The following is a 72,089-nucleotide window of genomic DNA, read 5'->3' as shown; positions in this document are numbered from 1 at the left end:
ATGTCCTTTTCCACTTTGTTCAAATCAATCCTCACCCTTAGGGCTCATACTCATTTGTGAGAAAAATGGATGAGTGCAATCAGATAAAAAATTGGATTGCACTCTGACCAATGTTAATCTATGAGGTACAGCTCATCTGTGATTATTTCTTCAGCTGAAATCAGACTGCGTATTGCCGCGTATATCGGACGAGCCTCGCCAATGCAAGTCAATACGTGCGAGGAAAAAAAATGGACGGCATACGGACCATCTGTATGTCATCCGATTTTTACGGCTACATTACCATTCTGTAGCATAGAACTCTGTAAAAGGTCCTGTAAATGATTGCAGAATAATAGTTGCAGAGAAAAAAAACGCATTGCATACAGATGTCATACGGATGTGATACGGATGCCAGGTCTGAAAAATGGCATTGTTCTCTCATGAAAATCGCATGACTCTCGTCCGATTTTTCTGTCAAGATATCGGAACGTTTTTTTCACACATATGGGTATGAGCCCTTAGGACACTGCCCTACTCTCAGTAATTTTCCTTACCATTTGTAAGTCGAAACCAGGTGAGGAACAATCAGAGGAAAAGTATAATAGAAACAAGTGCACAAATTCTGCATTTATCACCCACTCCTGGTTTTGGCTCCCACTCCTGAGAAAAAATACTGACCGAATACTGATCAAATATTGATAGTGGGGCCATGGCCTTAAAGGAGATATCAGGGACTTAGTGCTTAGGCACATTTTTTGTTTTTCACAAACAGGCAGGTAGTTGCTTCCTACCTGCCTGTTGTGCCTGGCGCCGTTCATCGCCAGCACAGAGGGGTCACAGACCTTTCCTGCCGGCAATTCAGCTGCTTCTGCTGGTGTCACGTCGACAGAACAGCTTCTTTTCCTCTCTGCTCTGTTGATGGAGCAGGACTTCAACGTCATTTTGACTGACAGCCGGAATCCCACTGCCTAACTGGCGAAGCCAACTGTCAATCGGAATGACGTAAAATCATGCCGGGCGGAGAAGAAGCCGCTGCTCTGTCGACATGACATCAGCAGAGGGAGCTGAATCCCCAGCAGGATTTGGTCAGTATTTTACATCAGTATTTGTAAGCCAAGACCAGGTGAGGAACAATCAGAGGAAAAGTATAATAGAAACACGTCACCACTTCTGTATTTATCACCCACTCCTGGTTTTGGCTTACAAATACTGAGGTAAAATACTGATAGTGTGAACGTAGCCTAAGGCCACGGCCCCACTATCAGTATTTGGCCACGGCCCCACTATCAGTATTTGGCCACGGCCCCACTATCAGTATTTGGCCAGTACTTTTTCTCAGGAGTGGGAGCCAAAACCAGGAGTGGGTGATAAATGCAGAATTGGTGACTTGTTTCTATTATATCTTTTCTCTGATTGTTCATCACCTGGGTTTGGCTCCCACTCCTGAGAAAAAATACTGACCGAATACTGACCAAATACTGATAGTGGGGCCGTGGCCTTATGCTCATTATAATGTTTGAGAAAAACTGACCAAGTTTCATCAGTGATTTCTGTTAGCGTTTGGTCCGAGTTTTATCATCTTTTCAGGTACATGAAAAAAAAAGGTTCTCTATTCTGTTCCTAACTAATAGTCCATGAAAATCAGACGGCACTCTGAAGCCACCCAAGTGCTGTCTGATTTTTTTCATGGAGCCATAGACTCGCACTGCTAATTTTGACTCACTCGGATCAAAATCGGACAGGTCTTCGTGATTTTGAGCGAACCTCTCAGTCTGCAAAAAATCGTGGACATGCGAATGACCTGATTCACTATTATAGGCACAAGTACTATCCATAAAACCACGCATAGCATTCAGACGCAAAAAACACATGTCTGAATGAGAACTTTGCTTGGGAATGTTTTCCCTGCTCCCTTTGCTGGGGTCTGTTGGCGTTTTTAGTTTGGGGATATCTTCCTCTCTGTTTGGAATCAGTTTTGTTTTATGATTTGGAAATGTTTTCCTTCATTGCTAAGATGGGAGCGATTTGTGTTTGTGGCTTGGGATATTTTTACTTGTTCTCTTTGCCAAGATCATTTCCATTTTTGATTTAGAAACTTTCCTTCCTAGGGAGCGCTTCACATTTTTTATTTGCAAACATTTCCTTTGTTATTTTGTTGAAATCTGTTCACATTTTTGGTAAAAAAAAATAAATATATGGAGTGGAAAATGGACCCATATGAACAGATGGGCATACATGAAAAGAAACATACCTTGTATTCTTTGATTATTAATTATGACGCTTCCCATCTGTGAAATGCTCCCATGCCGCACACCTGGAAGGGCTGCATTTTGACTTGGTGTTTGTTAGGTGGCAGCTTATTCACATTTGAGTGATTTCCTGTGCTGCCATTGTTTTTCTAATCGCAGGGGAAGCCGAGGATGACTATGAAATGCTTCCCGCTGTGTGCTGTGGACTCTCTTTGGCCTTCTATTCACAAGCTTTTGTATATCAGAAAGAAAATCACTGGAAGAAACTGTTCTACACATTTCAATAGAGCAGGGTGGTCCAGGTTCAGTTTTCAAGGGCTACAAGGAAACCAGGTCTCATAAGCAGAGTACAGGCAGCCCCCAGGTTCAGTCTCAGATTGGGGTGCCAAGGGCCCACCCGTAACCAACTCCAAGGCCCCACTTTTTTTTGCTACATGCAGATGTGACATTATCCTCAATCACAAATTTATATAACAATGAACTGGATAGATTGGTAAATGAATAAGATGCTGCCTTTGTCTGTACAGAGTGATTCAAGTATATTGTGCCAAGTGCTACTTATATTAGAGGGTGGTGGCCCACCGGAGGATTCTCCTGTTCTCCTGTCGGCCAGTCCAAGCCTGCCCGGGTTACGACCTAGGTAATATAGGTTCTGTAGGTTTTTTTGTACCCCAAATATGTTGGAACAGGGACAGCAAAAAAAACCCTATAACTCATCACTGATCTTTCCAGCCGCCCCACTGCTCAACGTCTTGTCCTCTTCTTTCTGCCGTAGTGCATCGCATCTCCAGCCTTTTTGCTATAGGCAAAGACTTCCAGCTACGTCCAGGCCTCGGAAGTCACTGCTCATCATAAGGTCACCGTGCACAGAGACCTCGGAGGTCTGGACATGGATGGAATTCCTGGCCCAAACGCCTAACTCCCCAAACTTTCAAAGAATCTCCACCATGCTTCACTGTTGCCTGCAGAAACTCAACATTGTACCACTCATTTTGCTTTTAAATCTTTGCTTGGGAGAAACCCTGCTAATGCAGTATAACTACCTTGTGTCTTGTTGCTGTGCTCAGTCTTGCCATGGTTTATGATCTAGAAAGTCAAAAAGTGTTACGTGTCTTATAGAGGGATGCAGCACTTCTGAAATTGCTGAGATATTTACTTTCTTAAATATTCGGGTTTCAGGTTCATTAACTTTTTGGATTGACCAACAGTGCTGTAGTTGTTCAATAATAAAAATAACTCTCAAAAATACAAATTGCCTAATAATTCTGCACATAGTGTATAGTGCAGTTTGCATACAGTGGGGAAAATAAGTGTTATGCACACGCCCGGACTGACTGGCGTGTGCGGGTGTTGTGGTTCCACTGGACCATGAACCGGAGAGTGCCTGGAGGGGCGTGACTAAGTATCTGGCCGATCCGACCAAGATGGCACGACGGCATACGACGCCAGTGCACCAGGGAGAAACCGGGCAGAGGGACCAGGTGCTACTCCAGGTCAAACTCCAGACACGGGGGTTGACCCACACAGGGATTACTGGAACAGGCTGGTTAGGCTGGCGCACAGACTGGAGGGTATAGGCAGGCACGACTGGTATGCAGGCAGGCGGGTAAAGGCAAGCGCAGCTAGAGTGCAGACAGGGAGGCACTAGCAGGTAGGAACACAGGCGGGATAGGACCCAGTACACACTGGGACTCAGGAACAATACAGGCAGAGGGGTACAGGCAAGCACAGCTAGAGTGCAGACAGGGAGGCACTAGCAGGTAGGAACACAGGCGGGATAGGACCCAGTACACACTGGGACTCAGGAACAGGCAGGTTAGGCTGGCACAGACTGGTGGATGTAAGCAAACACGGCAGGTATGCAGATGGGTGGATACAGGCGAGTATGCAGGCAGGGAGGTACTGGCCGAAAGGACGGGCTGGAGCACAGAAAGGTTAAGACCCAGTACAGACTGGGTCACAGAACCGCAGATGCGGTAGACAACCACAGCAGAGAGGGAACGCCCGAAGCGGTGGGCAAGAACAGAGCAGGACGGGGCTGCAGGAGCAGCGAGCACAAGCAGGGCAGGACAGGACTGCCGGAGCAGCGGGCAGAAGCAGGGCAGGACAGGACTGCCGGAGCAGCGGGCAGAAGCAGGGCAGGACAGGACTGCCGGAGCAGCGGGCAGAAGCAGGGCAGGACAGGACTGCCGGAGCAGCGGGCAGAAGCAGGGCAGGACAGGACTGCCGGAGCAGCGGGCAGAAGGGTCAGAGCGGAGCAAGGCTGCCGGAGCAGTGAGCAAAAGGGTCAGAGCGGAGCAAGGCTGCGGAGCAGTGAGCAAGGAGTCAGAGCAGACTAGAACCGCCGGAGCGGTGAGCAAAGGAGTCAGAGCAGGCTAGAACCGCCGGAGCGGTGAGCAAAGGAGTCAGAGCAGGCTAGAACCGCCGGAGCGGTGAGCAAAGGAGTGAGAGCAGGCTAGAACCGCCGGAGCGGTGAGCAAAGGAGTCAGAGCAGGCTAGAACCGCCGGAGCGGTGAGCAAAGGAGTCAGAGCAGGCTAGGCTGAGTAGGGGGGACAGGGCTCTGTTCACACGGAACAGACAGGAAGGGAAAGGCAGAGCCAGACACCCACAGGGTACTAGCAGAGAAGTAGCGAGTGGACCACAAACTCACAAACGGGAGTACAGAGACAACAAGCAGGAGTTAGGTACGAGTTCAGACTCTGCAGAAAAAGGAAGGGAACGGACATAGAGGCAAAACAGGTAAAGGATAGGAGAGAGTTCAGACTGGAACTGAGTGTACGGAGGAGACCGACACTGCAGCGGAATACAGGAGCGGGTCTGGGAATACGGCCCCCAGAGAGGCAGGACGAACAGGCAAGGAGCGTGTTCAGACAGGACAGACAAGATACAGGAGCGGGTCTAGGTAATCAGCCCCTAGAAGGCGGGAGGAACAGGCTAGGAGCGTGTTCAGACAGGACAGACAAGATACAGGAACGGGTCTAGGTAATCGGCCCCTAGAAGGCAGGAGGAACAGGCTAGGAGCGTGTTCAGACAGGCCTGGAAATACAGCCTCCAGGATAGGCAGACAAGAGAACACAGAACGGGACCTGGCACCTTCAGAGTGCAAGCACACACTGAATGAAACACTATGCTCAGGCAGGAATAGATGGGAGCAGCTGAGCTATATACCAGGTGACAGACAGCAATAGGCTGAGGACGCACAAGGGGTGTGACCCACAGCAGGTACAAAAAGCAGGAAGTGATCGGGCACCGCCCTTAAGCAGCAGAAACAGACACAAACAGACAGCATGGAGGGAAGCCAGAGGGACATTCTGGACTGGAGATCAAGTGCGCGCTCTTGCACAGTGGGAGATGGACCACCATGCAAGGACGCCGCCAGGTATGTTACAGTACCCCCCCCCTTACGCCCCCTCTTCTTCAGGCCTGCCAGAATCTTCCGCAGGGAATTCGAGGACCAGTCGTTCACTTCAAGGAGATCACTTCCACTGTCCACAGGAAAAACTGATCTCATCTGGTTAGCTAGGATGCTACCTCCTATCCAGCCATCCTCAGCAACAGACGAAACGGGTGGAGTACCAGGAACAGCACACAAGGAAGTCTCTCTCCACATATTTTCAGGTGGCACCCCAGAGGGTACAGGAGACAACTGGAAGTCCTTCACCGGGTTGGAGGCGGACAGAGACTTGGGGGTAATCTCTGCTTCGAGGTACATCTTGTCAAGCTCACAGGAAGAAATAGACGGGTTATCAGGTACATAATGAGGAAAAGTCACTGTCTCTTTGTTATCTGGTGGTACCCCGGAGGATTCAGGAAACAACTGGAGGTCCTCCGCCGGGTCAGAAGAGTGCAGAGGCTCAGAGAAAACATCTGCTTCAGAGTACACTAGGTCGGACTCACTGGACGAAGCAGGCGAGGTATCGGGTACCGAGTATAGGAAAGTCTCTGTCCATTCACCACCAGGTGGCACCCCGAAGGGTTCTGGAGACAACTGGCGGTCCTCCGCCTGGTCAGAAGGGTGTAGAGACTCACGGGTAACCTCTGCTTCAGAGTACACTAGGTTGGACTCACTGGACGAAGCGAGCGAGGTATCAGGTACAGAGTAAAGGAGAGTCTCTGTCCTTTCGCTACCAGGTAGCACCCCGAAGGGTTCTGGAGACAACTGGAGGTCCTCCGCCTGGTCGGAGGGGTGTAGAGACTCGGGAGTAACCTCTGCTTCGGAGTACACTAGGTTGGACTCACTGGACGAAGCGAGCGAGGTATCAGGTACAGAGTATAGGAGAGTCTCTGTCCTTTCGCTACCAGGTAGCACCCCGAAGGGTTCTGGAGACAACTGGAGGTCCTCCGCCTGGTCGGAGGGGTGTAGAGACTCGGGGGTAACTACCACTTTGGGGTACCGATTGTCAGGCTCACAGGACGAAGCGGACAAAGTATCGAGTACCGAGTGTAGAGAAGTCTCTCTCCATTTGTCATCGAGTGGTATCCCGGAGGATTCAGGAGGCAACAGGGGGTCCTCCGCCAGGTAGTAGAGGTGCACAGACTCAGAGGTAACCACAGCTTTGGAGCATCCTTGGACATGCACACCGGTTAAAGTGGGTGAAGCATCTGATGCCGGGTGCAGGAAGTTCTCCTGTGTGGAGTCTGGATGGGCAGAAGTCTCTTCGGGCAAGAGAACCGGAGCACTACCCACGCACATTACCCGTTGGGGCTTCTCCGGGATACAGGGAGATGAAGCTTCAGTAGGGACTTCAAGGTTGGGGTCAGGAGGTCTCAGGGACGACAGACCCTGGCGTGACGGCTTGCCTCTACGTCTAGCACGTCTGGACTGCCTCTTGAGGTTGGGAGATGTATTCCGGAAAGCGTAGTCACCCTGTGAAGATTCTGGGTGGACAGTAGTCTCATTGGGCTGGAGGACTATTGCGCTACCCACACACATTACCCATCGGGGCTGCTCCGGGATATTGGGAGGTGAAGCTTCAGCAGGAGCCTCCGGGTTAGGATCCTCGAAGACCATTAGAAAGGCCACCAGGAAGGCCATTAGGTCCAGGAGGATCGGATCCTGTGTTTCATATAGGGGGTTGATCCATTCCAAGGCATCACCCGCCAGGTAAGACATAATGAATGCCACCTTAACCCGATCGGTGGGAAAACATAGAGGGTAGAACTTGAAGTGTAGCATGCATTGCTCCACAAATGCACGACTTTGTCTTGGATCCCCATAGTAACGTGGCGGATCCGCAGGAACGAGAGCAGATAGATCCATCTGGACGGGTGCGTAATTCGCCTGGAACTCAGCTGAGAAAAAAAATAAATAAATTTTATTTATTTATTTTTAATGCATGTATTCGCTGGAAAACTTCTCAGAGAGCGAAGGCCGTGGGGCTCAACGGGAACCATGGCCTGAGCATGCTGTTATGCACACGCCCGGACTGACTGGCGTGTGCGGGTGTTGTGGTTCCACTGGACCATGAACCGGAGAGTGCCTGGAGGGGCGTGACTAAGTATCTGGCCGATCCGACCAAGATGGCACGACAGCATACGACGCCAGTGCACCAGGGAGAAACCGGGCAGAGGGACCAGGTGCTACTCCAGGTCAAACTCCGGACACGGGGGTTGACCCACACAGGGATTACTGGAACAGGCTGGTTAGGCTGGCGCACAGACTGGAGGGTATAGGCAGGCACGACTGGTATGCAGGCAGGCGGGTAAAGGCAAGCGCAGCTAGAGTGCAGACAGGGAGGCACTAGCAGGTAGGAACACAGGCGGGATAGGACCCAGTACACACTGGGACTCAGGAACAGGCAGGTTAGGCTGGCACAGACTGGTGGATGTAAGCAAACACGGCAGGTATGCAGATGTGTGGATACAGGCGAGTATGCAGGCAGGGAGGTACTGGCCGAAAGGACGGGCTGGAGCACAGAAAGGTTAAGACCCAGTACAGACTGGGTCACAGAACCGCAGATGCGGTAGACAACCACAGCAGAGAGGGAACGCCCGAAGCGGTGGGCAAGAACAGAGCAGGACGGGGCTGCAGGAGCAGCGAGCACAAGCAGGGCAGGACAGGACTGCCGGAGCAGGGCAGGACAGGACTGCCGGAGCAGGGCAGGACAGGACTGCCGGAGCAGGGCAGGACAGGACTGCCGGAGCAGCGGGCAGAAGCAGGGCAGGACAGGACTGCCGGAGCAGCGGGCAGAAGCAGGGCAGGACAGGACTGCCGGAGCAGCGGGCAGAAGCAGGGCAGGACAGGACTGCCGGAGCAGTGAGCAAAAGCAGGGCAGGACAGGACTGCCGGAGCAGTGAGCAAAAGGGTCAGAGCGGAGCAAGGCTGCCGGAGCAGTGAGCAAAAGGGTCAGAGCGGAGCAAGGCTGCGGAGCAGTGAGCAAGGAGTCAGAGCAGGCTAGAACCGCCGGAGCGGTAAGCAAAGGAGTCAGAGCAGACTAGAACCGCCGGAGCGGTGAGCAAAGGAGTCAGAGCAGGCTAGAACCGCCGGAGCGGTGAGCAAAGGAGTCAGAGCAGGCTAGAACCGCCGGAGCGGTGAGCAAAGGAGTCAGAGCAGGCTAGAACCGCCGGAGCGGTGAGCAAAGGAGTCAGAGCAGGCTAGAACCGCCGGAGCGGTGAGCAAAGGAGTCAGAGCAGGCTAGGCTGAGTAGGGGGGACAGGGCTCTGTTCACACGGAACAGACAGGAAGGGAAAGGCAGAGCCAGACACCCACAGGGTACTAGCAGAGAAGTAGCGAGTGGACCACAAACTCACAAACGGGAGTACAGAGACAACAAGCAGGAGTTAGGTACGAGTTCAGACTCTGCAGAAAAAGGAAGGGAACGGACATAGAGGCAAAACAGGTAAAGGATAGGAGAGAGTTCAGACTGGAACTGAGTGTACGGAGGAGACCGACACTGCAGCGGAATACAGGAGCGGGTCTGGGAATACTGCCCCCAGAGAGGCGGGACGAACAGGCAAAGAGCGTGTTCAGACAGGACAGACAAGATACAGGAGCGGGTCTAGGTAATCAGCCCCTAGAAGGCGGGAGGAACAGGCTAGGAGCGTGTTCAGACAGGTCAGACAAGATACAGGAACGGGTCTAGGTAATCGGCCCCTAGAAGGCAGGAGGAACAGGCTAGGAGCGTGTTCAGACAGGCCTGGAAATACAGCCTCCAGGATAGGCAGACAAGAGAACACAGAACGGGACCTGGCACCTTCAGAGTGCAAGCACACACTGAATGAAACACTATGCTCAGGCAGGAATAGATGGGAGCAGCTGAGCTATATACCAGGTGACAGACAGCAATAGGCTGAGGACGCACAAGGGGTGTGACCCACAGCAGGTACAAAAAGCAGGAAGTGATCGGGCGCCGCCCTTAAGCAGCAGAAACAGACACAAACAGACAGCATGGAGGGAAGCCAGAGAGACATTCTGGACTGGAGATCAAGTGCGCGCTCTTGCACAGTGGGAGATGGACCACCATGCAAGGACGCCGCCAGGTATGTTACAATAAGTATTTGATACACTGCCGATTTTGCAAGTTTTCCCACCTACAAAGAATGGAGAGGTCTGTAATTTTTATCGTAGGTACACTTCACCTGTGAGAGACAGAATCTAAAAATAAAAACCAGAAAATCACATTGTATGGTTTTTACATAATTAATTTGCATTTTATTGCATGAAATAAGTATTTGATACAATAGAAAAACAGAACTTAATATTTGGTACAGAAACCTTTGTTTGCAATTACAGAGGTCAGACGTTTCCTGTAGTTCTTGACCAGGTTTGCACACACTGCAGCAGGGATTTTGGCCCACTCCTCCATACAGATCTTCTCCAGTTCTTTCAGGTACCAGGGCTGTCACTGGGTAACATTGAGTTTCAGCTCCCTCCAAAGATGTTTTTTTTGGGCCCAGGTCTGGAGACTGGCTAGGCCACTCCAGGACCTTGAAATGCTTCTTACTGAGCCACTCCTTAGTTGCCCTGGCTGTGTGTTTCGGGTCATTGTCATGCTGGAAGACCCAGCCACGACCCATCTTCAATGCTCTTACTGAGAGGAGGTTGTTGGCCAAAATCTCACGATACATGACCCCATCCATCCTCCCTTCAATACGGTGTTGTCCTGATCCCCTTGCCACCAAACACCCCCAAAGTATGATGTTTCCCCCACCACGCTTCACGGTTGGGAAGGTGTTCTTGGGGTTGTACTCTTCCTTCTTCCTCCAAACACGGCGAGTTGAGTTGATACCAAAAAGTTATATTTTGGTCTCATCTGACCACAACACCTTCTCCCATGCTTCCTCTGTATCATTCAGATGTCACTGGCGAACTTAAAAAGGGTCTGGACATGTGCTGGGATGAGCTGGGGGATCTTGCGTGCCCTACAGGATTTTAATCCATGACGGCGCAGTGTGTTACTAACGGTAATGTTTGAGTCTGTGGTTCCAGCTCTCTTCAGGTCATTGACCAGGTCCTCCAGTGTAGTTCTGGGCTGATTCCTGACCTTTCTCAGAATCTTCCTTCCCCCTTGAGGAGAGACCTTGCATGGAGCCCCAGACCGAGGAAGATTTACCGTCATCTTGTGTTTCTTCCATTTTCTAATAATTGTGCCAACAGTTTTTGCCTTCTCACCAAGCTGCTTGCCTATTGTCCTGTAGCCCATCCCAGCCTTGTGCAGGTCTACAATTTTGTCCCTGGTGTCCTTAGACAACTCTTTGGTCTTGGCCATGGTGGAGAAGTTGGAGTGTAATTGATTGTGTGGACAGGTTTTTTTTATACAGGTAACGAGCTCAAACAAGTGCAATTAATTCAGGTAATGAGTGCAGAGTAGGAGGGCTTCTTAAAGAAAAACTAACAGGTCTGTGAGAGCCAAAATTCTTGCGGGTTGGTAGGTGATCAAATACTTATTTCATGCAATAAAATACAATTTAATTATTTATAAATCATACAATGTGATTTTCTGTTTTTTTTTAGATTCTGTCTCTCACAGGTGAAGTGTACTGATGATAAAAATTACAGACCTCTCCATTCTTTGTAGGTGAGAAAACTTGCAAAATCAGCTCAGCAATGTATCAAATACTTATTTTCCCCACTGTGCATAAGGCGCTATAGTGCACAGCTTTGATACATGAGACCATATGGTACACAGATTTGGTACAGGTATAGGCCCTATAGTGCACAGTGATGGTATATGAGGCTCTATAGTGCAGTGATGGTATATGAGGCCCTATAGTGTACAGTGATGGTATATGAGGCCCTATAGTGCACAGTGATGGTATATGAGGCCCTATAGTGCACAGTGATGGTATATGAGGCCCTATAGTGCACAGTGATGGTATATGAGGCCCTATAGTGTACAGTGATGGTATATGAGGCCCAACAGTGCACAGTGATGGTATATGAGACCCTATAGTGCAGTGATGGTATATGAGGCCCTATAGTGCACCGTGATGGTATATGAGGCCCTATAGTGCACAGTGATGGTATATGAGACCCTATAGTGCACAGTGATGGTGTATGAGGCCCTATAGTGCAGTGATGGTATATGAGGCCCTATAGTGTACAGTGATGGTATATGAGGCCCTATAGTGCACGGTAATGATATATGAGGCCCTATAGTGCACGGTGATGATATATGAGGCCCTATAGTGCACAGTGATGGTATATGAGGCCCTATAGTGCACAGTGATGGTATATGAGGCCCTATAGTGCACAGTGATGGTATATGAGACCCTATAGTGCACAGTGATGGTATGTGAGACCCTATAGTGCACATTGATGGTATATGAGGCCCTACAGTGCACAGTGATGGTATATGAGGCCCTACAGTGCACAGTGATGGTGTATGAGACCCTATAGTGCAGTGATGGTATATGAGACCCTATAGTGCACAGTGATTGTATATGAGACCCTACAGTGCACAGTGATGGTATATGAGACCCTATAGTGCACAGTGATGGTATGTGAGGCCCTATAGTGCACAGTGATGGTAAATGAGACCCTGTAGTACCGTGATGGTATGTGAGGCCCTATAGTGCACAGTGATGGTATATGAGACCCTACAGTGCACAGTGATGCTATATGAGACCCTATAGTGCAGTGATGGTATATGAGGCCCTATAGTGCACGGTGATGGTATATGAGGCCATATAGTGCACGGTGATGGTATATGAGACCCTACAGTGCACAGTGATGCTATATGAGACCCTATAGTGCAGTGATGGTATATGAGGCCCTATAGTGCACGGTGATGGAATGAGGCCATATAGTGCACAGTGATGGTATATGAGACCCTACAGTGCACAGTGATGCTATATGAGACCCTATAGTGCACGGTGATGGTATATGAGGCCCTATAGTGCACGGTGATGGTATATGAGGCCATATAGTGCACAGTGATGGTATATGAGGCCCTATAGTGCACAGTGATGGTATATGAGGCCCTATAGTGTACAGTGATGGTATATGAGGCCCAACAGTGCACAGTGATGGTATATGAGACCCTATAGTGCAGTGATGGTATATGAGGCCCTATAGTGCACCGTGATGGTATATGAGGCCCTATAGTGCACAGTGATGGTATATGAGGCCCTATAGTGCACAGTGATGGTATATGAGGCCCTATAGTGCACAGTGATGGTATATGAGGCCCTATAGTGCACAGTGATGGTATATGAGGCCCTATAGTGTACAGTGATGGTATATGAGGCCCTATAGTGCACGGTAATGATATATGAGGCCCTATAGTGCACGGTGATGATATATGAGGCCCTATAGTGCACGGTGATGGTATATGAGGCCCTATAGTGCACAGTGATGGTATATGAGACCCTATAGTGCACAGTGATGGTATGTGAGACCCTATAGTGCACATTGATGGTATATGAGGCCCTACAGTGCACAGTGATGGTATATGAGGCCCTACAGTGCACAGTGATGGTATATGAGGCCCTATAGTGCACAGTGATGGTGTATGAGACCCTATAGTGCAGTGATGGTATATGAGACCCTATAGTGCACAGTGATTGTATATGAGACCCTACAGTGCACAGTGATGGTATATGAGACCCTATAGTGCACAGTGATGGTATGTGAGGCCCTATAGTGCACAGTGATGGTATATAAGACCCTACAGTGCACAGTGATAGTAAATGAGACCCCGTAGTACCGTGATGGTATGTGAGGCCCTATAGTGCACAGTGATGGTATATGAGGCCCTATAGTGTACAGTGATGGTATATGAGGCCCTATAGTGCACGGTAATGATATATGAGGCCCTATAGTGCACGGTGATGGTATATGAGGCCCTATAGTGCACAGTGATGGTATATGAGACCCTATAGTGCACAGTGATGGTATGTGAGACCCTATAGTGCACATTGATGGTATGAGGCCCTACAGTGCACAGTGATGGTATATGAGGCCCTATAGTGCACAGTGATGGTGTATGAGACCCTATAGTGCAGTGATGGTATATGAGACCCTATAGTGCACAGTGATTGTATATGAGACCCTACAGTGCACAGTGATGGTATATGAGACCCTATAGTGCACAGTGATGGTATGTGAGGCCCTATAGTGCACAGTGATGGTATATAAGACCCTACAGTGCACAGTGATGGTAAATGAGACCCTGTAGTACCGTGATGGTATGTGAGGCCCTATAGTGCACAGTGATGGTATATGAGACCCTACAGTGCACAGTGATGCTATATGAGACCCTATAGTGCAGTGATGGTATATGAGGCCCTATAGTGCACAGTGATGGTATATGAGACCCTACAGTGCACAGTGATGCTATATGAGACCCTATAGTGCAGTGATGGTATATGAGGCCCTATAGTGCACGGTGATGGTATATGAGGCCATATAGTGCACAGTGATGGTATATGAGGCCCTATAGTGCACAGTGATGGTATATGAGACCCTACAGTGCACAGTGATGGTATATGAGACCCTACAGTGCACAGTGATGGTATATGAGACCCTATAGTGCACAGTGATTGTATATGAGACCCTACAGTGCACAGTGATGGTATATGAGACCCTATAGTGCACAGTGATGGTATGTGACGCCCTATAGTGCACAGTGATGGTATATGAGGCCCTATAGTGCACAGTGATGGTATATGAGACACTATAGTGCACAGTGATGCTATATGAGACCCTATAGTGCACAGTGATGGTATATGAGGCCCTATAGTGCACAGTGATGGTATATGAGGCCCTACAGTGCACAGTGATGGTAAATGAGACCCTGTAGTACCGTGATGGTATGTGAGGCCCTATAGTGCACAGTGATGGTATGTGAGGCCCTATAGTGCAGTGATGGTACGTGAGGCCCTATAGTGCACAGTGATGGTACGTGAGGCCCTATAGTGCAGTGATGGTACGTGAGGCCCTATAGTGCACAGTGATGGTACGTGAGGCCCTATAGTGCACAGTGATGGTACGTGAGGCCCTATAGTGCACAGTGATGGTACATGAGACCCTATAGTGCACAGTGATGGTATATCAGGCCCTATAGTGCACAACTTTGATACATTTCTGAGATTTTATAGTGTAGGACATGGATTCCCTTCCATGTATTACAAGGCTCTGGCCTTCACCAATGATTGAGTGCCATCAATAAGACCCCTCCACTGCACTAATAGCCGGAGCCCGGCCATTCCTTCCCTCATACTAATAAGCCCTTGATGAATGGAGAGCGCAGTGAGGCATGGCCGAGGACATTAACACTCTTCCCCGGCAGCGCCACACACTCTCATTAGGGAGCCTAATCTATGCTGCTCCGCCGCCTCCCTCTGCTGTCAGCCTCGTCACATCATTAGCTCCAGCAAATTGATGAACACTGGGATGTTCAGCACAGCGCTGGGAGGCAGCAGGAAGTGAAGGGAGAGGAGACGCGCGGTGCCTTCTGGGAGATGTAGTCCTTGTACCCTCCACGGGCAGCAGAGACACCTTGGGACGGACTCTATTTCCCGGCAGCACCAGGGAGCGTCACTTTGCTGGATCGCAGCCTGTGCTTACATTTCTACCCATTGTATTGTTTTGCTGGATTTGTCTGTACATTTCAGTGGTCGGCTGTACCGTAGAGCGCCGAGTATGGGCGATGAGCAGGAGATCATGTGCAAGCTGGAGAGCATCAAGGAGATCAGGTGAGGACACTGCGAGCATTGTTCTTCCTGCAGCATGCAGCTAATGTGTGCACGTACAGCGGCAGGTAGTGATGGGCACTGTGCAGCTGCACATGATGATGGCCAGTGTGCAGCCCTGCAATCTTCACACTACGATCATTACACCACGTCTGTACTCAAGACCCATTTTTTTTCTAACTAGTCAGATCAGAGTAATTTTGGGATTGCAGAATTGTTCACCATTTAAAAAAAAAATAAAAATAAAATATAGCCAATTCTGCAGAGATTCTAATGATTTATCCAGCCTAAGAAATATAACACCGCAATGGTCACATAAATAGCAACAATGACCAGAGTCATTTGTGAATTGTCCGAGTGATTGATCGTCAAATCATTGAGTAATCTGATTAGTAATTATTTATCTGATGGCCATTCGTGCCCAGACCTTAGGGTATAAATGATCATTGGATCATGAAACCCCATTATGGGGATGGGAAGAATTTAATTAGCTAGAATGGAAAGAATTGTATAAATGTATGATGGTGCAGAAGGGCGTCCTGATTATGTGTGTCATTGCCACTAACAGAGCCCAGACTAATTCATGCTACAACTCAATCAATATTTCTATTATGGGAGAATGGAGGTGAAGAATCTTCAATGTATTATCCATTATGGGCCCAATTCATTTGTGCCTATTTATTTTGTCTCCGTTTCCTTTTTTAAGGCAGTTTTTTTTTTCTTTACTTTGCCCCAAATTCTTCTTAAATTGCTCCTATTTTGACATCTATTTTCGTCTGTTGTATTTTGTTTTTTTTCTCTCGTTGTGGGCCTGGCTTTTGTCATACAAATGTTTCTGGCGCATTCATTATTTTCAACTTTTTACAACAGTGCAGAATTTTTGAGCGAATGTACTCCAGTTCCAACCGCTCCTCCCTATGGGAACAGTCAGATGGTCACAACGCAATACTCGGGACTGGCCGGCGGCTCTCCCGACCTGAGAGTGACCACTGTACTCAGGACTGGCCGGCGGCTCTCCCGACCTGAGAGTGACTACTGCATAGAAACACATGTAACTGTCACGCTTGGGTCAGGAGAGCATTGAGTTGCGATCCTCGTCCAAGCTAGACGGCCATCTGACTATTCCTTAATCTGGAGTAATATTAATTGCAAGGCGCAAATTTTTGTGCAAATGTTAGAATTGCTTCCAACATTTTAAATCATCGTCTCTTTTTTTTTTTTGCTCTAGAAAAGCAAAAAAAAAGTTAAGACTTATATAAATAAAGAACATTTTTTTTTAAATTTCATTCATTCATTTTAAAGAATTTAGCCTTAAAAACTGCAACGAATACCATAAGATTAAAAGGAATACAAATGATGAATTAGGACCTATGCTCTCTGATGGCGTGTCTCACAAGCTCTTCGATATGTTCCACAATAGTCTACTGATTGTGATTGATATCAGTAGTAATATTTAGGTCTTATTGTAGCTAAATGCCCGTTATGCAATCTATAGAATAAAAATACATTGTTGTGTATGACACTCCATAAAGTCACTTCAAGGAAAGGGGTTAATTCTTATTTAGAGCAGTGGGGGAGTATATTCACTGATGTCACAAAGCAGCCAGTCAGGGGACTCTCACTCCTTTCATTGGCTTTTAATTGTCTGTTGTACATGTACAATAGCTGGAGCCTTTCCTGAGAGTCAAGAGTCAGTGAATCTGTGGACAATGGAAGAAGGCACTAAATGCATCTGCTTTCACTGATTAGTATTCACTTACCCATTACGACGGCCATGCCACAGTCATTCAGAAGTGTTTTTCCCCAGCATCTTACTTCTAGCTTTTCCTTATGTATATTCATTTTGATAGAATATATTTAACTTATTTGTGTATACAGGACTTCCCTATATACTGTTGCAGCACATTGATATGACCAGGTATAGACAAAATATGGATAGAACTGCTAGCATGGAAAAACTTTTTGCGTGGCAGTTCCTATAAAACATAATTTTTCAGCTAAATTGTGCTAATAATTAGGTGGAAAATTTTAACATGTAATTGCTACAGTTTTCCACTACAAAAAAAACCCACACTGGGAGGCAAGACGCCCTTGCCAGTATTGCTTCCTTTGATGTGGCAAAATCAAATTCTCCACCAAGAATCTGTCGCTGTTTGTGGCAGTCAGTGTTTTGCTGTCAGAATTCCTGTTGTCCTTCTACAGTTTGACCACTAGTGGCTGCTATTGTTCACCTTGGTAGTTGTGCTGCAGTTCCGCTCCTTGCCATTGGAGGCTGCTGTTGTGTTCTGCAATTTCCCTTTGCTAATATGGCAGATTTTGAACCTGCGGAATCCATCTTGTTTCCTGTTTGGGTCTACTTGGAGCCACATGGATCTCTCTCTCATTGCTTGAGTATTGTGTCTAGCTGTTAGCCTAGTTTTAGTCTCCAGCTCCTGAACATTCTTATCCAGACTGTTCTCATTTATCTACGGATTGTTTCCTATAACTCCTTTGCTTTACCCAAGAACTTCTACTACCACTTGCTGATTCTGCTTGTGCTCCTTCAGCCACTGGTTTCCAGCAGTACTATGCCAGTATCGTAATCTTTGCATATGAAACCGCCTGTATGTGATACAAGTAACAGCAAAGTGAATTAGTTTGCTTTTTTGTTTCTTTGCTTTTTTTTTTCATAAATTGAGAATTGGTTATAAAATGGCAGAATTAGTGTGCTATATTAGTGTGCTATCTTTTTGATAAATTTTGTTTTCCACCTGGCTCAAGAAAGGGGCTCCTGTCTTGCGCGATTGCTAATGCAGAGATGGCAGTGTATGGGTGGTTATCTCCTTTCATCTCCATTAGAGTGCAGTCGGACGGCCGTATAAATCGGAGTGAGATGGTACCGCAATGCTCGGACTGGCCGGCAGCTCTCCCGACCCGAGCGTGACAGCTGCATAGAAATACATGAAGCTGTCATGCTCAGGTCAGGAGAGCCGCCGGCCAGTCCGAGCATTGCGGTCCCATCTTGCTCCTATTTATACGGCCGTCTGACTGCGCCCTTATGAAAATAATTGAGCAAGCGCACTCTGCTTTTTTCAGAACAGACATAGAAGTAAAGGGGGAGAACTGCACTCTGCCACATGCACCAAATTCTTTAAAGGGGCTGTCCCATGAACAAAGTGCATTTTAATTAATAGGTCTTGGAATTATTCCACTTTTCACCATTGGATATGCTAAATAAAAACGTCCCTGTGCTGAGATAATCTTATGAATATGCCCCTGCTGTGTTCCGCTAGCTACTGTGTTATGGCTGTGTTCAACCATGCAGAGCTGCTCCAGTTCATGGTTGGCACATACCACAGCTCCTGGTCAGTGGGGGAGAAGCATAAGTGAATATACAGACAGGACAGGACAGCATGGGCTCACAGCTGCTGCTTTCTGAGGTAACACATTTCCCTGCCTGTTTTATCACAAGAGTGAGTGTTTCTGCCACATCACTAGTCGTGAGCTCATCATAAATTTAGTCAGTGACATTTAAGCTCAGCAGGCACTGGAGCACATAACAGTATATAGCTGGGCACATTTATAAGAATATCTCATCTCAGCACAGGAACATTTTTTTTAACACATCCAATTGTGGAACTTATTATTATTCCAAGATCTATTGATTAATATGTACTTTCTTCATAGGACTACCACTTTAAGAAGAGTGTGCACACTGAATTTGGCACATCTTACTCCAGCATATCATTAAGACTGGCAAACAAAACGCCATTTTTGAAGAAATGGGGCTAAAGAGTTTCTAATGAAAAACTTCTACTTTTCTTTGAACTTCACAACTGAGTACAATAATAATGGAATGTATGATTGCAAGATATTTTGAAGTGATGTAAAATAGGTCATTGTGTATTGGTTCTTTACAGCTGTCGAAAGATCTTAAAATAACATACAGGGCTGCAGGCAACTTCAAACGCTGCTTCCCCTCTAATATGTCAGCGCTCTACAGGCTACAGTCTACGTCAGTCCATAGCCTGGGAGTCAGATCCAAGCTATAGACACCTTAAAGCAGCCTGCATTTAGTGACATACCTGCAAGGGACCAGATTGTAACAGTCTTCATAGGGAAACTAGAGCAAGATTCTTCTGGTGATTTGAGATTTAGTAATGTGTTCCCCTAGATTCTTAATAACATAATTCCTTAGACAAGATGTTTTATTGACATGTTAGGTCCCATGATGAATCTCTGATGTGTTTCTGATGCTGCAGATTTTCTGCCCCAATTAGCTAATTTAGGCTATTTGCGTTATTTTATTGCGTTTATTTTTTTCCTTTTTACACACAATTTTTTTTTTTTTTTTTGATGATGTTCAAGTGGATTTTTTTGTGCTGCTTTTTATCCGCATGTTTTCTGTAGGAGTGCACCCAAAATACACAATAGCAATCTTCTCTGATGATTCTGCATTTTCCCTTTATTTGATGCATTATTTGTGCAGTTTTGAAGCAGTGTTTTTTTAAATTCTTTTTTATTTTTTTTTAAGTATACAAAGCTTTGATTCTGCACAGAAATACACAACTGCATTTTTTTTTACATGTGTATTTTTCAGGCTCTCCATAGAAGCCTATAGAGAATAAATGCACCAAAAACTGACAGTTCAACACATTGGAAAGGAGTTTTCATGAAATCGAATCTGCCTTGCATAGACAGGTAAATGCTGCAGATTTTCTGCACAAAAAAGGCAGCGGAAAAAAACGCAGCATTTACGCTACGAGGGAACACAGCCCTTTTGGTAATTCATATTTTAAAGACGTTCCCCTACTTGGGCGTGCTTCTGTTCCCCTGTTCATACCCCACTCTTGGCCCCAATAAAATAATAACGTTTATGCTCCTGTCTTGTGCTGGCGCCGTTCCAGCAGTTTCGGCACTCGCTGTCCTGGCGCTCTCATGCTGTTGTTGTGACACGTGACCCCGGAGCCCAATCAGCGCTGGCGTTACTGGCCCCGCCTCCTGTCGAATTGAGCATGAAGAGGAAGTCAGAGCTCAGCTGCAGCCCTGGCCTCCTCTTCATGTTCAATTTGTCCGAAGGCGGAGACAGTGAGGCCAGCACTGATTGGACACTGGGGTCACGTGTCACCACAAATGCATGAGAGCCCCGGGACCGCGAGTGCCGACACCGCTGGAACGCCGCTGGCACGAGAGCTGAGTATAAGCTTTATTATTTTATGGGGACCAAACATTTTGATCAAGACGAGGTTATCCTAGTAGTGGACAACCCCTTTAATTAAAACTAAAAAGGTTTTGGAAATTTCCTGTTTGCGGATTCACCTAGTTTTGCTAAAACGTTATTTATAAAGATGTGTGCAGATTACCTGCCTTTTCCTGCATTACCGCTGCGGAAACGCCCTCAAAACACTTACACAGTTTTTATCTGAGTATTTTCCTCTTCTCATTCAAGTCTTTCATGAAAACCCGCAATTAAAACGCGTACATACCTCAAGGGGAGTTGATAGCACAGTGGGCATGAGATTTATATAAATTACATGCACTTTACTAGAACTAAGAAACCAGAAAAATGGTCAATAATAAAGATGATCTTATGAAAGTAGAAAAAACTTTATTAAAGACATAAATGGGTGTGTGGTGGTAATACAGAAGACAGGCGCGCACACACAAAAATAAAAACAATGAAAGATAGGGATATAAAGTGACATGTGCAAAGGGAGCCAATAAGGTATAAAAGTATAAGTAGCCTGTACTGACCATAAAGGCGCATATATAGAAAGTGTGTGTGTGTGTGTGTGTGTGTGTATATATCTCTATCTATTGTAACAAAATGGCTAGTCGGATAAATACAGTGCTGAAGGTGCACATCACATAATCTGTGGTCATAAAACATATGTATATTAAAGCATAGTAGCTGATTGACTGAGATATAGGAAATTATTATTGTCAGGGATTCCAGACAGCGACGACACCAGGGGGACCACGCGATATCTCACCACGCTGTCAGTATTTCGTCCGGAATCGCGAGCACGCGATCCAGACTACTTGCTACGTGGAGTATGGTGTCACACCTCTGGGTTCCAAAGCCTGGAATCCGTGTTTACGGCCTCCGTACCGACACTGTCAGCTTCATGATAGCCCAATTATTATTATCTGGCCACACGCCCCCTGTGGGGACATCATATGGGCTGGTCTCCAGCCTGCACATTTTATTAAAAATGCTAAATTCTGCAATAACTCATCGCTCGTTGATCGCAGAAGCATGCAAATGACGCCATTTTTTCCCTTATGATTTTATCTTCAGTTAGAGACCACATATCGCATAGCTGCAGTCTGCTATTCTGGTGTTTTTGCGTTACAGCTCTCTGAATTGGCTTGCAACCATGAAAAACTATGTATGCATTCCTCGGCTGTTTCTGTCACTAGAAATATGGGTCCCATTATTGTCAGACGCATGGAACTTATAATATTTCATATTTCGTTTCGTAGTCGGATTGTCTGGAGATTTCTTGGGAAAGCAACTTTCCACATTACAAGCAAATTAGTGCAATCCTGCCAGTAATTACCCCCCTGAGTGTGCCAGGGACAAGAGGCTCGCATCTTAACGAAGTTTGGTGACTCCGCTTGGCTGGCATTTGTTTGTATAAGGCCTTTTGGCTGTGGGTGATAATTTGCAGGAAGATGCTGTATATTTTCATGGAGACAACTCTCAAAAGATGGATAAGGGAGGGGGTGAATATCTATGTCAGGCAAATATGGAAGAACATTTTCCTGACATTAATATTTCCCTGACAGTTATTATTATTTATTATTATAGCGCCATTTATTCCATGGCGCTTTACATGTGAAAAAGGGGAATACATACAAAAATAATTACAATGACGGTGCAATGTATAGTTCGCAGTATCATGAGCGACATGAATCACACAAATAGTAGTTGGATAGAGCCCAGCCAGTGCATATGGCAGTATACCTTATGAGGATCCCAGGAACAAGGAGTGGGTGCTAGAGCACGCTCGCTCATCATGTTTAATCCTTTCGCCAAGCACATTCGGGTGCTTTCCGAGTATCTTAGGCGTGCTGGTAAATTAAGTTTGAGTCCCTGTGTCTGCATGATTTATGACTGTTAGTCAGCCTCAATCGTGGTGACAGGCATAGGGGTCTTTAGCAGATCCCCCCGTCTGTCATGACAACCCATCGGCCCCGACTGACACTGGCTCTGCATCAGGGCCTGCTGTCAGTCAAATCTGGAGGTGCGGTCACAGCCGGCGGTGATAGAGTGGTGACTAAAACCGCGTCGGCGCCGCCCCCGTGACTGAAACTGGAAGACTGCCGGGGAGAATTCAGTTAATTTTCTCCCCGCAGCATTCGGCTAAGGCAGGTTAGTAACGCTATTAACCTGCCGACTAACCCCATAGAATAGCGTTATTTCTGGTGCCAGGTTCCCTTTTAATGTGCTAAAGTGCCCAGGATTAATACTTTTGCAAGGAATTGATCTTCCCTTTGGTGTACCGTTTAGCTTCTAGACTATGCATACTATATTTAGAGCTCGTATATACATTCTGTACGGTATGTGTGGCCTATTCTTGGGGCAGGCATGTTTGCACAGCTGTATGCACGTGCCACGTTCTTATTATTGATATGCAGTACACGTTGTCTTCTCAAGTTCTGTCGGTCGTCCCCAACAGTAACCGCATGCCGTGGTAGAGTTACTTTAGTATTGTGTAATGATGCAAGTATCAGGTTTGTTAGATTATTAATTAACAAAATAACATTCATGCTGTAGTTTAGGGGTGGAAGAGTAATTTTCCCAAGGGGGAGCTACAAGAGAGACTGTGACCTGCTGTGGAGGGCTGAACCAACAGGCCGAACGTCATTCTGCTGATCAATACTATTATTATTAATCTTTATCACTTAATATTGAGCAGAATTAGGTATGACTACTACCTGCTAATGCATGTTATGTATTATTGTAACTTGTATTTTTACCTGTAGCAGCTAATTAAAATAAACCCTAAAATGATATGGTTTTGAACGTTTTTAACAATACAAGCTATAAGGTACAATACAAAACAATATATTTTACTGCCTTTTTTATTTATAAAAAAAATATAAAACTATTCACCTAGCCCAGTTCCCCTGATTGACTGCTCCGGTCTGTGCAGAGGCGCGCAGCAAGCCCAGTCTAGTGATGTCTCAGCGTAGCAGGCGCGATGACTCGGATGCACAGCCTGAATGGTGGCACAGGGAGCCGATGGCTCCTCGTTCCACCATTGTATTCAACGCACGGTATCTCCATTCAAGCATGTTGATGCTGGATAGGGAATAGTGAAGGGCGGCTGTGTGTTTCCATCCCTTTGTCTGTCCAGCAGCCAAAGGCTAGACATGGCCTACGTTTTGCCCAGGTCTCCTCTAGTTCATTGTTTCACATCCTGGTGTTTGTGAATGCCTATGGTGGCACAAATGAATTTTGGGGATTTCAAGATGAAAGTCAGTTTGCAGTGAGGGTCCAAATTATATCTGCTGCCTTCAACAGGAGAGAAGCTGGTGTAGAGGGAAAATTGTTAGAAATGTAGGATACAAGCCTTATAATGGACAAAAAATAATATTTTTCATCATGTACATATGCATGACAACTTATCCTGAGAAGTCGCCTGCAATTGCACTTTCACTCTAAAGGAACTCTGTCAGCACAGAATGTTCAAAGTACAGTGCACCCTCGGTGTGGCCAAACAAATATGTGCGCCTTCTCATATACTTGTTCTCCATCTGTCTTCACCCTTCTCTGGCTCGATAAAGCCAGAGCTGTCAATCAAAAAGGGAGGTATGTGGAGATAAAGGGAAAACAAGCAGGTGGGAAGATTTATTTAAATGTGTTTCCACGCCAAGGGTGCGCCAAGCGCCTGTACTTGGTTTGAACAGTCATTCTGTGCAGACAGACTCCCTTTAAGTGCTGCCTGGACTGGACTCCTAGTCTGATCCAGTGAGTGGGTATTTTGCTTTTTTGGTATCTTTATCTTCTTATTTTGCTATAGACTTTAAAGGGAACCTGTCGGGTCCGATTACGCGATTAATAACGTTATGAAGGTTCCCGGTCGCTGCCCTGAAAGTGCACCGCACTGTGAACTAGTCTAATTAAAGGTGTCTGCACAGTATAGGGGATCATCCAAGGCTACAGCTTCCTCTGTGTTACCACTGATCTTTATTATGATCCTTATTTTCAGACTTGATGTTTCTTAGGATATTTGCAATATTTATTTCTCTAGGAACAAGACTCTTCAGATGGAGAAGATAAAGGCTCGCCTCAAAGCAGAATTCGAGTCTTTGGAGTCTGAGGAGAGACACCTGAAAGAGTATAAGCAAGAAATGGATCTTCTACTTCAGGAGAAAATGGCCCATGTAGAAGAGCTGAGGCTGATACACGCTGACATTAATGTGGTATGTACTGTACACTCTACAGATTGAGCTGCACATATACCGTCATATGTAAGGGAATATCTGCAGCCCGGCACTGCATAATGTAAAGATCTTTGGCACAGTTTAGGCCAGTGAGGCACCTACATTATTGTATTTTTGAGGTTGTAATTTCTTTTTGATAATACACATTAGAGTATTTTCTAGACTATTAAATTCTGTTTAAGAGGGGCTGTCTGGGACTGAGCTCATAGAAACATAGAATGTTAGAGTTGGAGGGGACCTCCAGGGTCCTCGTGTCCAACCCCCTGCTCAATGCAGGAGTCACCACACCATCTCAGACAGATGTCTGTCCAGCCTCTGTGTGAAGACTTCCATTGAAGGAGAACTCACCACTACTGTTGAGCGAGTATGTTCTGTTAACCCTTCGCCGAGTATGCTCGGGCTGAGCTCCGAGTATTTACAGCTGCTCGTTGATGAGGTTAAATCGCTCCCGTGTGCATGATTTGCAACTGTTTGACAGTTTTATTACATGGGAGGAATGTCTATTTCTTACACATTCCTCACATGTAATAAAGCTGTCAAACAGTTGCAAATCATGCACACGGGAGCGATTTAACCTTATCACCGAGCAGCTGTAAATACTCGGAGCTCGCCCGAGCATACTCTGACAGAACATACTCGCTCAACCCTACTCACCACCTCTCGAGGCTGCCTGTTCCACTCATTGATCATCCTCACTGTCAAAAAGTTTTTTTTCTAATCTGTATCTACTCCCTTTCAGTTTCATCCCATTGTTTCTCGTGTTTCCATGTGCAAATGAGAATAAGGATGATCCCTCTACACTGTGACAGCCCTTGAGATATTTGTAGACAGCTATTAAGTCTCTTCTCAGTCTTCTCTTTTGCAAGCGAAACATTCCCAGATCCTCTAACCGTTCCTCATAGGACATTGTAGACCAGTCACCATCCAATGTCCTATGAGATATTGATGACCACTAGTGATGAGCGATACCTTCCGATATCGGGAAATATCGGATCGATACCCAAAAAGTATCGGAAATCGCCGATTCCGATACCGGAAACCAATGCAAGTCAATGGGACAGAAATATCGGAATAAAAATAAACCCTTTCTTTCCTTGTAGGTTAATTCTACATGAAGGAAAACAACTAAGAATAATGTAGAATGTATTGGGGGAGGTGGGGGAGACAATAAAGGCATAGAGGTTTAGCCCAATCAAATGGAATAGCAGGAATTAATATTTTTTTTTAAGACGTTCTGAGTTACAGAAATATTGACTATGTTAAATTTTTTTATATTTTGTCAGATATTTATGTTTCACTACTTCCATGCTCTTCACCTTCTTTTTTACTTCTCCCACACTTTCTCCTTCATCAGTATCAGCATCTTTTTCATCAACTTCTTCTTCGTATTATTCTTTTTTTTTTTTTTTACATTCTTCATATTCTTCTTATTCAACTATTATTCTTCTTCATATTCTACTTCTTCATCTTCTTCATATTCTTCTTCTTCATCATATTCTTATTTGTGACAGGCATTCCTGTAGTTGTTATCTATAAAAGTTTGAACATTACACCTTTCGTTCTGCCCGTCACAAAAGATTTACAGCAGGATTTGTCCGCGTTCAGTTTGGCCTGCAGCAGCTGGTCTTTTCCAGGGGCACCACGAGGAGGAACGGACTCACCCCCATACACTGCTTAGTCATCTTCTGCTTATAATTTAGATAATATCTTTTGCTCTGATTTTTAGTCTTATGCTTAATGTTCTTCCGCTTTTTGTTCTGCAGCTTCTTGTACTTCTGCTTCTTGGTTTTCTGTCCCTTGTTCTTCTGTATCTTGGTGGTTGTCTTCTTGTTCTTTGTCCTCTTGGTCAACTTCTTCAGGGTCATCTTCTTGCTCTTCTTCAGGGTCGTCGTCTTCGGGGTCCTCGTCTTCTTCGGGGTGGTCTTCAGGGTCCTCGTGTTCAGGGTCGTCGTCTTCGGGGTCCTCGTCTTCTTTGGGGTGGTCTTCAGGGTCCTCGTCTTCTTTGGGGTGGTCTTCAGGGTCGTCGTCTTCGGGGTCCTCGTTTTCTTCGGGGTCGTCTTCAGGGTCGTCGTCTTCGGGGTCCTCGTCTTCATCGGGGTGGTCTTCATCGGGGTGGTCTTCAGGGTCGTCGTCTTCGGGGTCCTCGTCTTCTTTGGGGTGGTCTTCAGGGTCCTCGTCTTCTTTGGGGTGGTCTTCAGGGTCGTCGTCTTCGGGGTCCTCGTTTTCTTCGGGGTCGTCTTCAGGGTCGTCGTCTTCGGGGTCCTCGTCTTCATCGGGGTGGTCTTCATCGGGGTGGTCTTCAGGGTCGTCGTCTTCAGGGTCCTCGTCTTCTTCGGGTTGGTCTTCAGGGTCCTCGTCTTCAGGGTCCTCGTCAGGGAGATCCAGAGTGATTACCAAGAACCATTCCAAAAAGCTTGAACTTGAAAATGTAGCAGAAGGTACAAGAAGGCTGAGGAACTACCGAGAACCAGCTGACGGTACTGGAACCCGGATGGGTAGCAGAAGGTACAAGAGCCAATGGAACTACCGAGGACCAGCTGACGGTACTGGAACTCGGTTACTAAGCAGGAGGTACCTGTGCCAGAAAGCACTACCAAGGACCAGCAGACGTTGGTGGAACTTGGATACCGAGAAGGAGGCACCTAAGCCAAAGGCACTGCCGAGAACCAGCTGACGGTACTGGAACCCGGATGGGTAGCAGAAGGTACCCATGTAAAAAAAAAGTTGCAAGGCCGCGAGCCGGCCGCAGTTACCGAAACCCACAGTCCTACAGGGGGTGCTTGTCTTATTGGCACTATGGAACCAACCTTCATTGCCAGATCCCGCAGCCCACATAGGAGTCACCTAAACTGCAGGCACCATAGAGTCGGCTAACCTGACCGCAACACGACAGGACAACGCATTGGAGGCAAAGTGACATTGACACTACCCGGAAACAGCTGGCGTGCTGGAACCAGGCTGGGCAGGAGGGAGTACCCGTGCCAAAGACACTGCTGGGAAACAGCTGGCGGTGCTGGAACCCAGGGTAAATACTAAAAACAGAGAGGAGCTAGAGGCGTAATTGGAGCAACTTTAAAATCTGTAGTAGTGTGAATGTGGACAGAGCAGGAGAATTTGCCGGACACACAGCTGGGGATCAGCTGACGTTACTGAACCCCAATAACACTGGAGCAAGCGTTGACTGTGCAGACGGCACTTCTGAGCAGCAACTGGCGGTGTTGGAGCTCAGGGATTACAGTTCAGGTGGTAGAAACATGAACACAACAGGAGACCTGGATACTGTTGCCAACCAATTATTTATTCTGGAAGAGGACTGGCAAATTCATGCGAGATCCAGGCCTTGTTCATTTTGAGAAAAGTAAGCTGGTCAACGTTATCGGAGGATAGTCGCATGCGACTGTCTGTTAGTACACCACCTGCGGCACTAAAGATGCGTTCCGATAATACACTAGCAGCAGGGCAAGCTAGCACCTCCAATGCATACTGGCTAAGCTCTGGCCATGTATCCAGCTTACAGACCCAAAACTTGAAGGGAGAAGAGCCGTCTGGGAGTACACTGAGAGGGCAAGACATGTAGTCTGTCACCATCTGACGGAAACGTTGCCTCCTGCTGACTGGAGCCGTCTGTGATGGTGTAGACATTTGTGGCGGCGGGGACACAAAACTTTGCCACATTTGGGCCATACTGGTCTTGCCTTGTGCTGAGGTGCTGCTTCTGCTCCCTCTTTGTGCAGAGCTTCCTCCACTGCCTCGACGCACTGAGCTGCTTTGTAAAGCACTAGCAGCACTGCTCTCGGTTGGAATGGAGAACATGATGGAATGCACCAGTGCGTCTTGGTACTCCCGCATTTTACGCTCCCGGTTCAACGGTGTTATGAGGCTTTGTAAGTTGTCCCGGTAGCGAGGATCTAGGAGGGTGGACACCCAATAATCAGCCGTGTTGAGAATGTGGGCAATGCGGCGGTCATTTCTCAGGCACTGCAGCATGAAATCAACCATGTGCTGCAGACTGCCAACTGGCCAAGAAACGCTGTCCCCTGCTTGAGGCGTGATCTCTGCCTGCTCTGCATCACTCCACCCTCGCTCTAAATACTGACTACTAGAGCATTGTGTACCTCCCTCCTCTAGACAGATGTCTTCCTCCTCCATTGACTCCTCCTCATCCTCCTCACAAAGTGTCCCCTGCCTAGGCCTTTGTGAGGAACCACGTTGCGCAGACTGTAGAGAAGCAGATGGCATTTGTGACTCCTCATCCCCCACCTCTTCCAAAACCTCGTCCCTTAGTGCTTGTAGTGTTTTTTCAAGCAGGCAGATAAGGGGGATAGTCATGCTGACTAGTGCATCATCTGCACTCGCCATCCACGTGGAATAATCGAAGGCACGCAAAACGTGGCAAATGTCCTTCATAGAGGCCCACTCAGTGGTGGTGAAGTGTGAACGGCGCGCACTGCGACTTGTTTGTGCCTGCTGCAGCTGGTACTCCATTACTGCTGCCTGCTGCTCACACAACCTCTCCAACATATGTAACGTTGAATTCCACCTGGTGGGTAGGTCACATATGATGCGATGTTCCGGAAGACGTAATCGGCGCTGCAATGCGCGATCTTGCGTTGCTGGAACGCCGCAAATGAGCGCACTCTATGCGGACCTTGTGAAGCAGTGCATCAAGACCCGGATAGTCCCTCAAAAAACTCTGCACGACCAAGTTGAGCACATGTGCCAGACATGGGATGTGAGTGAGGTTGCTTAGGCCCAGAGCTGCCACCAGATTTTGGCCATTGTCACACACTACCATGCCTGGCTGGAGATTCGCTGGCACAAACCACACGTCGCTCTGCTGCTTGATGGCATTCCAGAGCTCCTGCGCTGTGTGGCTTCGATTCCTCAAAGAAATTAATTTTAATACGGCCTGTTGACGTTTGGCCACGGCTGTGCTCATATCGGTCATCATAACAGGTAACCCCGTTCACGGGTCGATGTGGAGGTAGACCGTGACGGCTCCTGCAGCGCTAATTCAGAGGAACTGAAGTATGAGGAGGAGTCAATGTGTACAGACTGGATTCCTGCAATCCTTGGAGTTGGCAGAACACGTACAGCGCCACTCTCAAGATCTGTACCCGGCTCCACAACATTTACCCAATGGGCAGTGAGGGAAAGCTATCGTCCCTGTCCATGCTTACTGGTCCACGCATCGGTGGTCAGGTGGACCTTGCTACTGACGGCGTTTTGTAGCGCATGTTTAATTTTTCCCTCCACATGCTGTTGCAGGGCAGGGACGGCTTGCCTGCTGAAATAAAAGTTGCTGGGCACGTTGTATTGTGGGACTGCCAATGCCATAAAGTTACGGAAGGTGTCAGTCTCCACCAGCCTGAATGATAGCATTTCAAGGGCCAGTAGTTTAGCAATGCCAGCATTCAGAGCCTGTGCTCGGGGGTGGTTTGCCGAGTATGGGCGCCTTTTCTTCCATGCCTCTGCTAACGATGGCTGCAGACTGGCCTGGGAGTGTGAGGATGACAGGGAAAGTGGTGCTGTGGGTGGAATTACACTGTGTCTCTGTACAACAGTGCCAGAGATTCTTCCATGGCGATCCTGTGAGGAAGCCGAACCAGCTGTGTGTGACCTGGAGGAACACGAGCTGAAGAGGTGGTAGGTGGCGCTGTAGGGTGGCCTAGGTCTTCAGTGTGTTTTTGTAACTCCACCACGTGCTTGGTCCGCAAATGTTTCCACATATTTGTTTTATTGAGGTTGCTGACACTTTTCCCTCTTTTCACCTTCTGATTACACAGCTTGCATTTGACAAAGCAAATGTCATCTGCAACTGTGTCAAAAAAGGACCAGGCACTGCAAGTCTTGGGAGCGCCCGCTTTGGATTTTGGAAGAGCCATGCTCCTAATGGGTGCCGAAGTGGAGGCTACAGGCAACCAAGTCAGCCCCCTCCCTCTCCCTCCTTTTTGGGCCGTTCGGGGAATCTCTTCCTCAGAGCTGCTCCCACCACCTTCCTGTCCCTCATGCCATGATGGGTCAAGGACCTCATAATCTACACCACCCTCTTCAAACAACTGCTTCTCCTGGGTAGTCTCGACAGCACAGTACGCACCAGAAAGTGGCACCTGAGTCTCATCATCAGATGTGTACTGAGGTGTGCTGCTGACCATAGGCACTGGCCCACCCGCCTCTTCAGATTCAGAGAGACAAAACGGTTGCGCATCACTGCATACTACCTCTTCTTCAAATTCTAGAATTCTGCTTGGCTGGCCCCCTCTTTCCAAGCCAAGAGATTCAGAGAACAGAAGTAGAGATGGCTCCTGTCCAGGGCTCTCTGACTGCCTGGGCAATTTGGCAGGTGGTGAAGAGACAGATGGGTGCTCTTCAGTGCTCAGGACCTGAGAGGATCTGGAACTAACTGAAGTCGATGCGTTCGCTGCCATCCATCCGACAACGGCTTCAATTTGGTCCTCCCGCAGCAGTGGGGTACGGCTAGCTCCTACAAAGCTGAGCATAAAGGACTGTTCCCTGGTAAAACTGGGATGCTGAGTCACTGGTGCCCGCAGCAGGCACAGAATCCCCACGTCCTCTCCCTGCAGGCACAGAATCCTCACGTCCTCTCCCTGCAGAAACTCGACGCCCACGACCACGACCACATGCCTTACTCCCTGCCTTCTTCATCTTGGTAGACTGATAAAGATAGGCCGAAAAGTACTAAGGGCTTAGTGTGCTTATTCCTGAACAGCTGCTAACAGGAATAAGAAACACTAATTTTATAAAGTGTGGACTAGACTTTAATATGAGCTAATGTGGCCTACACAACTGTAAAGTGGAGTTTTTGGGTGAACTTTATTTAGGCTTTTTTTGTCACAAAAAGACACTGGATGTGCCCAAAGATGTAATACCGATAGTATCACAAACTTTTTGTAGCTATTACAATGTAGGAAGGTAACCTGCAATGCAATAGACGAGGCTACAAAAAATAGGCTAATACTAATCTGGCTGGGGCTGCAGGGCACAATGCTGCAGAAAGGCTCCTCTATCTACTCCTATATAGTGTGTTTGGAACCAATGTAGCTGAATACGGATGGAACCACCACACTAATAGGAGAAATCAGGAAAAATGATCAATTAGCAAAAAAGGACAATGTATGAGGCAGTGACGCACGCTGAGCGCACTACAACCAGACGTGGCTGAAGCACACACTACAGCGTGAGCTGCACTCACACACAGAGACCTTGCAGACAGGCGTGAACAGTGCGGATGCAGAGCACTGTGCACTAGCGCTGCAAGACAAAAAGAAATTCTCTATCTACTCCTATATAGTGTGTTTGGAACCACCACACTAATAGGAGATATCAGGAAAAATTATCAATTCGCAAAAAAGGACAATGTATGAGGCAGTGACGCACGCTGAGCGCACTACAACCAGGCGTGGCTGAAGCACGCACTACAGGGTGAGCTGCACTCACACACAGAGACCTTGCAGACAGCGGTGAACAGCACAGAGAACTGTGCACTAGCGCTGCAAGGCACAGCGATTTATAAAGTAGCTTGGGTAAAGCAGAATAGAGCAAATAGGTAGCTAAAACTGTCCCTCAGAACAACAGCATCCTATCCCTAACTGAATTCACAGCAGAGTGAGCTCAAAATGGTGGCGGCGGCTTTTATAGTGCATCATGACATCATTTCAGCAGCCAATCACAGCCATGCCATTAGTTAACATGCCTACATGCCTAACAGGATGTGCCCACACTTCTTAGGATCCTCATTGGCTGAATAAAATGAAACTGGCTCATTGCATTATGGGAACTTCCGAGTCCGGTATACGATATTGTAAAAGTATCGGAATTCCGATACCGCGAATATCGGCCGATACCCGATATTTCAGTATCGGAATGCTCAACACTAATGACCACTGATTCACTTCAATGGGAGATGAGCTGTAATATTAGAAAATGGCCACTACACTGTGTAAAGAGCTGCGGTGTTGCAGCTTCATTCATACCCTGTGAACATCTTAAGGACTTTTAACCAGTTATAAGCTTATTGGTGGGCATGCTAGGTGGGCCCAATGCATTAAAGCTTTCCCACCAGAATTCTCAAGTAAAAGCTTTGAAAAATTACAAACTTTAGTCACAAACTTTATGCGCAACTTGGAGCTGCTCCTAAATTTTGCGACTTCTGGGGTCTTCATGCCAGTTTCTCCCAGCTCTGCCGAAATGGGCAGAGCTGGGGCAGTACAGGATGTGGCAACCGTCCTTCATCAAATTCATGACGAGCAGAGGTGATCACTACACCACAAATTATACTCCAGCATGAGGCTGGAGCAGGATTTGTGGCGAGGTGCACACAGAGGCGTATGCCTCTTGGCTGACACTCCTGATTCATGAAGAAGCATACGCCTCTTCATGAACCTGTCTTCACATCAAGACTGCCATGAACAACACCAGTCTTGATGAATTGGGCCCTATATCTTTACATGTGAGCAACTACTGGATTGGGGTCTTTCATCCACATTTTTGTCTTAGAGGCCCAACTGTTAAATGGTGGGGTAATGGTGGACAGTCGCACGCTCATCTGCATGGCACTCCCCATTCTCATTTATTGGAAGTAATGAAATTATTGAGCAATCCATAGGTGTTTAACAGCAGAAAACCTGTTGAATTTCACAATCAAAATCATTAGTTGTGATTTAGCAGTATGACACTGTGATCCCAATGTCACACGGCTCTAGCTTTTCTGCTTGCTTGATGTTCTTTTGCTCGCTCTCCACCTTCCCGTAATAGCGATAAACAGCACTATGAAGGCTCGGAGAGGCAATCAGATTGGATCAGTATTTTGGTGATACAAATTATGGTGATGACCTTTGCATCAAGACACAAGGGTGCATCAACGTTCTCGGTGTTTTGGACCCTCACTCACCATCACACCATTATCAGAATCAAGCTGTGGATAAAGTAAATGGCTACATACTGTAAACGTCATTTAAGTGCTGTGTAAACTTGTACTGAGATCTATTGTAAAGTTGTAGACTACAAGTGTACTGCGTGACCAAGTTTTAATCATAATATATCAGCAACCTGTATATGACACATTGTTTGTTTTCTTTGTGGTAAAGATTAATAGCAAGGGAATGGCACAAAGAGATAATTATTTTAGCATAGTGGAAAGGCCAAGAGACTCTAGGTTTATTAGACTAGTACTGGGAACACCCCCTGGATCAATACTCAGTGGGTCATATAGTATGTTTACTCAGTTCAATTCTTTCCAAGAGACTTTTAAATTAATTGATAAGAATAATACTTTTGACCAGGGGTGTGCACTCAATTTTTTATTTTTTTTTTTAAGGGTCACATGTGAGACTGTTGTGGCAGGCCGAACCAACATACTGAACTTAATTCTGCTAGCAATCCAGTAGCTCTGGAGAGGGGAGTTCTAGAAAGAGTCTCCACCTAACAGCAAAGTGCATTGTGCCTCTTCTCTCCGATGGCCACATAGCAGCTGTCTGGGCCTCCTCTACGATACCTGGCCTCCACTATTGAGTTATAACAAATGTCACATGCAGTGGCGTAACGAGTCCGATGGGCCCCAGTGCAAAATTTGACCTCCATCCCCCTCCCCTGCATGTTGGCAAGGTGTATGGGCCCTTGTAGCATGCTAAATCCTATAAGGGCATACATGTTGCCCCCTCCCCCATTATGTAGTAATGTATACCAGGCAGGAGCCCATGATGGGGGACATGTCCTTTATCCTGGGCCCATCCTAGTATACAGCGGGTGAAATAAGTATTGAACACCTCACCAATTTTCTACCTAAATATATATTTTTAAAGGTGCTATTGACCTGAAATTCTCACCAGATGTCAGTAACAACCCATCCAATCCTCACAGGCAAAGAAATCAAACCATAGCTGTCCATAAGTTATGTGTAATAATGAGAAATGACACAGGGAAAAAGTATTGAGCATATGAAGAAAGAGAGGTGCAAAAAGCCATGAAAAGTCATGGCATCAGCTGATATCTACCAGTAATTAGAAACTAATCCTGCCACTTAGTGAAATGTCAGCTGGTTCAACTGATGGCCTATAAAAAGGTAATTCATTTCCAAGGTGCCACACAAGAAACATCTCATGATAGGTAAAATCAGTGAGCTGTTTCAAGACCTTAACAACCTTATTGTTGCAAAACATACTGTTGGCATTGGTTACAGAAGAATTTCTAAACTACTGAAGGTTCCAATGAGCACTGTTGGGGCAATAATCCGGAAGCGGAAAGAACCTCATTTCACCATAGGAGGAGTGAAAATAATTATCAGAGTTGTCGAAGAGCCAAGGACCATCTGTGAAAAGCTACAGAAAGACCTGGAATCAACAGGTACAATTGTTTCAAAGAAAACAATAAGTAATGCATTCTCCCCATGCAAGACTCCATTGCTGAACAAAAAGTATGTTCATGCGCATTTAACCCCTTTCTGACGTGGAGCGTAATAGTACGTCCCACGTCAGATCCCCCTGTTTGGTGCAGGCTTTGGAGCTGAGCCCGCACCTTTCCGGGCACATGTCAGCTGATCTATACAGCTGACATGTGGCTGCAACAGCTGTGGGTGGAATCGTGATCCACCCGCGGCTGGTAACTAGTGGTAAAAAAAAAAAAAAAGTTTTTAAAAATAAAAAATATATAAAAGTTTAAATCACCCCCCCATACACATATTTGGTATCACCGCTTTCAGAATTGGCCAATCTATCAATATAAAAAAATAATTAATCCGATTGTTAAACAGCGTAACGAGAAAAAAAATTCTAAGCGCCAGAATTACGTTTTTTTTGGTCGCCGCAACATTGCAATAAAATGCAATAACGGGCGATCAAATCATCATATCTACCCCAAAATAGTATCAATAAAAACAGTGCAAAAAATAATCCCTGAAACGGCCCCCCAGATTATGAAAAGTGGAGACGCTAAAGGTCTCGGAAAATTGTGCCTTTTTTTTATTTTTTAAAGCAAACTTTGGATTTTTTTTCACCACCTAAATAAAAAAGAACTTATACATGTTTGGTATCTATGTACTCATACTGACCTGGAGAATAATAATGACAGGTCACTTTTAGCATTCAGTAAATGTGGTAAAAAAATCACCAAAAAACAACTGTGGAATTGCACTTTTTTTGCAATTTCACCACACTTGGAATTTTTTTCCTGTTTTCCAGTACACGATATAGTAAAACTAGTGATGTTGTTCAAAAGTACAACTTGTCCTGCAAAAAATAAGCCCTCACACTTCCATATTGCCCGAAAAATAAAAAGTTATGCCTCTGGGAAGAAGGGGAGCAAAAAACGAAAACGCAAAATGGAAAATGCTGCTGTCGTGAAGGGGTTAAATTTACTCAACAACATTTAGACAGGCCTGTGAAATACTGGGAGAATGTAGACTGGTCAGATGAGACCAAAATTGAACTCTTTGGATTCCATAATACACACCATATTTGGGGACCAAATACACTGCATATCACCCCAGTAACACCATACCAACAGTAAAGTTTGGAGGTGAGAACATGATGGTGTGGGGCTGTTTTTCAGGCACTGGCAAACTTCGTATAATTGAAGGAAGGATAAATGGACAAATGTACCAAGACATTCTTGACAAAAATCTGCCGTCTACCAGGATGATGAAGATGAAACGAGGGTGGACAATTCAGCAAGACAATGACCCCAAACATACAGTCAAGGAAACTCTCAGTTGGTTTTCAGAGAAAGAAAATAAAGCTGCTAGAATGGCCCAGCCAATAACCTGACCTGAATCCAATAGAAAATGTATGGAAGGAATTAAAGCTTAGAGTTCATAGAAGCTCACAGAGCCTTCAAGATTTGAAGAGTGTTTATGTGGAATAAGGCCAAAATCACACTTGAGCAATGCCTGCAACTAGTTTCTCCTTACTAGAGGTGCCTTGAAGCAGTCCTCACCGAAAAAGGCTTTTGTACAAAGTATTAAAAAAAACCTGCCAGCTTTTACATGCTGCCCTGATTGTAGGCAGCATGCATCAGCCCTTGGCTGTGCGATCACTGCCATGCTTGTGTTACTCTGAAATGCTGCAACGTTTCAGAGAAAAACATAATTTTAATCACCGCCTGAGGACCGAGCCGCGCTACTGACTAGTCGTAGATGCGGGTCGCTGGTGGCTTCTCCCTCCTGCTGACGGTGACTGACAAGTCTGCCTACATGCACGTATAGGCGGAGGCTTGTCAGTTAGTGTCAGTGGGTGGGGAGAAGCCACAGTGGCCCCGACTGTACGACTAATCATCTGCACAGCTCGGTCCCTGGCGGTGATTAAAATGATGTTCTTCTTTGAAACGCTGCAGTGTTTCACAGTAAAGCATACATGGCTGTGATCGCATATTGCATGCTGCCTACTGTTTTCCGGTGTCATTTCTCATTATTACACATTTATATATATCTATAGTTTTATTTCTTTGCCTGTGTGGATTAGATGGGTTGTTACTGACATCTGGTGAGAATTTCATGTCCATAGCACCTCTAGAAATATATTTACTTAGAAAATTGGTGACGTGTTCAATACTTATTTCACCTATCTATCTAGCCCGCATCCAGGTATGCGTGTCCCCCGTTGTGCTACTACTCACCTTCCTCTGCTCCCATGATGTACGGCATCCTCTTATGTAACTGGTGCAGAAGCCGGCCGCTGACTTCAGCGTGCAAGCAACTGGCAGCGCATGACCAGTGTGGTCAGTACAAATGACTGGCACATGACTTATTCCGTCCAAAGACCATACTAAGGACCAGGGGGCACTCATTACAGGTGGAAAAAAGGTGATTCCAGCACCTAAACAGGAAAGGGTTCTTTACAGTTAGAGCAGTCAGACTGTGGAATGCCGACCACAAGAGGTAGTAATGGCCGACACTATAACGGCTTTCAAAGACTGGCTGGATGATTTCCTTGCTACACATAACATTGTGGGTTACAGTTAAATTAGACAAAATATTACACCTATAGTAGTAGATTTAATACGATAATAGTAATTACATAATTAGGTTTGATCCAGGCTTCTTGGACTGATCGCCCTTTTCTCCGGGTCAAGAAGGAATTTTTCCCTGTGATGCAAATTGGCTGAATGTGTCCTGGGGTTTTTGCCTTCTTCTGGATCAACAGATTTAGGCATAGGGATTTTAATAATACCATTATTAGAATCACAAGAGTAATACAAAAGATAAAACTAATCAAAAATGATAAATGGGTTCATTTTAATTGTAATAGTTCAGCAATAATAAAAATGGTAATAATACATTTGTGAGGCCAAGTCCCAGTAAGTTAGTGTAGTGTTGGTGTAAGGAGTACAATTGGGGGAGAAAGGTTGAACTGGATGGACCTAGGTCTTTATACAAGCTACATTACTATGATGTCACGGGCACTCCGACGTCATCTGCCGGCCTCTGATTTGGCCAGTAGCGTATATTGCAGTGCAGGGACCCGGCAGGTCTTTACTCCGCAATGCGCTGGTGTCGGTGCCCCCCCTTCCCGTATGGGCCCGGTCGCGGACGCACCCTCTGTGACTGCGATTGTTATGCTCCTGGTGACGTGTGTAGTACTGCTATGCATAAATGTACACAACACCAGCATAGACAGGGGGTGTAGGTATTCTTTTAAATCGGGTCTCCATATTTCTTGATGCTCCGACTCTCTCCAGTCATCCATACCAAAACCCAAATTGCCGTTAAATGTCAGAGTAATGTAATTGTTTGTGACATTATCCCCACGGTGAAGTTTTGTCGTAATTGTACTAAATTAAGCTTTGATTCGTTTCCCTCCATGATCCAACAACAGTTATTCCAAAGGGAGAAAATCCCATTAATAAGCGTAATCATTACAAGAATGATGGTGTGTGCAATCCTGGTACTGTAGTTACACCTTCTAAGAGATTTGGGTATTTTACCAGCAGGAATTACTAGACGCTGTCATGATCGCCAATTACATGCCTCATTTATTTTCTTTCTTTGTCATTGAAAAGTAAATATGTAAAATGATGCGATATCGCTATAAACTGCAATGGGTGTCATCATGGAGTTGTGTTGTCAAACGTACTTTTAAAGGGGTTGGCCGCGATGTCTTTATTTTAACAGATGTGTTGGGAACATAATTACTAATATATGAGTATTACAGGTTCTCCTCCTTCACAGACTGCCTAGCTCTCCTACCCACAAATGAAGTAGGAGCATATGACCAGGGCTATCCATCAGCCTCGTCCAGTTGCAAAACCCTGCACAAGGGAAAGCCATTTTCCATTTGGAGGAGGTCGATGGACAGATCTGATCACATCCTCTTCCATCAGCGGCCATCTTTACAATAAATGTACCAAAATCATGTGTTAAAGGCAATCTGTTAGTAGGTTTTTGCTATGTAATCCGACAGCAGCTTGATGTAGGGGCAGAGAGCCTGATTCCAGCGATGTATCACTTACTGGGCTGCTTGGTGCAGTTTTGATAGAATCCCTGTTTTCTCTGCTGTAGATGTAGCGGTGCTATGAATGCTGAGCTGTATATAAACCCGCCCACACCCCTGATTAGCAGCTTCCTCTGTACATTGTCAGCAAGTTACCAATCAGTGGCGGGGGTGGAATTACACAGATTAGCTAGACTGTCTTGCACGTGAAACCTAGTCTTGCAGTGATAATCTCTTGCTGATAAAACACTGATTGTATTGGAGCTACAACACAGCCTAGTAAGTGACACGTCTCTGGAATCGGGCTCTCTGCCCCTACATTATGTTGCTCTTAAATTAAATAACAAAAACTTGCTGACAGTTTCCCTTTAACATAAAGATAAAGTAGGCAATTGAATATTTCTCTGCAATATCATGCTAATTATGAGTACTTACATTTTGGCATATTTGTAAGTAAGGTTGTAAAAACTTGAAAAATGCCATACTTTTGACATTTGGAGAACTGATGGGCCTTTACTTTTCGCTTGGTGAAGATTATTTTGGGGCGCCCTTAAATGCACCAGTGCACCCAGTAACTTAGACCATTGTGTGTTTTTTATTGGGGGTCTTCCCTACTCCTTCCTAAACTATCATGGCTTCTAATGTGATGGAGGAGATGTGTTGTGACTATGCTGCCATTTGTGTGAACCATTTTCATGGGTGAGCAGAAAAAAATGCAACATATGCAGCTTGGGAAGGATGGAAAATGATGCCAAAAAGAAAAAGAATCTACATATTGACGGTGTTTTTTTCTCCAGATGTTCCGGATTAGTGTAGTAGTGTAGAACCCTTTATAACTGTAATTTCTCTACAATATTTGCAGCCAAGTATTGTATAAAATAATCTGCGATTTCTAAGGTTTAATTCATTATTCCCTTTAAAAATTGGGCAATTACAGTAATAGTCATATAACTGCTACAAAGAAATAACCAGGCTAATAATAAACCTGACGTGTTTCAGTTAATCTTTCCCTTAGTGATAGTAATGGTATTCTTATCAGTATAGGACTTGTCCATGAATAGCAATATATCTGGAGCTTATTGATATTTCCAGCCAATTACATGTATTACCGTTCCCTAGTTTAGGTGATAAATGTATAATCACAAGGGGCCCTCCACTATGACCGCCACCAGTATAATCACAAGGGGCCCTCCACTATGACCGCCACCAGTAAAGGGTCCCTGCTTGGATTGGAGCAGTAGTTGAGCATGTGCGCCCATAGACATAAGATATTTTTTGGCAGATCTGTACCATTTTGATGGTTCCCATTGTCATTCATATGGAGGTAGCTGGACTGTCCCCAACATCGGGAGACATATTTTTTTAAAACTCACTTCCCTGTTTGATGTATGGCTACATCCTTTGCTGTTTAATGAGTTGTCTCAATATCAGTAATGATTAACATTTTAAAGAATTTGTAAAAACAAATAACTTTGCAATTTTAATCTTATTAAAAATTACTCAGTTCACAAGGTTGGAAGGATTTTTATTTCATTGTTTTATGCTCATTGCCTAGGTTACCGGCCACCGCTGCAGTCTAGCAGCATGGCAGAGTAAGTGAAGCGCTTACAAGCTCTTTACAATAGAGCACTGTTCTAAATGTGGCTGGATCACTGGAGCGAACGATCCGGCCCAGCTTTGGTATCCTATCGCTCCCCGATAACAGCATCAGAGCATGCACAGTGCAACTGAGCATTGTAACTGTGCTGCTGCTCCGAACTGTCAATCTTCAGGAGTGCAAACAGGAAACCGTGCGATCTGGAAGATAAGTAAAAACAGTCCTTTTACCCCTTCCTCACTATATTATAGTTGATGCTACACATATAGAACAATTAGTAACTTGATCATTCTCGTGTCTGATGTTGTAATTTTGGTTACTAGTAATAAGTAAAACGAGGTATGATAATGTTCTTATTCTGTACGTCAGATGGAAAACACTATCAAGCAGTCGGAGAATGACTTGAACAAATTGCTGGAGTCCACACGCCGCTTGCATGAAGAATACAAACCTCTGAAAGAGCACGTAGATGCCCTGAGAATGACGCTGGGTCTGCAGAGGCTGCCGGACCTGTGTGAGGAGGAGGAGAAGCTGTCTCTGGAGTAAGTAGATTGGCGCTAGCTGTCTACAGTCCCCTTGTGGTCCTATATGAAATGCACAGATAAGTGAGTAAATATCACCATTACTTAATCTGAGTGGGTATTCACGAAAAAATATTAAGACTGCACCATAGACGTGAATGACCACAAGGAAGACATGTAAAAGTATACATTTTATTAATACATGCAATAAAAATATATGAAAAAAGTCGGGAATAGTACACAGAATAAATAAGAAAGTTTTCGACAAACGCATTAATGTGTGGGAGAGGCTAGTCAGAGTGCTATATTCTCAGTAAACTAGTCCATATACAAAATGAGATATAGCATATATCTGTCAAAAAGGCCAATAAATGTATAAGTACTTAATGGATGAATAGATAAAGTGCATATATTCATAAAAGAGAAAAATAGTATATAATACAGGACTCTGATGCACGTTTCGCCCTTGGCTTTCTCAAGGAGTACATTCTAGTTTACTGAGAATATAGTCCTCATACCGGCACGTATGTCTAAATACATTTGTCGTGAACTTTCTTATTTTTCTGGTTCCTAATTGTATGTATTAATAAAATGTATACCTTTTTTATTATATATTTACATGGCTCCTTTGTGGTCATTCACTTCATAGATATTATTGAGCCAAAGATCTGGCGTGAAGTATGTTTTCCATTGAGGGCCCATTCATTCTAAGTGCTTGTTTTCACCTGCAGTCTGCTCTATAACCCGGTTATATGAAATGAACGTTGGTTTGGAATGATAATGGTTGTAACTTGTCTTTATATTGTAGCTACTTTGAAAAACAGAAAGCCGAGTGGCAGACAGAACCCCAGGAGCCTCCTATACCAGAATCCCTGGCAGCAGCAGCTGCAGCCGCCCAACAGCTCCAAGTAGCCAGAAAGCAGGACACCAGACAGACCGCTACATTCCGCCAGCAGCCGCCTCCTATGAAGGTAACTGCGCCATCTTGTTCAACCGCAAACTGAAATCTGTATAGTCCTGTACTTTGCTTTCTCCATCAGTCCCTTAGACTTTGAATGCAGTGGCAACATACACGAGTGACCACCACTCTATTCAAATGGGACACAACACCTCTATTCTCCTAGTCACCGGAGCAGCTGCGGAGACATAGCGCTAAGTGAGTAAGTGATTGCGCCAGTGCTGAGCCGGCTGTCCAACATTGTTACTGCCACCATTCACTATGTACTGAGCGGTGACTGCAGCCATACTGGCCGCTCCTCTATGACTGAAAGCCAGAGGCTGCTGGAAAGAATAAAGTTTGTTTCCTCCCAGTAGCCGGGCTTTCAGTGCAGCAACTGCACAGTTTTGAACCACATTCACACGTTCAGTATTTGGTCAGTATTTCACATCAGTATTTGTAGACCAAAACCAGGAGTGGGTGATAAATACAGAAGTGGTCACGTGTTTCTATTATACTTTTCCTCTGATTGTTCCACTCCTGGTTTTGGCTTACAAATACTGGTATAAAATATTGACCACATACTTCATGTGGCCTTAGAGTGCTATTATCCTGCATGTTAACAGCATTTTTTGACATGACAGGTTCCCTTTAAAAGGGGTTGTCTGATGTACTCACTGTTAGGATCTGACTCTGCTTCCAGCAGTCTTCAGGTGGTCGCAAGTATGCGATTTACATATTTGCAATCCTTTGCTGACTAGAGAGTCTAAGCCACGAAACTCAATAGAATATTGCAAGATACAGCTGAGACTTAGTGGCCACAAGTATGCAAATCACCACTGGAATCAGCAAGGGGAGACTAAACCAAATGGTGTGTGCATTGCACACAGTTAGGATCCTGCAAGCTGCAGAATTTACCATAGACTAAACAGGGATGGACAACGTCTTTAAAGCCAGAAGAGATTTTTTTACCCGGAGGTCCTTATCAGTCAGCATTGCAGGACTATAGTTATATTAGATGCACTTGTGCCTGTTTTTTAATTTTACTATCATACCATGTTATGAAATGAATGTACGGTATTTGCATGTTTTCCAGTATTGCTTCCCCACATTATGCTCAAAGGACAAGCTTCTGCATAATAGACGGTAACCTATAAAGATTTCCTTATCTGGTTGGACAGTAGCTGACTTTGCACCCTAGGCTAGACACCATGCACTTCACCACATAGTAGGGTGGTCACTGGTAAGGACTCTCTACATTTTGGTTACACATAAGTGTATGGTTCGCTTTATTATTTTATTATTTTTTTTGCATCGAGGCTTTATATGAATGTATATTGTGCATTTGTGGTACTGTGGTAAAAAATGAACTAAATTAGTATTTTATTCCCCCAGGCCTGCTTGTCTTGTCACCAGCAGATCCATCGTAATGCACCCATTTGCCCACTATGCAAAGCAAAGAGCCGTTCTCGAAATCCAAAGAAGCCAAAACGGAAGCAAGATGAATAGAAGATTATAGCCTGTTCCTAAATCCGAAAAGTCCCTTTCCCCTTACATACTTTCTAGTAACAATGTAAGCATGCTCGCCCTGAAGCCTGTGAAACCTTGAACTGAACGTGTGGTGTTTTTTCTATTTAACGTGTTGTAAGCACAATGGGCCTGTTTTGTTACGTGGGGCAGTTTTAGCATAAAACAGCTGCAAAACAAAGCCAAATGTTGTACCTGTTTTTGCTGTAACCCTGCTACAACCATACATTTCCAGTGATTGTTGTCATTTTTTTTTTTTTTTTAGTTAAAAAAGGAAACAAAAAAATCTTGACGTTTTTGGTGCTATTTTCACATCCTGCCCTTAGAGCAAAATTTTCCATTTGTATCGGAGGATGAGAGCAATGTGCAATTACATAAGAACAATAAGAACACTCTAAATGATTACTTTAAAACGCCTCAATTATATTCATCGCACAAGCAAATCGCTAAAATAAAAGGGAAGAAAAAAATCCGAGTAAAAGTATTGTGTATATTTGTGCATAACTGACAATGCAGTGCTAAGGTTAAAGGGATATTCCAATCTCCAAGATCCTATCCCAATATGTAGTAGGTGTGATAATAATAATATTAGCAAATCCCTCCATTTAGAAATGTAGTATAGTTTTTCTGATTCACTCGCTATGTCTCTTTCCTCATGTGCAGGCATTACAGGACCTTAGGTATCCATGGTTACGACCACTGATACAGTGACAGTTACTTAGCTAGTTGCTCTTGGTCGTAACCATGGATACCTAAATAAGAGGCATCCCCAGCACTGGCATAGCACTGAGTGGACTCCTGAGCCCGGCCAGCAATGCAGCTGATATACAGTGACTTTTATAGAAACTATTCAGATAGGGCAGCAAGAACCTGGTGACGGATTCCTTTTCATAGACCCCAATTCAGACCTGTGATGAGATGCAGATACTGAACACTCACCGTTCCCGCAGACCTTCTCACTGCCCGGCACCCCTACAAACAACGTCCTGTACAGAATGAATACTTCTCACAGCCATGTCTGATGTGTGAGTGTTGGGTGCAGTCTAAAAGACACGTGCAGTGAACGCCCAAGAAATAACAGACTTCAACTTTACTCCTAGTGACATCCTGCTACAAGTCCCAAAAATGTCCGCTCATTGATTAGATAAGTAAAAAAACTATTTATATCCCCGGCTTGGATTGCCACTCCATCTGCAGCCTCAGCACAGTCTGGAACATATTCTTGTGACCCTTGAAAAGTGACGACCCCCTCCGTTTCCCGGCCCGCTCCTGCTGGGTTCCATAGTCATGGTGTACCCTGCTGCTATGGGAAGCAGCTAGCATTAATCATTAGAGGGCAAAGCCCAGTACACTAACAGTTAAACATGCGTTAGGATTTGGAATAAAGTAAAATATTTTGTGATGTTTTCTTGTAATAATGTATTTTCTGTGGTTTTTTTTTTTTTTTTTTTGCTTAGCTGAGAGGTCTCACATTTTTTTACATGTTGTCATACTGAATTGAATTATGAATACACTTTGGGACATACAGGGACAAAAGCTGGCCCCGGTTCACATACAGTCCGGCTCCTGTTTAGCCTGTGTTATTCCCATTCTGACATTGGAAGTTTTCCTGAATAATCGTATGTCTTTCGATCTTATTGCTTGTCTGACCTCTTGGTTCTGAGCCGGCGACTTGACCATTTCTGCCATTCGCTCTATCGTCCAGCAGCTACTCCGAGGACTCAACCCATGGACCCTAAGTCCACATCCAGGTAAAGTGGTTTAAGGGTGAAGGTGCCTTCACCCCTAAACCACTTTACAGGGAAGTAGACTTGGGCTCCACACCACTGGGACCTAATCGACTTTGTGCTGGCTACTCCAACTATCTGTGGAAGCCCTATTAAAAGCTGCAGGTGACCACAGACAGCCACAGTATAGTGGTGCGAGGAGCAGTAGCGTGGTGCAAGGAGCAGTAGCGCACTGCGTCTGCTGCTCCAGGGGCTAAGTGCACCGCCCTACCGCCTCCTGTACTCGGCCCTGCTGTGGTGATGACCATTGTCCTTCCGCCATTATCCTTATACTGATACAAAATAAAATGGCTGTTTATGTTTATGAAAGTGTTTGCCCAATTCATGTATTCTTAAGGGAGATAAAGGTGTCTGGCCGTGGCCGTCCTCCCTCTGGTCACTGAGAACACCTGCATGCATGTGTAATAGGAGGATTCAAAGAATAACTGGTCAGGCGAGCATTGTAAAGTGTATCAGCAGCTTTAGAAAAACAAAATAGTGCGCCAAATGTCCATGACCCATGCTGGAGCCTGGTAGATATACACAGGGTGGGCCATTTATATGGATACACCTAAATTAAATGGGAATGGTTGGTGATATCAACTTCCTGTTTGTGGCACATTAGTATATGGGAGGGGGAAAGCTTTTCCAGGGTCATGTGACACATCAAACTTATTGAGAATTTCATAAGAAAAACAATGGTGTGCTTGGTTTTAACGTAACTTTTTTCTTTCATGAGTTTTTTACAAGTTTATGACCACTTATAAAATGTGTTCAAAATGCTGCCCATTGTGTTGGATTGTCAATGCAGCCCTCTTCTCCCACTCTTGACACACTGATAGCAACACCGCAGAAGAAATGCTAGCACAGGCTTCCAGTATCCGTTGTTTCAGATGCTGCACATCTCGTATCTTGATGGTATGGTGTGGTATATGGGGTACAAACATAGTGGGGCCATTCTTCATCAATGGAAACCTCAATGCCACTGGATATCTGAAATTGCTACATGATGATGTGTTGCCCTCTTTATGCACTGAAGATGGCACGTTCCCTGAGTTTTTCCAACAAGATGGTGCACCACCACATTATGGGTGTCAGGTCCGAGCATTCCTACATGAACAGTTTCCTGGAAAGTTGATTGGTCGTCGTGGGCCAGTTGAATGGCCACCAAGGTCTCCCGATCTGACCCCCTTAGACTTTTATCTTTGGGGTCATCTGAAGGCAATTGTCTATGCTATGAAGATACGAGATGTGCAGCATCTGAAACAACGGATACTGGAAGCCTGTGTTAGCATTTCTTCTGCTGATGTGTCACATGACCCTCTTCCCATTGAAAAAAATAAAGTTGGATCCAAAATGGCTGACTTCAAAATGGCCGCCATTGTCACCATCCATCAGGAAAAGTTTTCCCTTTCCCATATACTAATGTGCCACAAACAGGAAGTTGATATCACCAACCATCCCCATTTTAATTTAGGTGTATCCATATAAGTGGCCCACCATGAATATATTATATATCTCTTGTGTATAGGTATATACACTGCTCAAAAAAATAAAGGGAACACTCAAATAACACATCCTAGATCTGAATGAATGAAATATTACTCATTGAATACTTTGTTCTATACAAAGTTGAATGTGCTGACAACAAAATCACACAAAAATCATCAATGGAAATCAAATTTATTAACCAATGGAGGCCTGGATTTAGTGTCACCCCCAAAATTAAAGTGGAAAAACACACTACAGGCTGATCCAACTTTGATGTAATGTCCTTAATACAAGTCAAAATGAGGCTCAGTATTGTGTGTGGCCTCCACGTGCCTATATGACCTCCCTACAACGCCTGGACATGCTCTTGATGAGGTTGTGGATGGTCTCCTGTGGGATCTCCTCCCAGACCTGGACTAAAGCATCCGCCAACTCCTGGACAGTCTGTGGTGCAATGTGACGTTGGTGGATGGAGTGAGACATGATGTCCCAGATGTGCTCAATCGGATTCAGGTCTGGGGAACGGGCAGGCTAGTCCATAACTTCAATGCCTTCATCTTGCAGGAACTGCTGACACACTCCAGCCACATGAGGTCTGGCATTGTCCTGCATTAGGAGGAACCCAGGGCCAACCGCACCAGGATATGGCCTCACAAGGGGACTGAGGATCTCATCTCGGCACCTAATGGCAGTCAGGCTACCTCTGGCGAGCACATGGAGGGCTTTGCGGCCCTCCAAAGAAATGCCACCCCACACTATTACTGACCCACTGCCAAATCGGTCATACTGAAGGATGTTGCAGACAGCAGATTGCTCTCCATGGCGTCTCCAGACACATGGCGCCAGTGGCGACTTTGCCAATCCTGGTGTTCTGTGGCAAATGCCAAGCGTCCTGCACGGTGTTGGGCTGTGAGCACAACCCCCATCTGTGGACGTCAGGCCCTCATACCACTCTCATGGAGTCGGTTTCTAACCGTTTGTGCAGACACATGCACATTTGTGGCCTGCTGGAGGTCATTTTGCAGGGCTCTGGCAGTGCTCCTCCTGTTCCTCCTTGCACAAAGGCGGAGGTAGCGGTCCTGCTGCTGGGTTGTTGACCTCCTGCGGCCCCCTCCACGTCTCCTGGTGTACTGGCCTGTCTCTTGGTAGCTCCTCCAGCCTCTGGACACTATGCTGACAGACACGGCAAACCTTCTTGCCACAGCTCGCATTGATGTGCCATCCTGGATGAGCTGCACTACCTGAGCAACTTCTGTGGGTTGTAGAGTCTGTCTCATGCTACCACGAGTGTGAAAGCACAACCAACATTCAAAAGTGACCAAAACATCAGCCAGAAAGCATTGGTACTGAGATGTGGTGTGTGGTCCCCACCTGCAGAACCACTCCTTTATTGAAGGTGTCTTGATAATTGCCAATAATTTCCATCTATTGTCTATTCCATTTGCACAACAGCATGTGAAATTGATTGTCAATCAGTGTTGCTTCCTAAGTGGACAGTTTGATTTCACAGAAGTTTGATCTACTTGGAGTTATATTCTGTTGTTTAAGTGTTCCCTTTACTTTTTTGAGCAGTGTATATGTCTCCTGCCTACGCAAATCAACACTGGATTAGGACTCTTTCAGATGAGCATCTAATCAGTCCTGCTGACCCGTTTCCACAATGGGCAACATACAGACCGCACAAGAACTAATGCAAGTCAGTGTGGTTGTTCACATGAAGTGTTTTACACACGGACTGATGGTCTTGATGTAGAGGAGCATATGCTCTATTTAGATCTGTATTTCGCATCAGATTCATCTATTATATATCAGAGTGAACAAAAAACATCACATATGGGCTACCATAGGTATGGTATGCATTTTTCATGGATCCATTACAATTATTAAAAAAATGGATATAGGGATGGCATACACATGTAAAAAACAGCCATACAGACTGCATACAGATAACAATATGGATGAAAAACAAAGTATTTTGCACATGGTTGTCTGAGCCCAGCATAAATTATACTTGAACAATTAGGCTGTGCCCATGATGAGCTTTTGGTGAGTTTTCAATGCTGCACATTTTCGCTGTATGAAAAGCTTAGCATCTTACAGTTCCAGAAAAGTGGATGGGATTAATAGAAATCTCATGCCCAGTTTGTTTTCATTTTACTCGGTATAAACTGATCTGCGGTGCATGTGTCAAATCCGCAGCATGTCAATTTCTCTTGTAGGTACAAGAGAAATTTTAGGTTTAGATTTTTCCAATACACTGCCATTAGATGCAAAAAATTTGCACATAAAAAATGCATCTGCGTTTTTAGTTCCTTTCTGTAGCGGTAATGCACTAAAAACGCTTGTAATGTGTACATGACTGTATCGATACAGTTTTGTCAAAGCCAAGTACCAGGAAGTATCATAAACAAAACCGCCTTATTTAATACATGACATGCCAAAAAGAGACAAAAACACAGTCAAAAACCCATGTAACCTAATTAATAGGTGAAGAAAATCTGCTACATCTACAGTGTCCATTTTCGGACATGATCAGATATCAAAAGCAAACATCAGAATGTCAGTTTGAGCCTAAATACCCTGTTTGACAAGTGATCCTGACAAGTGACTTTGACAACTGTAATAATAATAGTAAAAAAAAAGTCACTGTTCGCTGAAGGGACTTGAACCCAAAATTCTGTGACAAGAAGCCAGTGCACTAACCACTGAGCTATAAACTCAGTTGAAAAAACCTAGGAGTTCTATTTGGTTATATGATTTTCAGTGCAAACCTGTCTGAAACTCATTGGGACTTATGCACAGACTGCAAGCAAGCCAAATTCAAATGATGTTTTATTTTGATGTGTGAGTCTGATGTGTGACTTTCTTCAAAAATCAGAATCGCAATGACTTTTAGTCACCCTGCTCAATCGTAAGGCATCAGCCTCTGAAACTACAGTGTCAGAGTTCAAATCTCAATATGAATGTTTTTTTTTTAATTATTCCCATTTAGCACACAAAATACAGGGTTGTTTTACTTTTAATATCTGACTTTCTGATTGTCATCCTGATGTGTTAAGAGTTTCAGACACGCTGTCTATTTGCATGGTAAATTACATAGCCAAAGTAAATTGGGAGGCACTAATTTACTACATATCTATTTACAAGTGACTGTACATTTGCATAATTTCTTAAAGGGGTCAAATGATAAAATTTCTTTATTGTGAATTTTTCTTAACATCCACCCAAGAACTGGCTGCAAACTCCCAATTTACTTTTACGATGTAATTATTATTATATATCACTACCTAATTTATCAAATAATGAACCTACAGTTTAATGGTAAGGCATCTGTGTCACATAATGCCTTTGATCCCCAAAAGGCATTTTGACAGATTAAGGCCTGTTTCACACATCCTGATATTTCCGGTACTGGAAAAACCAGTACCAGAGATCTCAGTGTCCATATGTGGCAACCGTGTGCCGCATCAGGCTCTCACATACCACCGCCTGGGACAGTTAGCGCTGTTCCCGGGTGCTGAAGGAATGTCTCACCATTGTCACCTGCTCGCACTGCGATCAGCGCAAGCAAGGGACAATGTTGAGAGTAGTATTCTGCTCCCGCCGTCTCTTGTGTGAAAATAAAATTAAAAAATCATTATACTCACCTGACTTGAGGCAACCGGACACGCTGAGGAGCAGAGGAGAATGACTTGCTGCAGCGAGCAGGCCCCTGTACTGCGCTGAGCTCAGCTAGCGGTGTCCTGTCACTCAGTGAGCTCAGTACGGTACAGGGGCCCGCTCCCAGTACAGTGCCTCTGGTACGTGTTAAAACTGTCACCAAAGAGGTGACAAAGAGGCCTAAAGTAGGCCATGTCTTCATTTTTGTTTTGTGAACAATTGGTCCTCAAAAAAAGGACGTGAAAAGGCACTCTGAATGTAATGGGTCGGTGATCTATTTATAAAAATAACGGATAACACAATTACAATAAAAACTGATGTGCGAGTCCTGCCTCATATTGTACAATTACACCTCATCAGAGACACAGCAGAAAGTCTATTAACAGCATACAGCAGCAATATTAGGAGATCAGGGCTGCTTAGAATTTATATCCATGCAGATCTTGTGCCACAGATTATATACATTCCTTTATAATGACTTTGCAACACCAAGAAGGAAAAGTCGTGGAATTCTGGAAATCACATGCTGAATAGATATGTTGATGATCTGCAAATGATAAAATAATGGAAACATAATTTTCAAAACATTTCAATGTATTCAGGATTGAGTATGACCATCACACCCAGATATCCCTGCACTTACATGCCTTAGCTGCTATCATTGATGTTATTAATAGATGTCTGAGCAATGTTCTGCCACGCTGAATGCACGCAGGCCGCAAATCATCAAGATCCAGTGCTGGCAGCTCCCTTTGGAATTACTGGCATCCCAGATCTGAACAATGGGAGACAAGTCTGGAGATGCAGCAAGCCTTAGAACACCTTTAGACCATGCAGGCTGCTCACAGTAGCAACAGCAACACGCAGCCTTGCAAAAATAGCTCCTGAGACACATTGGAGACAATAGATCCATTCTGTACTGCAAGTTAAATTGGACGCCGCATGTCAAGCATTAAGCATCAGTGTCTACACAAATCAACAGAAGGCGTTTGTATGACATTGGCCTATGAGCCAGATGTCCAGCTACAGTTGTTCCACTGACCTCATGCCACAGCGCTCAAAGGCTATCATGGTGTAGAGCAAGATGGCAATGGCGGCTGGAATCGGGGTCTATCATCTTTAGCGATGAGTCCCACTTTTGTCTTGGATTCAATGATAGCCAGAGATTGGTCTGGAGTCCATGATGGCAACGCCATGAAGAGGCCTTCTCAAGGAAACGTAACACTGGTCCTACTCTAGGGATTATGGTATAGGGCGCCATAACGTATGTTAGCCAACCCCTCTGGTCTTCATTCCACGTACAATAACAGCTCGGCATTAGATTGATTGGTGGTGGAACCTGTGATACGCTCATTACTCTGAAGTGTCTCAGGGCTATTCTTCAACACAACAACTCCAGGCCACATGTTGCTTGTGCTACTGTGAGCAGCCTATGTGGCTGAAACATGCACATTAATAACCTCATTGATAGCAGCTAAGACATGGATTTCTGCATGTGGCGCTCATACTCAAAACTAAATTTTGATGTTTTGAAAATTTTCTTTCCATTTTTTCATAATTTGCACATCATTAACTTGTCTGTCCCTCCTGTGATCCCCATAATCACATGACTTTTCCTTCTTGATGTTGCAATTTCATTATTGAGGAGCGTGAAGAGTGGGGAAAATAAGTATTTGATACACTGACGATTTTGCAAGTTTTCCCACCTGCAAAGAATGGAGAGGTCTGTAATTTTTATCGTAGGTACACTTCACCTGTGAGAGACAGAATCTAAAAAAAACAACATAAAATCACATTGCATGATTTTTACATAATTAATTTACATTTTATTGCATGAAATAAATATTTGATATAATAGAAAAACAGAACTTAATATTTGGCACAGAAACCTTTGTTTGCAATTACAGAGGTCAGATGTTTCCTGTAGTTCTTGACCAAGTTTGCCCCCACTGCAGCAGAGATTTTGGCCCACTCCTCCATACAGATCTTCTCCAGATCTTTCTGGCTTCGGGGCTGTTGCTGGGCAACATTAAGTTTTAGCTCCCTCCAAAGATTTTCTCTTGGGTTCTCTGGAGACTGGCTAGGCCACTCCAGGACCTTGAAATGCTTCTTACGGATCTACTCCTTAGTTGCCCTGACTGTGTGTTTTGGGTCATTGTCATGCTGTAAGACCCAGCCACAACCCATCTCCCTTGCTCTTACTGAAGGAAGGAGGTTGTTGGCCAGAATCTCCCCTATCCATCCTCCCTTCAATACGGTGCAGTTGTCTTGTCCCCTTTGCTGAAAAGCACCCCCAAAGTATGATGTTTCCCCCACCATGCTTCATGGTTGGGACAGTGTTCTTGAGTTGTACTCATCCTTCTTCGTTTTCCAAACACAGCGAGTGGAGTTGATACCTAAAAGTTCTATTTTGGTCTCATCTGACCACATGACCTTTTCACATGCCTCCTCTAAATCATCCAGATGGTCATTGGTGAACTTCAAATGGCCTGGATATGTGCTGGCATGAGCAGGGGGACCTTACGTGCCCTGCAGGATTTTAATCCATGACGGAGTAGTGTGTTTCTAATGATAATGTTTGAGACTGTGGTCCCAGCTCTCTTCAGGTCATTGACCAGGTCCTCCCATGTAGTTCTGGTCTGATTCCTGACATTTCTCAGAATCATCCTTACTCCACAAGGCGAGATCATGCATGGAGCCCCAGACCAAGGAAGATTGACAGTCATCTTGTGTTTCTTCCATTTTCTAATAATTGTGACAACAGTTGTTGCCTTCTCACCAAGCTGCTTGCCTATTGTCCTGTAGCCCATCCCAGCCTTGTGCAGGTCTACAATTTTGTCCCTGGTGTCCTTAGACAGCTCTTTGGTCTTGGCCATGGTGGAGAGGTGGAGAGTGTAATTGATTGAGTGTGTGGACAGGTGTATTTTATACAGGTAACAAGTTCAAACAGGTGCAATTAATACAGGTAATGAGTGCAGGGTACTCTACTAACTAACAGTTCTGTGAGAGCCAGAATTCTTGCTGGTTGGTAGGTGATCAAATACTTATTTCATGCAATAAAATGCAATTTAATTATTTAAAAATCATACAATATGATTTTCTTTTTTTTAAAATTCTGTCTCTCACAATTGAAGTGTACCTGAGATAAAAATTACAGACCTCTCCATCCTTTGTAGGTGGGAAAACTTGCAAAATCGGCAGTGTGTCAAATACTTATTTTCCCCACTATATGTGTAGAAGACATGCGTGCTCTATAGTTCTAATTCACAGCAACATGTATCTGGGTACATTTACTGTATTACTATGCCAAAGCCAAGAAGGGGGCGCTATTTTGATTTTTACTCTTGGGTCCCCCATTCTTGCCCCTCCCTGTATGTCCCAAAACGTATTCAAAATTCAATTCAGTTTGACAACATGGAAAAAAGCGTGTCTTCTCTACTAAGCAAAACAACAGAAAATACATCATTACAACACATTACAAAACATTTTACTTTAATCCCAATCCTAATGCATGCTTACTGTTTCTGGTCTGTAATGGTCCTGGGCTTTGCCCTATAATGATTTATGTTACCACAGAAGCAGGGTACACCATGACTATGGAACCCAGCAGGAGCGGGCCGGGAAATGGAGGGGCCATCACTTTTCAAGGGTCACAAGAATATGTTCCAGACTGTGCTGAGGCTGCGGATGGAGTGGCAATCCAAGTCGGGATATAAATAGTTTTTTTACTTATCTAATCAATGAGCGGACATTTTTGGGACCTGTAGCAGGATGTCGCGAGGAGTAATGTTGAAGATTGTTTTTTTTTGGGCGTCCACTGCACGTGTCTTTTAGACTGCACCAAACACTCACACATCAGACATGGCTGTGAGAAGTATTCATTCTGTACAGGACGTTGCGGTGGGTGTTCAGTATCTGCATCTCATCAAAGGTCTGAATTGGGGTCTATGAAAAGGAATCGGTCAGCAGGTTCTTGCTACCCTATCTGAATAGTTTCTATAAAAATCACTGTATATCAGCAGCATCGCTGGCCGGCCTCAGGAGTCCGCTCAGTGCTATGCCAGTGCTGGGGATGCCAGCTGCACGCTCCCCTGGCCTCCTAGCTGCTGATTGACAGCTGTCTTTCTATTACTGTGCATGCAGCCCATGAATATCAAGAAATCCGCAGCAGGTGCTCAGCATTGAGCAGACTCCAGATCTTGGCTGATAATTATTATAATCAGAGATTTTATAAAAACTAGAATGACCCAGTGCAGGAATCAGGGTCTCAGTCACTACATTATGCTTTGGCATATATCTGCTAACAGGTTTCTTAAAGGGGTCTCTCACTATGGTCCTAGTTAGAGTCTTTTGGGGGAATCTGTATTTATGGAGTCAGAAGGATTCCTTATTTAATTAGTATCTGTATTTATTTAGGGGACTTTATTTTGTGCATTGATGAACGGAGCCATATGGAATATTTTTGATTTAAATGCCTAGGTTGGGCCTGGGAGCATATCTTATAAAATGGGCAGGCACAGCGCTAAGGTTTTTGCACAGGATGCATAACTCTCTGTTCATATACCACTTTTCAAAATCTCACTAATATCTCTTTTGAAAAGTTGACAACCATAGCAAAATCAATTAATCTCTCTAAACATGTATCACAATAAGTTCTACCCAGTGGCTTCTCTGTAATAACAGTACTGTACTTGTATTTGCTCCCAAAAATCAGACTTTAGAATTTGTACCCTGGTGAGAAATACATAGACATAAATACAAAGGTAAATCAGAGCTCTTGCCCATATCAACTAATTACATTACATACATTGTTTTTCTACAGCGGATTAGAAAGTGAATTATGATTGGTTGCTAGTGACAGTTTTTCTGTCTAATATTCTGTACGTTCTCCTCGTGGTGCCAAAAGAGGTCTGACCAACCAGGGCATGGACTATACAGGACCTCTGAAGATGGTGTCTGACACCAAGGTTATTGGCAGCAGGTCCTCTGAATCCTGTACGTTGTGGTTGCAGCTTCCATTATCACTGGCGTTCCACATAAACGGGTCTTTTGAATTTAGTTCATGCAATGAACAATGCACCATCTAAACCATGCTTGTTTAATAAAAAACAACGCAATTTTTGACAGTGTAAAAACTGCATTGCATGGCCTTACCCTTTCACAGTGAGCTTACTGCCAATGTCTCAGTTAGATCATTTTGCAGCCAGCAATGTGCAGGGAATAAAGTACCTGTACAAGCCAAAGAGTATAGAATTTTTAAAGAAACCAATTGAAAACAAATTATGTTTTACTCCCAAATATATGAATTTAAGGGAAAAATGACCACAAAATTGTCCATATAGTTTAAATGAAAAAACCTTCACAAACTTCATCATGAAACTCCTTAGATGAACACTAGGTGGAGATCTTGCATCACTTATCACAATCATCTTTCCGCTGTGCTTCCCAGCATTGCATATATAATATTATTAGTATTTATGATGAACTTCACCTTAATACATATTTCAGATCAACCAGATACATTAAAAATGATGTAGAAAAGAACATGGTTAAAATGAAGAAAGAGTTCAAACTGATTTTAGTTATTTATTCATCTGCATGTTTATATTTTGTACGTGTTTATACATATATTTTTGGAGGCTATAAAAATATTTTCATAGTATAATATATTTACATGCACAGTGCAAAAAGTGCAGTAAATGGCTACTCTTCCCAAAAAGTGCATGGTTGTGAATGAAGCTTAGCCTATGGCTTTAATGGCATTGCATACAGAATTGCACATTAATTAAAAAAAGGTGAACGGTGAAACATCAAAGACATTGACTGCAAATGTATTAGTAAGTTCCTTAGTTAAAATTCATGTACTATGAGTCAAATGAAAAATGACCTATCATAATAATATGTGTAGTGGTGATCACATAAGAAGAAGCGATGTCTTTGCATTGTAGTCTATGGGAGTTATGGAAACAGAAGTCCTTGTGTGCTGTCCCCTCAGAACTTATAGATCAGTGCTCTCCTACATATGACATCTTATTGCAGTACAAAATTAAAAATATATGAAAGAAGCAAGTGCAAAACCAAAAATGTAATCCAAGGCTTAAGCCGTGTTCACACTGTAATTAAAGCTCCATGCGAAATCTCCATCATAGTTCTTCAGGTTTGATGGCATAAATAGCTCTGCGTGAGGCTCCTTTCTTGCTGTTTTGTTAAAATGTTGGAAACCCCTAATGAAAACCCAACAGATCGCATTGTAATTGTTGGAATCTTTCCTACAACAGATCCGGCACTGTATCATGCCTTCATTTAAAAACGGACGCTACAGTGCAGGTGTGAACAGAGCCATAAAGTTTGAAAGACATGTAGGCACGCTATTCAGCCAGAATAATGTCATAATCCAGCTGGGTGCCGTTTTTTCCCTTTGTATTTAAGATCCAAATAGAGAAATGAAAAAAACCCTGAATATATAAACTACTGGTCCTTACTGCTCTTGGGCACCAATATTTTATAAATGTCAAAAAATCAGAGTGAATACTAATAAGGGTCGGGTATTTTTTAAATTTTTATTATTTCGGCGTTTTTGCCGATGTTGATGGTATGTCACAAAACATGACGCACTCCACTAAGGTTATGTACCCACGATGCAGAAATGCTCCGGATTTTTCCTGAGCGTTTCTGCATCTCCTTGGCAGAAAAAACGCATGTGGATTGTACATGCGGATTGTACATGCGGATTGTACATGCGGATTGTACATGCGGATTGTACATGCAGATTGTACATGCGGATTGTACATGCGGATTGTACATGTGGATTGTGCATGCGGATTGTGCATGCGGATTGTACATGCGGATTGTGCATGCGGATTGTACATGCGGATTGTACATGTGGATTGTACATGCGGATTGTACATGCGGATTGTACATGCGGATTGTACATGCGTTTTTCCTGCCAGGGACATGCGGATGTGAAGCGTTTTTCACATGCATTTCCGCATGCGGGTTGACAAGCGCTTTCCAAGCGATTTTAGCATCACTTGGAAAGTGCTTGACAACTTGTTCACACTATATAAACCCATGCAAACGGCATGGATTTATATAGTGTGACCCGAGAGAATGTCAAAAAATAAAAAATAAATCTATACTTACCTTCCGATGGCCCCCGGTGTCTTGCTTCACTCGGTGCTGACTGCCGGCAGATCGCAGTACATTGAAGGACCCGCAGACGTCAGCATCGGGTGACCTGTCACATGACTATGACATCAGCGCAGGTCCTCCAGTCCACCGCGATCTGCCGGCATGGGAGGAGGAGCGCACCAGGGGCCGTCAGAAGGTAAATATAACATTTATTTTTTATTTTATTCTTTTTTTTACAGTTTCTATGGTACCCGCGTCCGGAGGAGAGTCTCCTCTCCTCCACACCTGGGTACCATCCGCACATTGGAACGCATGCAATGCGCATCTACATATACAGTGATGCGTAATCCATGCGTTCTAATGCAAGTCAATGGCGGCGAAAACGGCGCGCTTCCGCAAAATAATTGGTAGTGCTGCGTTTTTTTCCGCAATGATAATCCGCAGCGGAAATTGCCGCAGCATGTGCACAGCACATGCGGATTATCATTGGGGAACATGGCAGGCCTTATACCATGCGTTTTTTAAGCGTTTCTGCAGCGTTTTTGCTGCTGCGGAAATGCTTAAAAAACGCATCGTGGGCACACAGCCTAAGAGGCCACTTTTTATGCTACATTTTTCAAACTTTTTTTTTATCCCAAACGTAGCATATCTAGATGTGGTGGTTTTCTCACAATGGCTCTTCTACAGGAAAAAAAAAACATTAAAAAAGGCCAGCAAAATTACTTTGGTACAAAATCAATGTTTTTTTAAAATGTATTTAAAAGCCAGAAAAAACACACTGCTAAAAATCCATGTTGAGGAGGTCTAAGGATGTTTTCACTTCTCATGTCCGCTCAATCTACCTTGTCTTCCATGGATGCATCTGACCCTAGCACATGTGTGACTGTGGGCATATAGCGATGCCAATGAAGATAATTATTTCTATATTTCCTTAAGGCTTTATTCACACATCAATATTGTTGATCACAAGACAGACATGTGTGCATAAGTCCTTATTCATGCTGCATTGTTGCACAACAATACTGACCATAGTTCTGCAACGACAGCAATATATATATATGTTCTAGATCCTAATTATCTACCACTAAGAATACTGTGCTAATTAGATAATATATGCATTCATTACTTCTCTCTCCTAAATGTAATATCTTCCTATTTCAGGTTCTTTGGGACCCAATTAATACAAAACATGCAAAGTAACAAAACATCAGCGAGCATTGCCATGGAAACTGTAACCAAATGAGTATCCTCAGCCGATTCCTCCACCCTGGATGAGATATCTCCTTTCAATATCTTGGAAAGATTTAAGTTCTCTCTGATGTTTGATGTTTGGAGGTGAATAGAAAGCGATTTAATGAACGAGGGAGATCTAAGACACTTTCCTTTGATTTATACATAAGCTATGAAAAAGAACTTGTTGCTGAAAATCCCAATCTGCAAGCAAAATTCAGCTAATCTCTGCTTATTTGCTGAGAAAGTGTTGGTAATCACCCTATATGTTCCTAGACACAAAATTCCATCAATCAAGTGTAAGGTAGAAAAACAACAAAAAAAAATGGAATTTTAACAAAGATCCATTTAAGTGTGTGTTCACATGCTGTAGATTTGTTGCAAAAAATATCTGTGATTTGAAATCTATTCCATCCATGTGAATGGACTCGTTTCCACAGCACGTGCATGGTTTTCTGCAAGCCGTCGTGGAAATTTTGTGGAAATTTCTTCAACATGCTACTTGTAACCGATGACGCTGGTTTGCCAGGACCAGATGTTAACCAGTTCATGAAAGGAGATCACCAGCTCTTAACGAACGATGCTTTACTAAACAGCCATTGCATGGCAACTGTGTGCACAGGATAGCAGGTACACAACTTTTCGCAAGTTTCTTCATTAATACAGAGCATCTCAATGCACAGTGTAATTACTTCCTCGGCCTCACACATTCCTGCCTCCACTGGTCTCATTTCTTTCACCACCACCCAGCTTAGCACCACAGTACAGTCCATGACAGTCCTTTCCTCCTCCAGCCTTTCCGCTTCTGATTCTCGTTGTAGAGGAGAGGTTTTGCCAATATGGCTCGACTCAGCTTCAAGCTCTCTGACGCTTAGGGAACTCCCGCACAAGACACTCAATTTGTCTCACGTTCTTTTCCATCCTGGCCCATTACCTTTAAGAGCTGTAAGCTACTCGGGGCCGTGCTGTTAGGCGTACCGTCTCTGGAACCTTTAAGTTTAGTCACTCTTCTCTCTGGTCAGTCTTCTGAACTTGCACTGTCCTTCTCTCTGTGTCTCTAAGGCTGTGTGCCCACGATGCGTTTTTCAAGCGCATTGGGAAACGCTTGGTAAACCTTCCCCCATGGTCTCCAATGCAATTCCGCACTTTCAATGCCCATGCTGCGTATTTTTCCGCAGCGTTTATGCTGCGCTCAAAAATCCGCAGCATGTCCATTAATTTTGCGGACACACAGCGTAATCGCCGCCATTGACTTGCATTAGAACGCGCCAATTCCGCAAGACTGCATCTGTACTTGCGTAATTGGCGCGTTCTAATGTGCGGATGGTACCTGGGTCTGGAGGAGAAGAGAGTCTCATCCAGACCTGGGTACCATAGAATCTGTAAAAAAAAGAATTTAAAATAAAAAATAAAGTTTATACTCACCTTCCGATGTCCTCCCGGTGTTTTGTCCACGCCGTCCTGTCTCTTGCAATGCTCGCGCTGTTGTGAAGGACCTGCCATGACGTCACTGAGTCATGTGACCCATCACATGACTCAATGACGTCACCGCAGGTCCTTCACACCACCGCGAGCATTGCAAGACTCCAGACGCAGCAGAGATAACACCGGGAAGACAACGGAAGGTGAGTATAATCTTTTTTTTTTTACCATTCTTATTCTTTTTTTTAACTATTACTTGGTCACACTATATAAATCCATGCCGGTTGCATGGATTTATATAGTGTGAACAAGCTGTCAAGCACTTTTCCAAGTGATGCTAAAATTGCTTGGAAAAGCGCTTTATAACCCGCATGCAGAAATACATGTAAAGACGCTTGACAAACGCTTCTACCTGGCAGGAAAAACGCATGTAAAAAACGCATGCGTTTTTCCTGCCAGGGAGAAGCGTAAAAAATATGCAGCATTTCTGCATCGTGGGCACATAGCCTAAAGCCCCCGTCACACTAAGCGAGATCGCTAGCGAGATCGCTGCTGAGTCACAAGTTTTGTGACGCAACAGCGACCTCAGCAGCGATCTCGCTACGTTTGACACTTAGCAGCGACCAGGCCCCTGCTGTGAGATCGCTGGTCATGTCGGAATGGTCTGGACATTTCTTTGATCGTTGAGGTCCCGCTGGGTAGCATGCATCAGTGTGTTTGACACCTTACCAACGACCTTGTTAACGACTCAGACACAGAAACACATAGGCGTGCATCGTTATACAGATCGTTACGGGTCGCTGCATCGCTACTGCGTCGATGGGAAGATCTGACTGTTTGACATCTCACCAGCGACCACACAGCGACGCAGCAACGATCCCTGACAGGTCGTATCGTTGTCGGGTTCGCTGTAGCGTCGCTTAGTGTGACGGGGCCTTAACTCTCTCTTGGTCTGTTCCTCAGGATCAAGCTATCTCTGTCCCAATCTCAATTCTCTCTTGTCACAGAACACCCACTGCATGCAGCCCCGCTGAGCACTCAGACCAAACATTTGCTCTAGCTGCAAGCTAGGCCCTGTCTGCCTCTCTACCAGGAAGTCCTTTTCTGATCCTGCAGCATAGTCCCTCCTGCTCCAACACTTGTTACTATATACATGTGAAATAAAACTATCTTACTATGTTACTTAACTCTATCTTATTCTACTTACTGTCTGTTGCTGGGCAGAACTAAACTTCCTCCAGTACAGTGCAAATCATTATAATACACCATATCACAATTCACATTACACATCACCATCACAATGACATTATACACACTACACTTTACATTATACACAGCACTGATGTCTTCAAGGTGGAACAGGCCAATATTTCAATTTCCTTACAACTACACATTAATGGTCTGTCAGTATTCTGAGCATATGGTGTTATCACTATATTTACACATAGAAATATACCATGGTCTTTGTACAGGCACATGGCTCAGGAAAATGAGAGCCATGACTAGGAGAACTGCTCTGAAAACTGCTGATGCTGGGGCCTGGGGGATTGCAACTTTACAAGACTGATAACAGGTCAAGAGCTGAGAGGGAGTGGGAGGGAGGTGAGCAGTTAACTGCTGTATATAAATTGATGGTGTAGGTAGAGTTGGTTGTGTTCTCATGACTTAACTCCTCTCCTGGAATGTACAGTTGTGCTCAAAAGTTTACATACCCCGGCAGAATTTTTTGCTTTCTTGGTCTTGTTTCAGAGAATATGAATGATAACAAAAAAACTTTTTCTCCACTCATGGTTATTGGTTGGGTGAAGCCATTTATTGTCAAACTACTGTGTTTTCTCTTTTTAAATCTTAATGACAACCACAAACATCCAAATGACCCTGATCAAAAGTTCACATACCCTGGTGTTTTTGGACTAATAACATGCACAGAATTTGACACAAATGGGTTTAAATGGCTACTAAAGGTAACATCCTCACCTGTGACCTGTTTGCTTGTAATCAGTGTGTGTGCATAAAAGCTGAGTGAGTTTCTGGGATCCAGACAGACTCTTGCATCTTTCATCCAGCCACTGACGTTTCTGGATTGTGAGTCATGGGGAAAGCAAAAGAATTGTCAACGGATCTACAGGAAAAGGTAGTTGAACTGTATAACACAGGAAAGGGATACAAAAAGATATCCAAGGAATTGATAATGCCAGTCAGCAGCTTTCAAACTGTGATTAACAAATGGAAAATCAGGGGTTCTGTAAAAACCAAACCACGATCAGGTAGACCAACAAAAATTTTGGCCACAACTGCCAGGAAAATTGTTCGGGATGCAAAGAAAAACCCACAAATAACATCAGCTGAAATTCAGGACTCTCTGAAAACTAGCGGTGTGGCTGTTTCAAGATGCACAATAAGGGGGCACTTGAAGAAAAATGGGCTGCATGGTCGAGTCATCAGAAGAAAGCCATTACTGCGCAAATGCCACAAAGTATCTCGCCTACAATACGCCAAACAGCACAGAGACAAGCCTCAAAACTTCTGGAACAAATTAATTTGGAGTGATGAGACCAAAATTGAACTTTTTAGCCACAACCATAAACGTTACATTTGGAGAGATGTCAACAAAGCCTATGATGAAAGGAACACCATTCCTACTGTAAAGCACGGAGGTGAATCGCTGATGTTTTGGGGATGTGTGAGCTACAAAGGCACAGGAAACTTGGTAAAAGTTGAAGGAAAGATGAATGCAGCACGTTATCAGCAAATACTGGAGGCAAATTGGCACTCATCAGCCCGGAAGCTGCGCATGGGACGTAAGTGGACGTTCCAACATGACAACGATCCAAAACACAAAGCCAAGTCGACCTGTCATTGGCTACAGCAGAACAAAGTGAAGCTTCTGGAGTGGCCATCTCAGTCTCCTGACCTCAATATCATTGAGCCACTCTGGGGAGATCTCAAGCGCGCAGTTCATGCTAGACAGCCCAGGAATTTACAGGAACTGGAGGCTTTTTGACAAGAAGAATGGGCAGCTTTACCATCTGAGAAAATAAAGAACCTCATCCACGACTACCACAAAAGACTTCAAGCTGTCATTGATGCTAGAGGGGGCAATACACGGTATTAAGAGCTGGGATATGTGAACTTTTGATCAGGGTGATTTGGATGTTTTTGGTTGTCATTAAGATTTAAAGACAAAACACAGTAGTTTGACAATAAATGGCTTCACCCAACCAATAACCATGAGTGGAGAAAAAGTTTTTTTGTCATCATTCATATTCTCTGAAACAAGGCCAAGAAAGCAAAAATTCTGCCAGGGTATGTAAACTTTTGAGCACAACTGTATCTACTGTGCACACTTGGACAGGCTCTGGTGGTTGGTTTCCTTGGAACCAAGCGGTACACTATGTAAGATAAAAGTTCTCAAAGCAGGAGAATAAAAGCAGATAAAAAAAAGAAAGTCAATTGCAAACTTGCATATTTTCATGCTATCTGTCTAACTAATGCAATTTAATAACACGAGAAAACACTTTTAAGTCCCATAATACAAAACCCACTTGTGTTTGCTATTTCAGTATGGGACAGGAACATGAAAACTGTCCAATAGGAATACTGTCTTGTCCATGGTAACCAATCACAGTGCAGCTTTTATTTTAGAAGAGCAGTTTAAGAAATGAAAGCTGAGTTCTGATTGGCAGTTATGGGCTACAAAGACAGTTTTTCTTTTAGACACTGTTATACACTTATAATACATATTATAAGGAAACTTATGACTTCAGTGTATGATACCATGGTGGAAACATGCAAATAAGCTTCCACAGAGGTAGACACCTATACATGTAACTCATTTACAGCGGTGAAATATCCCTGCGTTCTGTTTTATAGAAGACAAGACATGACCTCACACGACCAAAATTAAGGTGTAATGAGGTGTGAGCAACAGAAATGTCACAATCCACAGGTTACATCACCAGCTCCTGAGGTTTAATCACTAGTAATTGCGTCTAGTAATGGCCTTTTGACATGTATTGATCTGTGTATAGATTATACACTTGTTAACAGCCTTGCTAGCAGCCGGGTTTCTTCAGACGGACAATGTCCGCTCTATGGTCTGGTTACAGTCTAACAAATTCCTAACAAGTAAAGTAGTAATGTAGATACAGCAGGTGAAGCCCATCATAGGACATCTAGGGCCCAATTCATTATTGCATTTGAGCCATTTTTGTCTAGATTTTGGTGTTTTTTGCCTGTTTTTCATTTGCATCTAATACTTCTTATAAGCCTATTTTATGTGGGTTGACCTGTTTTTTGTTTGTTTTTATTCGCCATTGTGGGAGCTGTTTGGAGTTTCGATTTTTTTTCAAGTGATTCATAAATTATGAATTTTTCCAAAGTCACTAAATATGGCAGAGATGTACTCCAGTCGCTACCAAGAGTGATTTTATGTACACCATTCATGTTAGCGTAGATTTGTGAAACCTTCAAATTTATGCTTTAGAAACTTGCAAAACAGGGTAAAGGCAAAAAAAATAAAGAGAATTTTTGTCTTTGCAATGAATTCAAGAATTGTATGCACCATTCTGATGAATTTGGCACCAAAAAACCCGTCAGTGAATACCACAAAACAAAAAAAAAAGAAAAGTGACTTCAAAAAAATCGCAAATTATGAATTGGATCCTTTGTGTATTGGAGAATAGAAGAATGTTCTAGTTATAACAAATAATTATTCTTAAGTGACACTATTGGGAACAACTATAAAGAGAAAAATCTGTCTCAAAAGGATTATATTGCTTTACAAGAAATCAAGAATATGTCCGACATTACTATCAAAATGTCAGACAAAGGGGAAGTAGTAGTTATTATTATTATGAATACCACTGACTACAAAACCAAAATCTTAGAATTGTTATCAGATGAAACTACATATGAAAAGCTCACAATGAACCCACACCTAGATTTAAAATCGAAGTTGACAGAATCAAAGATGGACTAAGTTTGGGGGTCCTTACCAAAAAACAGGCTGAATTTTTGGAAGTGCAACATCCTATTCTTCCAATATTACATGGACTACCTAAGATCCACAAACAAGATGGTATTCCGCCAATGAAATCTTTTGTATCAGGAATAGGATCGAGTAATGAACATTTATGTGAATGGTTGGACTCCTTGTTGCAACAACTGGTCCATAGAATTTTGGGTTATATTAAAGATTCACGAGACATTCTCAGAGTTTTTTCCCCAAAAAAGTGGACAGCCAATTACACCTGGCTATGTTGTGATGTAATATCACCATATATGTGTATTCCGTACGGTGTAGCCATGCAAGCCCTCAATTTTAATTTGATCAAATATTGCAACTACTCTGGGAATTTGATCAATTATATTTCGCAAGTTACTTAATTTTTATTAACTCACAATATTTTCTCCTTTGATCAGGACTATTATTTACAATGATCAGGTGTGGCAATGGGTGCCAAATTTTCACCTTCCTTTACCAACCTGGTCATGGCTTTTTGGGAGTTTGAATTTTTGTTTTCTCCATCTAACAAATTTTCATCATCAATTGTCTGGCGTGGCAGATATATTGATGACATTTTGATCATTTGGGGGGGGAGGGCGATATAGCTGCTATACGAGACTGTATGAAATATCTCAATTATAATAGTCACAATTTAAAATTCCCCCACAAACATGAATACACATGTATTTCCTTTTTAGATTTACAATTTCATGGTTTACATGATCAATTAATATCTACTAGAACCAATTGTAAACCACTTAGTGGAAATTCCTGTAGGGGAATTTACCCGAATTAAAAGAAATTGTAACCAGGATGAAAATCTAGAGATGGAATTAAAATATTCTATTAATAAATTAAAAAATAGAAAATATCCTGACTGTACACTCAATCGAGCTCTAAATATTGTATCAAATAAAAAACGTATGTCCTGATAAAGACATACAACGAAATAACACATAAAGAAATAAACATCAAAAAGATAATTAAGATGACAGACAGAAACCATTTGTATGTTTTCAATACAGTCTGCAGTTTTACAAAATTAAGCGCATTATTAAAAAATGCTTGCCTACCCTTTATGAGGCTCAATCCCTAGATGCGGTTCTAATATATGATTGCAACTGCTTGAAGGGGTCCCATGATCGGAAATATATCACCTAGTATGTTTGTGTCAAAACCCCCCAGAAAAACATGGCTGGAAGGCGAAGGTTTTTAGAAATGTGGAGGTACGAATTGCAGAACATGTAGGCAAGCAGTTAAAACGAAGATATTTTATATCAGTAGCCAAACATTTCATTTCCCAACATTCTCCAGGTATACGGAATCGAACAGGTGATGAAACCAATATGGGGAGGAGAGATCAGACGATGTCTCCTCACATGTGAAGCTTTTTGGATCTATAATTTGGATACAAGAGCTCCCAATGGTCTGAATAGATGTAGCGAAATCATGTTTCGCTATAAATTTTGAAATAGTCACTATATTCATGTTTTGTCATGTTATATATTTTTTATTTTCTTTATTATGTCAATGATTAAATGATTTTATATTTGCGATATATGTTTTTCTAGTACAGATATATAGGTTGCAATTAGGACCTGTGTAGGATCATGTGTTGTAATGGGACCAACTATTGGTTCATGGGCCCTTGAAAGCATTGTGAGAATCAGAGGATTTTAGCTTTGATAAAGATTGCTACTGCGATCGAAACGCGTTGCTTTTCCTCTGAATCGAGTGTGGTTCAGGAGCATGTTATGTCTTAATATGGCCTAAATAAATTTTGGCTATTTTTCTAAGAAGCTGGAACATTTCTTCATTTCCATTTGGTTTCCACGTCTAATCAGGACGGAGTTCCATGCATCTGTGTGGCTGTTGGTGAGCTGGATTTACTTTGTTTGCTAAAAAAACTTTGCACCAGAATTCTGAGCCAACATATACCAGAAAATGGGTGTAGAAACCTTAGTAAATGTGGACCCTAGTGTCAAAGTAATGCACATAGGATGGAGTAATCCTATTGCTGCATATACATTAAATGGGAGTACAGAACAGGAGAATGATTTGCGTATTGTGGTTACATGTAAGCTGAGCAGCAGTACTCAATGTCAGGCAGCAGCCGCAAAAGCAAACACAATTTTAGGATATATAAAAGGAGAGATAAAATCCTGTGATCCCAACATATTGTTACCCCTTTATAAATCATTTTAAAAAAGATATTCAGAAGTTAGAGTCAGTTCAAAGGCGGCAACTAGATTATTACAAGGGATGCAAGGCCTCTCATATGATGAGAGGTTGGAAAAGTTGGGCTTGTTTAACTTACAAAAAAGACTCCTCAGAGGAGATCTCATTTACATGTATAAATATATGTGTGGTCAGTACAAAGGACTTATTCCTTCCAAAGACCATACTAAGGACCAGGGGGCACTCATTATGGGTGGGTGATGGAAAGGTGATTCTGGCGGGTAAATAGGAAAGGGTTCTTTACAGTCAGAGCAGTCAGGCTGTGAAATGCCGACCACAAGAGGTAGTAATTGCCGACACTATAACAGCTTTATGCAAGGGGCTGGATGATTTCCTTAATACACATAATATTGTGGGTTATAGTTAAATTAGTGAAAAATGTACAATTGGTGGAGGAAGGTTGAACTTGATGGATCTAGTTCTTTTTCAATCTATGTAACTTACTTTGGCAACAATCAGCCGAATTAAAAAATGAGATGGGCGGCATTGTGTTAGGTTCACAACTAATGGATTCTCTATTGAAAATTTCATCATAAATGAAAAAAAAAGCATTGTGCAGTATGCAGCACTTTATTTTTTCTAAGTAAAATGATGGAAAATGCTGGACACCATGATCAAAATCCAGCAGACTTGTATTTGGAGTCTGTTATGTGACAGATCCGGCATTGCAGTCATGAACCCAGTCTTACCCATATTCAATCATGATCAATAATTGCACAGGAACGTAAGAATATACAGTACAGACCAAAAGTTTGGACACACCTTCTCATTTAAAGATTTTTCTGTATTTTCTTGACTATGAAAATTGTACATTCACACTGAAAGCATCAAAACTATGAATTAACACATGTGGAATTATATACTTAACAAAAAAGTGTGAAACAAGTGAAAATATGTCTTATATTCTAGGTTCTTCTAAGTAGCCACCTTTTGCTTTGATGACTGCTTTGCACACTCTTGGCATTCTCTTGATGAGCTTCAAGAGGTAGTCACCGGAAATGGTCTTCCAACATTCTTGAAGGAGTTCCCAGAGATGCTTAGCACTTGTTGGCCCTTTTGCCTTCATTCTGCGGTCCAGCTCACCCCAAACCATCTCGATTGGGTTCAGGTCTGGTGACTGTGGAGGCCAGGTCATCTGGCGTAGCACCCCATCACTCTCCTTCTTGGTCAAATAACCCTTACACAGCCTGGATGTGTGTTTGGGGTCATTGTCCTGTTGAAAAAAAAATGATGGTCCAACTAAACGCAAACTGGATGGAATAGCATGACGCTGCAAGATGCTGTGGTAGCCATGCTGGTTCAGTATGCCTTCAATTTTGAATAAATCCCCCACAGTCTCACCAGCAAAGCACCCCCACACCATCACACCTCCTCCTCCATGCTTCATGGTGGGAACCAGGCATGTAGAGTTCATCCGTTCACCTTTTCTGCGTCGCACAAAGACACGGTGGTTGGAACCAAAGATCTCAAATTTGGACTCATCAGACCAAAGCACAGATTTCCACTTTTCTAATGTCCATTCCTTGTGTTCTTTAGCCCAAACAAGTCTCTTCTGCTTGTTGCCTGTCCTTAGCAGTGGTTTCCTAGCAGCTATTTTACCATGAAGGCCTGCTGCACAAAGTCGCCTCTTAACAGTTGTTGAAGAGATGTGTCTGCTGCTAGAACTCTGTGTGGCATTGACCTGGTCTCTAATCTGAGCTGCTGTTAACCTGTGATTTCTGAGGCTGGTGACTCAGATAAACTTATCCTCAGAAGCAGAGGTGACTCTTGGTCTTCCTTTCCTGGGGCGGTCCTCATGTGAGCCAGTTGCTTTGTAGCGCTTGATGGTTTTTGCAACTGCACTTGGGGACACTTTCAAAGTTTGCCCAATTTTTCGGACTGACTGACCTTCATTTCTTAAAGTAATGGTGGCCACTCCTTTTTCTTTAGCTGCTTTTTTCTTGCCATAATACAAATTCTAACAGTCTATTCAGTAGGACTATCAGCTGTGTATCCACCAGACTTCTGCACAACACAACTGATGGTCCCAACCCCATTTATAAGGCAAGGAATCCCACTTATTAAACCTGACAGGGCACATCTGTGAAGTGAAAACCATTTCCGGTGACTACCTCTTGAAGCTCATCAAGAGAATGCCAAGAGTGTGCAAAGCAGTCATCAAAGCAAAAGGTGGCTACTTTGAAGAGCCTAGAATATAAGACATATTTTCAGTTGTTTCACACTTTTTTGTTAAGTATATAATTCCACATGTGTTAATTCATAGTTTTGATGCCTTCAGTGTGAATGTACAATTTTCATAGTTAAGAAAATCCAGAAAAATCTTTAAATGAGAAGGTGTGTCCAAACTTTTGGTCTGTACTGTATGTGTACGTACAAGGAAAACTGGAGATAAAATAATAACCTGCAATGTAAATTCCAAGATAGCATTACTAAACATCAACGATATCTGTGAAGAGACTGCTCTATTAGAAATCGCTTATTAATTCAGCCAAGCTAAGTACGTAAAAAAAAAAAGTTAAAAAAACAAAATCATTTTGCATCGAGAGACGGGGACATGTAGAGCCCCCCAAGCAATCTGGTGCATCATAATCTGCAAATGTTTCTGGCAAAATAAGACATATAGCCCAAAACATAGCATATCCCTGAGGACTAGAATTCTGAGAAATATTGCGTCTCACAAAAATATCTGCAGTGCTGAAATCTGTGCAGTCATTTTTTTGCCAACATTAATGAGGAAGGACTCTGTGAAGACTTGAAACTCGAAGGGGAAATGCGCCTTGAAGACAAATGAGAAGCAACAGAGAGAGACCTTTTGCTCCCCAACCAGCCAATTCCTGCTGATTCTAATTTTAGACACATATAATAATGCAAAAGTAAAGGGAAAAACTGCAGGCTGTTCAATCAAGTTTGCTGGGAGCCTCATTAACAGCTTCTAAAAGTTCATTACAAACAGCCACATCCCATTAATGCTGCTCTGTGCAAAAAGACTGCAGAATAAATAGACCAAAGCAGATTACTTGGATTCCGAGGTCTCCAGAGATGACATTCTGTAAGGAAAAAAACAATGTCCACAGCGGCATTATGAAGGACAGTAGGATTGTTTCCTGAAGATGCTTGTTAAGGCATTTCCAAAGGTGTTACTGAAAAATTACAAACACTGTATATTTTATTGTATTTTTACCATTGTGATGGAACAGTTACTATTCAGAGAAACTGAGTTTATAACACCAACCATTAGAGATGGTGCAAATTGATGTAGTGTCTCATTCCATCAGCCACAATAGGGACCTGTGGAAGCTCCCATCCGTTTCTCCTCTTTTGATTAGTCGGCATGGCGTGATGTCATCGTTGCAGCATGATGCACATGTGGCGTTGCGCCAAGCTGCCTAACCAATAGAAGAGCCGCGGATGTCAGTAGGTAGTAGACAGTAGTACTCCCTCTCCCATGTAGCGGACACATAGCACTGCTGTGCCCACTGGAATGGGTCTTGCGAATATATTCACATCAGATTAACCAGCCATACACTATAACAGGAGGCGCTAGAGGACAGATTTTATAAATATTAAGGGATCAGAGCTACAGTTAACCCACTTTCTTCTCTTTATAAGCCATGGATAGACACAACATGAATGGCCCCCATCCCATTCTCTCTGTGGAATAAGGTCTTTGGGAGTCTTGGTATAAACAAGTCAGTATAATTTAGTCTGTACCACTGCATTAATTGTAACCAATACCAATAATATGGTTATTACATATAACAATTGTGTCTCCATTCCATGAGAGACCATTTCAGAATTCTCTTTTCTCTGTGGGACAATGTACTTGGGAATCTAGGTAAAATCAAGTCATAATTTCCTCAATTGTTTCTAACAATTTACTCTGTCAGCTCTGATCAAAAACTGGCTATTGCATGTGCCTGTTTGACCCTTTCTTGACTACATACTAATTTTTTTTTGTCTGTTTGTCTGCCACTGCTTACAGAGTTCTGCTCCCGGAACTCACCTGCATTACCTTCCCTATTGTCTTACAGGGTGAAGAATGACAGGTAGAGGCAGACAAACGTCCGTATTTCTGGTGTGAGGATCGCCTTGCAATCCTCGGACTGACCATCGGCTCTCCTGACCTGAGCATGACAGCTGCATAGAAATACATCACACTGTCAAGCTCAGGTCAGGAGAGGTGTCGGGAGAGTCTGTGCACTGCAATGCGATCCTTGCACGAGAAATACGGCCGTCTGTCTGCGCCCGCAGTTGTAGAGTATTACATGTGGCAGATTGGGTGCAGATATTTCTAAGGCTGGTTAAACACATCCTTGAAA

The 72,089-nt window shown here is 43.9% G+C and overlaps 1 protein-coding gene across 2 annotated transcripts; it reads left to right on the top strand.

The window, feature by feature from the left end:
* The first annotated feature begins 15,043 nt into the window (after window positions 1-15,043).
* On the top strand, window positions 15,044-45,226 carry ZC4H2 (zinc finger C4H2-type containing). 2 transcript variants are annotated; one of them, XM_073641063.1, is made up of 5 exons: window positions 15,067-15,369; window positions 24,609-24,780; window positions 41,209-41,381; window positions 42,169-42,331; window positions 43,693-45,226. In XM_073641063.1, the coding sequence occupies exons 1-5, from the start codon at window positions 15,317-15,319 to the stop codon at window positions 43,804-43,806; spliced, it is 675 nt and encodes a 224-aa protein (XP_073497164.1). In that variant the 5' UTR covers window positions 15,067-15,316; the 3' UTR covers window positions 43,807-45,226. The 2 variants fall into 2 exon arrangements, with proteins under 2 accessions (XP_073497165.1, XP_073497164.1); XM_073641064.1 differs by lacking the exon at window positions 42,169-42,331 and having other exon boundaries at window positions 15,044-15,369.
* The last annotated feature ends 26,863 nt before the right edge of the window (window positions 45,227-72,089 follow it).

Source organism: Phyllobates terribilis, unplaced genomic scaffold (genome assembly GCF_046119375.1).
Source record: "Phyllobates terribilis strain yellow unplaced genomic scaffold, ASM4611937v1 Scaffold_7__3_contigs__length_470593459, whole genome shotgun sequence".
NCBI lineage: Eukaryota > Metazoa > Chordata > Amphibia > Anura > Dendrobatidae > Phyllobates > Phyllobates terribilis.
This window is presented reverse-complemented; position numbering and strand designations above follow the sequence as displayed.

Coding starts and splice junctions, on each gene's coding strand:
- ZC4H2 (XM_073641063.1), top strand. CDS start 15,317: ATGGGCGATGAGCAGGAGATCATGTGCAAGCTGGAGAGCATCAAGGAG. Junction 15,370..24,608: donor GAGAGCATCAAGGAGATCAG/GTGAGGACACTG, acceptor TTATTTCTCTAG/GAACAAGACTCTTCAGATGG. Junction 41,382..42,168: donor GAGGAGAAGCTGTCTCTGGA/GTAAGTAGATTG, acceptor TTTATATTGTAG/CTACTTTGAAAAACAGAAAG.